This window comes from Bos taurus, chromosome 22, assembly GCF_002263795.3.
Source record: "Bos taurus isolate L1 Dominette 01449 registration number 42190680 breed Hereford chromosome 22, ARS-UCD2.0, whole genome shotgun sequence".
Lineage (NCBI taxonomy): Eukaryota > Metazoa > Chordata > Mammalia > Artiodactyla > Bovidae > Bos > Bos taurus.
This window is the reverse complement of record NC_037349.1, coordinates 81,981-154,069: the sequence shown is the minus strand read 5'-3', so window position 1 is coordinate 154,069 and position 72,089 is coordinate 81,981. Positions and strand designations below refer to the sequence as shown.

The window sequence follows — 72,089 nt, the reverse complement described above, 5'->3', positions numbered from 1 at the left end:
GATCCCGTGGTGATGGGACATGAGCAAGAGAAGAAAGGGAAAAGTCTCAGAGGACATGGGGGAGGACTCGACGGAAGAATCCAAGAATGCTCCCCGCCCAGCCTAGTTGCCCCTGTGCCTAAGCAAAGCTGGGAACCCGGGGACGGGTGTGCATTTGAAAGTCACTTGGCTACACCCTGACAGCCAGGCTGAGAGGAAAGGGCGGTGGGGATATCCCCCACCCCCACCCATGCCAGAATCCAAGAAACACAAGCAAGCAGAAAGGAAACCAAACCCAGCCCCAAAACAAAGGCGGCAAGAACTCCCACCCACCAAAGACCACAACACTATCCTGCCTCATTTTTCCTCCTGTCTAGGGAGATGCCTGGGAAACGTCTTGATGGGGCTTCTCCCAGATTTCCCTCCATCATGATGCCAATGGGAAGGCACCTAGCTTCTCGGGGCTAACACGACCACGGGCCATAGGAAAGGAAAGGGAAGGAAGCCAAAGTGAAGCCCAACACACAACACCTGAGAGAAGACAGAAGGCACTAGGCCATTGTGGAGAGAAAGCCACTGAAGGTGGCAAAGCCACAGAGCTCCCCGACTCCCATTTCCACAGGAAGATGAGGAAAGAGGGCCCCATCCCAATCCCCCCTCCCCCCGACACCTCAACCAACACCATCATCACAGAAAAGAGAAAGGAGATGCAATGTGTGTGCCAAAGGAGAAAAATGAACAAACGATGCCTCTTTGGGCACACCTGATGCCTGGGAACCATGGGCCCAGGCTCGTGCATTGGCAGAGGGCCCCAGGGAAGGCCCTGGCATGTCCAGGATGCCCATGGTAGCCAAGATTTCCTCTAAGAGGCTGGGTGTGCTGGTGAGAGCTGGCTGTTGTGCTGTGACTACAGAGGCCCGTGTGTAAGGCCCCAGCTTGTCCGGGGTGCCCGTGGCCACCAAAAGCTCGTCTAGGAAGCTGGGTGTGCCTGGGAGGGCAGTGTGCACTCCTGCATCAGCAGCGACCCCTGGAGAAGGTGCATGCATGTCCGGGACTCCCGTGGCTGCCAAGAGCTCATATAGGAGGCTTGTCGATCTTTTAAGGCTGGCGTGCTGGAGCTAACACTGACCCTAACCCTAACCCCAGGGACTGAGGGTAAATGTACCGCTTGAGGTGCTGGAGTAGCTGGATGAAGGCATGGTGGGAGAGCCACAAGGATTCTTCAGACTGCTGGCCTAGCGGGCCAGGACCCAGTAGCTCAGGACTTTGGAAAGTGTGAGGCGGCTCCACCTCCATTTATGTAAATAGAAGTGGGTGCTTAGACGGAGGGGATGCCCCTGGCCTCTTTACAAGCAGAGACCCTGGAAAGATTCCTGTGGAGTAAGTGGGCTTTCACGGGCATGCCTGTTCCACAGGCCCTCAAGGTCCATGTTGGGCTGGGTGGGCCATTCAGGTCTTTGATCTGTGGCCCTGCCAATGCAGCACGTGGGATCAACCTCGGCCTCAGTGCTGTTAGCAGTGCACAGAGTCCTAACTTCCCAGGAATTCCCCTAGGTCCCTTTGAAGTTGTTGCCCATGCCCCTTTCCCAGCCTGCCTTGCCTTCCAAAACGCTCTGGGTTTTCCCACCTTTTCACATTCCACACGTACCTTGGTTCCAGTTGCCTCCGCTGGCTCCTTCCAGGCATTCTCAGACACTGGACACTCTCTCCAGTTCCTCCACCTAGATCCCTCGCTTTCCTTGCCTCCGTTTCCCACGTCCTTCCCCAACTCCTCTGTGGCCTCCTGGCATCCTTTCCCTACAGCAGTCCCAGTCCACTGCCCCCAGGGCTTTGAGTTGCCTGGAGCTCAAGGCTACTGCCAGAGACATGGTGGGCCAGCATCTCGAATGGCAGCTCACGCCCTTTGGGGCTTTTTCAGGTGGAGCCTTATACCCGCATCTCCCCAGCCCACCCCCCAGCCCAAGTGCCCTGGAGAGACCCACCTAAGGGGACAGTGTACCCCCTACTCTTACGAAGGAGGTTCCATTAAGCCAAGTAAGGAAGCATGGACATTCTGGACAGAACGATGCCCTGACCTGTGCCAACAATGGGACATGGAAAGAGTGTATGCTTTCTTAAAGAAATGGAGGGCAGAGAGGAGAAGGAGGAGGCAATCAGGAGGAAGGATCAGACAAAGAAGGATGAAGGCCTCAGACAAAGAAGGAAGCAGTCCTGTCCATTCCCCTGCCCTCCCCCAGCACAACCCACACCCCCACTCCTGAAGCTTTGATTTGTTAAGAGCTAACTCTACTGCCAGAGTCGTGATGGGCCAGTGTCTTGGAGGGCAGCTCATGCCATTCTGGTCTTTTTCAGCTGCAGCCTGATGGCCATACCAAACACCTCCACCCACCCTTCATCCACCCCAAGTGCCCTGGAAAGACCTTAGAAAGGGGACAGTGTACCCCCTACTGTTATGAAGGAGGTTCCTCTAAGCCAAGGAAGGAAGCAAGAGTTTACTGGGCTTCTTGACTACAGGACTGAAAATAAGGATAACAGACCGTTCTCAATTATACAAGGTTAGATTATACAGTGGAAGTGAGAAATAGACTTAAGGGACTAGATCTGATAGATAGAGTGCCTGATGAACTATGGACTGAAGTTCGTGACATTGTACAGGAGACAGGGATCAAGACCATCTCCATGGAAAAGAAATGCAAAAAAGCAAAATGGCTGTCTGGGGAGGCCTTACAAATAGCTGTGAAAAGAAGAGAAGCGAAAAGCAAAGGAGAAAAGGAAAAATATAAGCATCTGAATGCAGAGTTCCAAAAAATAGCAAGAAGAGATAAGAAAGCCTTCCTCAGTGATCAATGCAAAGAAATAGAGGAAAACAACAGAATGGGAAAGACTAGAGATCTCTTCAAGAAAATTAGAGATACCAAGGGAACATTTCATGCAAAGACAGGCTCGATAGAGGACAGAAATGATAGGGACCTAACAGAAGCAGAAGATATTAAGAGATGGTAAGAATACACAGAAGAACTATACAAAAAAGATCTTCATGACCCAGATAATCACGATGGTGTGATCACTAATCTAGAGCCAGACATCCTGGAATGTGAAGTCAAGTGGGCCTTAGAAAGCATCACTATGAACAAAGCTAGTGGAGGTGATGGAATTCCAGTTGAGCTATTTCAAATCCTCAAAGATGATGCTGTGAAAGTGCTGCACTCAATTGGCCAGCAAATTTGGAAACCATAAACTGCCATCTAAAGGAGGGAGAATGGAATTAGGCAGGAAAGCTAAAGAGGACCATGCCTGCCTTCCACCCCTACTGCACGTGGGCATCGTGTAGTGTGGCTGAGCTGGTTAACCCTGACTTGGTGTTTTTATAGTTAGAGACTGGAAATTCTTTGTAAGTACTTTGTGAGTGAAAGCAATTCTGGACTTTTTATTATTTGAGAGTAAGGTTTTTCAACCTGGGTTGGGAGAAGAACCTCTGTGAAAATTTCAAAGGGTAGTGGGAGATGGTGTTGCCTTCTAATTATATTCCATGAGTCAAAAATAGTGATTACATATACTAACAGATTTTTGTTTGAACACTTTTGGGTGATACAATTCATAAGATTTTTCAGGATTGAACTATTTGTAGTTTCCATCATAATCATGTATGGGATACATGTGTGAAAAACTAACAAAGCTTCTGCTGTCTTTGTACTTTCTAATTTTTTGTTGAACTATAGTTAATTTACAATGTAAAATAATTTACAAAGTATAGTTAATTTATAATGTATTAGTTTCAAGTGTACAGCAAAGTGATTCAGTTATATATATATCTATATTCTTTTTCAGCTTCCTTTCCATTATAAGCTACTACAAGATAGAGTATAATTCTCTGTGCTATACAGTAAGACCTTATTTATTTTATATATAGTAGTAGAAGATAAAATATGTAAGGTAGGATCGAGTGCCAGGCTAACAGTATCTTGTAGATAGAAGGATCTGTTAAGTGGATAAAACGATAACTTCAAGACCTGTAGCATGTGAAATTCCTTAAGGTATTATGGGTTGATTTCACACAAGAGGTATTTCATCTTTTATCAACCAGTTTCCTCCTTTCACATGTTAAAGACCAGTTGTTAGTAAAGTTGAGATGTTAGTAATGTCTGTATAGCTCTCCTAGAAATTCTGAACTAGGTGATGAAAGACACAGAGGTTGGAGAAGATGGAGGAAGAAGACAAAATAGGATTGAGGAAGATGATTGCTAAAGGATTTCAGGAAGAACAAAAGAGACTCTTTCTATATTATTAGGAAATAAGCATCATTATTCAAAAAGAAACCTAAATCCACTATAATAAAAAAATACGAAATAACTGAATGATTAAGAAATTTGTGAATCAAACTTTGCAAAGCCTGGTGCAGTGTTCCCTGGTGGGGAGAAAGCATAGCACCTGCCAGGTAGAAGCATGTTGTCAGTATTGACAATGCGAGGCCAAAAGGTTCACAATTTTTAACTTCGGTGAAAGATAGTGTTATAGCACAAAGAAAACTAACTTTAAAATTCAGCAAAATTTTGGCCTTCCCTGGTGGCTCAGGTGGTAAAGAATTTGCCTGCAATGCAGGAGACCTGGGTTTGATCCCTGGGTTGGGAAGATCCCCTGGAGAAGGGAAAGGTTACTCCCTCCAGTATTTTTGCCTGGAGAATTCCGTGGACAGAGCAGCCTGGTAAGCTACAGTCTATGGGGTTGCAAGAATTGGACACAACTGAGCGACTAACATTCACTTTCAATGTGATTTTTTTTTTTTTTCCTGTTTGAGAAGTTGACAGATGGGCAAGTGCTTACTTACCTGTGCTGTGGTTTGGTTCCACTTTCTGTATGCTTTTTCATCTTTGTTAGATTTTAAGATTCTTAAGTTCATGCTGCTTCTTGGTGTCATAAAATCTCAAATCCTCATACATAATTTGAAGAAACAGTTGTTGGAGGAATACATAGAAAATAAAATATCTCCTTTGGTTAGTTTTTATTAAAAAAAAATAGACCTTTTAAAAATAAACCTTTTTTTAAGAAAAGTGAGCTGTTACTATGCTTCTCACTATCCTAAATCACAAAGTTCATTTATCCACCAAAGCTGTTGGCCACTGTTAGAACTGATTATACTGTTAACATTGTATTTTGTAAATATATGTTTTATAAAAATTTGTGATGCCAAGATAATAGTTTAGATTTGTGCTTAATTTGCAGGGTATTTCTTTAAATGGATAATGCTGATCTGTTTTTTTTTAAATTGGGTTAACATAAATTCTCACATAAATTTTTACCAGGACTTTCAAACTATATCCCATTTCTTATGCACCTAGTACCATCAGTATGATGTCATCCACTTAATGGGTAAATTTGATGAGCTGTAAGGCAGTGAAGTTCCCAGTGGATTAAATTATCACAGAACTGAAGAGCAAATGTCTTGAGGCAAGATGATGAAACTGATGAAATTGAAATGTCAAATAAGAGTAGAAAATGTCTGGTACCCATGGTTAACTTGTGAACTGATGGTATCCTTTGATCATTTTAAAAAAAAATGTAGTTCCTTAATTGTAAGCTAAGACTGTTTCATTAATTATGTCTTTTTGTTCCTTTTCTATATTTGGATTTATACTAAATTTTTTGGTCTCAAGTTTTATGTGGCCAAATGTACTGATATTTTCTAATTTCCATTTTTTTGGAAAGATCTTCTAAACATAAATAATACCACTCATCCATATTTTCTTCTAAAATATTTAATGGTTTTTATAAAAAGACTAAACATGTACTAACCTGGAGTTTATTTTGCTGATACCTTGAGATGTGTAGTTACTTCTTATCAGTAATTGATTTTTCCCAAACCATTTATTATTAATACATATCATTTCTCATTGATTTGTCTAGTTTTTGTTATAGTAATAAGTTCTTACCTCTATATTGTTTTCCAGTAATATGCTTATTCACCAGCAGGGCATTATTTGAATCTTAGATAGGCTTAGTAGGAGTCTTAGTTGTGGGTATTCTAAGCAACAACTTTCTAGAGGGCATCTGTTTCCACAGAAATTGGGATTGGGAAATCTTAGGTTTCCATTGCTTGGGAATCCAGACAGCATTTGATGAAGGAAATACAGAAGTTTAGAGATGACCTAATGAAGACTCCTTGAGTATCTTGGTCCATACAAAAACACTAGAGTAAACCAAATCTTGACAACCTACATGAAGTCCTGGTGTGTAGTTCTAATCTCCCTGCAACTTGGTAGTGGCTTTGACCCTCATTCCAGGCTGCTTCAGGAAGTGTCAAGAGTCTTTTTCAGATATCACTATAGTTTTTACTGGTCTCATAGGTCGCTCTGGAGAATACTGTGGAGGCAGAAGACAAAAGATAATTTTTTTGGTTGGGCTATTGTAGGAAGCAAATGCTTGGTGATCAGGAATTGATACCAGTCACACACACCAAAACCATTTGATGTAGCTAAGCTGGATAGCCCTGAGAAATATTTTTTTTGTTTGTTTTCATTTTTGTTTATTGCTCTTTGATCAGTGAAAACGCTGTCCTGGAACCAGACATCACTTCAACAGGGACCCAGCCTCTCTTCAGAGTTCTTTGGTGCATCCCAGCAACAATTTCTGCTGAAGGTCTGGACACTTGGCTTCTGAGTCACTAATCCCAAAAATTTGCTGTCAATTCATTCAGTCTACAAAGAATGAAATGGCATTAAATGGCCTCTGAAGAATAAGTATGTAAATTAATTTGTCTTGCTATAAAATAAGTCTGCCATACATTCAGACTTTGCTGGTGCATCTTGTGCAATGGAGGTATCTGTTCCCTTTGAATCTGGTTAATCAAAATTCTTAAAGTCATTAACTTCAAATCATTAACAAATGGAACAGGAACTTGGGGAGTTTTGGGTTAGCCTGTCTTGTATTAACTTGTGAGCCTGCTTCTGCTTCACCCACAATACTAGGTTTAGTCCAATTGTAACTACTGGATCAATAACTACATTAAAAGAAGTTTCAGTATATACTTACCTGTTTATGGCAGTATGGATTCAACCTGTTTTGCTTTATTTCTAAGAAATGGAATAAAGATGGAAACACACAAGTTGCAGGCAAATGGAAACAAGGGAAAAGGTTATTTAAAGTTTGGGAAATGTTAAAGAGGATAGAACAAGTATAGAGCATAAGATGCCTCATAAAAATGGAGTTGATAATATTCTGCAAGGCCATATGATGATTACACACACTTTGGAGTGGAAAATAGATTTCAGTGAATAAAGCAAATGAACAAAGAGACTATTAAGAGGAAACAAAAAAGATGTCCCTGGATATACATGTGTTCCCTGTGGTGGATTCATTTTGATATTTGGCAAAACTAATACAATTATGTAAAGTTTAAAAATTAAAAAAAAAAAAAAAAAAAGATGTCCCTAGAGTCAGACACAGCTGAGCGTGCACACACACACACATTAGTTAGCAAATTACTGAAAAATCTGGCTAATAGGATTTTAGTGAAATTTAGCTATATTAAAAGTGTTTTTTAATTTGTAGCAATGGTCTTACACTTCAGTTTTTAAAAAAGCCGATCTTGTTTGCATTTGCTTGATTTTTTACAATCTTGCATATTATCAGTATAACATCTTTCTGGTGAAATCTATACGAACAGTTTGTGCCTTCCTTAAGTACCACCAGAAACTCAACTCTTTCTTCCTATGACAAGATTATAATTTTAAAAGTTCTTCATTCTGGTCATCAAAGGAATACCCAGATATCAAAACAGTAATCATTCATAAATTATTATGAAAAATCATGTACCATCACAGTAAAATTTTTAAAAGCCCAGATATAAATACATCAATAAGGGTATAGGATTTACATTTAAAAAAAAAAGCTTCCAAAGTTTAATGAAGGACATAAAATAGGACAGAGACATAACAACTACCTGGATACACTGATACAAGTGATTGTCAAGTTAAAATTACTTCTCTTAACCTAATTAATACAAATTTCACTGAGAATTCTCTTTAACTGGCATGGTGATTAAAAAGTCATCTCAAATAAAGTAGAAATAAACATTGCCAAGAGAATGCTGGAAAGGACAAATAAGGGGAGGAACTTTGGACCCATAAAGGATATTAAAATATATTTTATATACTGCCTATGCTAGAAGCAGCAGACCGTTCAATGGAACAGAATGGAAAACCCAGAGACAGAACATCAGAGTTAAAAAGTGGTATTTTAAACTAGATGAGAAAAGATGGATTATTTCAGACACGTGAATGATAATTTTTTTTAAAGTTCTCAAATGTTACACTATGCTCCAAAATAAATCTTGGGTTTGTTAGCTAGTTAGAATAGGGAAAAGGAGTCCAAAATGGCGGTGGCTAAAAGACAATGGAAAAGCCTGCGAAAATAGAACAGAGGAAGGTCAAAGGAAGGTCTGAAGACCGGGGTGAGGACTTCAGGTAGAACAGCACTCCTGACTAAGCCCAATTTGCATAGGGCAGGCCCAGGGGGAAGAAAAAAACATAAAAAGAGGAGCCAAAGGGTTGAGAGCTCTGACACTCCGAGGGGCCTTTAATGTCCGTCACTCCAAATCTTTGTTGTGACGAGACAAAGAACCGAGGAGCATATACTCGCTCACAGGTTGATTAAAGATTTGGGGAAAATAAAAGCAAAAAATTCAAATGAAGAAAATGTGTAGATGGAGGCTGGCCCACGGGAGGATCAGAGGGATGTGGAAACACGGTTTCGTTTCATCTGGAGAACCTGAGTTGATTTCCACTAAATTTGCACTTGATAATACCTGTTACCACAATTCTGGAACCATGAAAACAGTTTTCTGTAGTTACACTTGCTAAATTTCGCTGGTCCAAGAGGGATGTGGAAATGAATAAGCTGAGGGATAAGTAGATTTAGAGTTGTTGTTGAGTTGATTGAAATGTGCCTAGCACCGCCCACAGTCAATCTCAGACTTGAGCCGCAGGACCTAGCATATACGCACTGGACAGTATGGCCCGACGTCTCCGTGCTTACACGTGGGAATGCCCGCTTCCGAGGCGCGCAGGGCACTGTGTTTCCCGGCGTCGCTTAGCTACGACTCTTCCGGGCTGAAAAATTGGAAAACCGCGGAGCTTCCCAACCGGGATATTGTGGGGGAACTGCTTAGGCTATCTGTAGCATTAATATTGGGTTTCGGGGACAGGGAAGAGCCGAGGGAGAGGTGAGGTGTGTTTGAAGCCCGTGGGCTCTGTGATGAAGATTTTTGGCTTCGGGAGTAAGAAGGGCGAGTCGCCCTTAGGCTCCTCCATCAGTCCCGGGAGAGACAGCGGTCGTAGAATCCACTTCCAGCCTGGGTATCGCATCCGAGACAAGGACCTTGGAAAGATCCACAAAGCTGCTATTGTAGGGAAGATAGCCAAAGTGCAGCAGATTCTGTTGCTGGGGAAGAATGGCCTGAACGACAGGGACAAGATGAACAGGTAAGCGGGGTGGAAGGGCCTGGCAGAGGTCCCTCCTGTGTGTTTCCTCTCCAAGGCTCGCGGACACCTTCCTGGGATCCAGCGCCCTGCAGACTTTATAGGCAGCAAAAAGCCTTAGCTCATTTCGGACCCACTTATAATTTCCCTTATAGAGCACTTTACTGATAAGTTTTGAAGTCATTTAACTGAATGTCGGTAATCAGAGTAATGAGATGAAACATAAATATCTTTTTTTCCCTTCTTCATCTTCCTTTTTATTTGTTATTATGCATGGGTTAGCATGATGTACTCATGAGTAAGAGCTCTTAAGTTATATAGCTTTCAATAAATCTGGAATCTCCTGACTCTCACATTTTTTCTCATGTAATTTATGAAAATACTTCTTTATGGATTGCCTATTGTGGATCATGGCAGTGGACAGATTTCTGATGTTGTTAGCATCTTATTTTTAATGTACACATTTTTATACCTTAAGGTTATATATTATAGAAAACTGCATAGTGAACAAAATAACTCCCATGCCAGATCGACTTCTGGATTGAAAATTCTTAAGATACAATTCAATATCTGTTTTATATCAGTGTATGCCTAGGTATATATTTTCTTTGCTGAAGGACCTTAGAAGCTTTGAAGTAGGAAGCTGGCTGTGTCCTTGAATAGGAAAACATTTTCTTAGGATGTATGGTCTTTCAATATTTAAACCAAATCAACATACTGTGGTTTTAAAGATTTTGGGTTACATATGCTGTTTTTAATTGTTGTGATGAAATTAAAAGTTTTGTATAGTAGACAAAGATTTGCCCTTCTAGATGTCAAAATGTGCTGTGCTGCTGCTAAGTTGCTTCAGATGTGTCCGACTCTGTGCAACCCCATAGACAGCAGCCCACCAGGCTCCTCCGTCCCTGGGATTCTCCAGGCAAGAACAATGGAGTGGGTTGCCAGTTCCTTCTCCAATGCATGAAAGTGAAAAGTGAAAGTGAAGTCGCTCAATCGTGTCCGACTCTTAGCAGCCCCATGGACTGCAGTCCAACAGGCTCCTCTGTCCATGGGATTTTCCAGGCAAGAGTACTGGAGTGGGGTGCCATTGCCTTCTCCACAAAATGTGTTGTAAATGCCCACAAAGTATTCATTTATTGACAACTGAAAAGATAGATAAATGAATGGAACAGAATATAAACTACCCAAACACCCAAATATATCTAAGAATTTAGAACTTGATACTGGTGACATTTTCTATTAGAAAAGATAAATTATGTGTAGATGGTGGAGAAATAACCTGGTAACTATTTAGAGAAAAGTAACTAGATTTTTATCTCACAAAAAAGCTTCAGATGGAGTACGGATCAAAAATTTTAAATACTCACAGTAAGAAAAGTACCAGAAGAAAACACAAATTCCTGTTTATACATGTTTTGTGTGTGTGCTGACAGAGACCTTCTTTTTCTTTCTATTTCTACTGGTTCTTAACCTTAATTTTCTTTTTAATTGGAGAATAATTGCTTTACAATGTTGTGTTGCTTTCTGCTAAACAACATCGTAAATCAGTTGTTAAGTATACATATATCCTCTTAGTCCTGAGTCTCCCTCCCACCCCAAAGACCTTTCTAAGAATGATTTCAAAAGCAAGAATTCTGGAGTTTCCTGAGTTTCAGCACCAAAAATAAATAAATAAATAAATAAAGGAAAAAGAAATCTGGAGGTTGATTTAACAAACAAAAAACTTAAAACTCTCTGTAGATCAAGCTGTCTGTAGGAAAGTTGGAATAGCAGACAGGGCTTGTCTTTCTGGCACTAATAGGAATGTGGCACAGATAAAAATAATTTCTCACTTATAACTTTTTTTAGAATTCTTTTGACACTGGTATCCTCTGACAACTTTCAGCCTTTTCAGAAGTCAAGGGAATCTTGGGAATTCCCTGGCAGTCCAGTGGTTAAGACTCACTACTGTGGGCCTGGGGTTGGATCCCTGGTGGGGGAATTAAAATCCTGCAAGCTATAAGGATATATTGTACAACATAGGGAATATAGCTATATCTTATAATAACTTTAAATGGAGTATAACCTTTAAAAATTGTGAATCACTATGTTGTGCACCTATAAAATATAATAATATACAATATACATCATCTATACTTCAATCTTAGAAAAAAAGACCTTACAGTAATTAGATGAACAGGAAAAATGAGAAACAAACAAACAAAAATGCTACCAATTATAGCTGTAAAGACGTGAATTATAAATTTCATCCCAATGTTAGAGACGTTAAAAAGTAAGAAAATGAGGATATTAAAATCAGCGAAGTACAATGTTGTCTCTAATATTCAAAACATATTTGCAAAGGATGTGTAATAACCTTTGACTTTATTGAAATGTTGTCCTTGTAAGATAATAGTAATAAGTATGATAATATTACTTAGCAATTACTGAGCTGTTATCTGTTTGAGGAGTGGTTCTAAATCCTTTCCTTGGATCTCATTTAAGCATCATGGTGGTGTTCTGTGAGATAACTACTACTCTCTCTCCATTATGTTAATGAGGAAATTGAGGTACAGAGAGGGTGAGCGACAGCTAATAAGTGACAGAGTGAAAGTCAAATTCCAACCCAACTTGAGCTGAATCTCGAGGTCATGCTTATTCTATTCAAGTAGATTGTTCTTTCATTAATGTGGTAAGAAGAACTAAAACTAATATATAATGTTCTTTCTCCAGAAGGAAACAAAATATTTGTTTTAGAGGGATAGAAATAGCATGCTATTGAATGTTTTCAATCACAGGAACAATTGTTTGTTTTGAAACAGTAAAACTACAGTTTCCTGAAAACTCCTCTTGCTTTTATAGGACTGCCCTCCACTTGGCCTGTGCCAATGGCCATTCAGCTGTGGTTACTCTGCTCCTGGAGAGAAAATGCCTGCTTAACCTCTGTGACAATGAAAACAGGACCGCGCTGATGAAGGTATGGGCAGCGAACCATGTCCACACGAGGTGGATGTGATTTAACTACTGAGACTAAAGTGAATTCATCTCGTTTAGATATAGCAAACGGGTGAAGCTTGTGGACTGTTTACTTTGAATTCCTAGAATTTACAATCTGTTTCTTGGCACAACACTGACAGGCCATAGAATGCCAAGAAGAGGAGTGTGCAACTCTTCTGCTCGAGCATGGTGCCGACCCAAATGTCATGGATGTCAGTGGAAACACCGCTCTCCACTACGCTATCTTTTGCCAGAATATACCACTCACAGCAAAGCTGCTTTCCTGCAAGGCCAATATAGAAGCCAGGAACAAGGTATATCTCAATTAACTTTATTTACAAAATATTTGTGAAGCATTTTTTTAGTCTACAACTGTTTTATTTATAACAGTATGTAAATAGGTAAACTGAATAGTGTCCATCAAGCCCTGTTACTATGGAAACAACTCCAAGACCAAGGCAGGGGTGGGGGATGTGTGTCTGTGTCCACAGAAAGGACAAAGCTCTGTCTCCCAGCCACCCGTCTACCCCTGAAGGAAGATTTCCTGTCAGAATGTGCCCGGGAGTGGGTGGTAGGCTCAGAGCCCACAAATGATGAAGGCCTCGGGGGAGTGAAGCGATGTGAGGAGTGGCTGCTTCCAGGGGCTTAGGGAATGGGTGTCCCTGAGGGTGGGTGGGAGGAGGAAGGAGACCCAGTGCCCCTGAGGGGGAGCCAGGTGAGTGCAAGTGGGTCTGGGAGGCAGCAAGCCTGGAGCCCTGAGCCCTCCAGGACCCCAGTTCTGAGACCTGGCCAAGAGGCTCAGGTCATGTTTGACTCCCAGCAAGGGTGTTCACTTGTGCAGGTGACCGCTTGGTTCACGATGTACACCTCAGGGTCTTCTGCTCTCAGCCCCGGGGAGCTGCTCAGTGGGGTTGCAGCTGTGCATGTGGAGCTGGTGATGGTGAAGCCGCCCCTCCTGCTCTTTCTCCAGGACACACGTGACGTCCTGCAGCTGCAGCCCCTCCAGGAACTCCCTCCAGTCTCACAGGTGAGCTCAGTTTTCCGTGTTTGGAAGCTGCAGCCTTCCCTGAGTGAAAGTATTTTGAAAGAACCAAATTGTCTAAGATTTCACTTTATACATATTTCTAAAGATGTATTAGAGAGTAAAGCATTCATTCATGTGTTTATGACAGATATTTGTGGTAACACTGCACTTGTTAAGGGTAAAACTTTCTGAATACTTTGCCCCCCACTGAAATTTTTTTTGATTGGCATAAAAACACAGTAAAGCAAAATTTGCCTTAGAAATAGACTTAGTCTTAAAACTCAAACATAGCATAAACATTTTACAACATAATAGACATCTTGCTGTTGTTAACAAATTCCTATTTTATAAAAAAAATGATATATATAAAAACGATTCCTCTCTTATTTCCCAAGGCTTAAGAAAGTAAAGGAAAAGGGAAAAGGAGAGAGCAGGTGAAAAATGTAGGTCAAGTTGGAATTTCGGCCATTGGGAAATGCCAAAAAGAGGTTTTTTTTTTTTTTTTTTTTAATATTTATTTATTTGGCTGTGCTGAGTCTTAGTTTCACCATGATGCAGGATCTGGTTTCCTGACCAGGGACTGAACCCAGGCCCCTAGACTGGCAGCCTGGAGACCCAACCACCGGACCACCACAGAAATCCTGAGATTTTTGTTTTTGTCTTTTTTTTTTTTCCCCTTCAGTTTATATAATTTGGTAAGGTGCTTTTCAGTTTTCAGGGATAATACTTGTTATTTTGAGAAACAGGGTGAGTGGATGGTATAGTAACCTATGTATCAATTTTAGGAAGAATTTGAGGAAATCAGACTGGCAGTGAACAGGTGGTGATTAAGTGGGAAATAAGAGAGAAGAACAAATAATTAACTGCAATCTTATCCTATTCTGGCAGAAACACCCACTTAGATAAGAGTCTAGACTCTGCTCTCCAGTCTAGAATGTCTTGATGAAAAGTAAATGGTTTATAAATAATGAGATCAGGTTGCCTTTTGAGTTTACTAGTCCCTGTTCTGGAGAAGGCAATGGCACCCTACTCCAGTACTCTTGCCTGGAGAATCCCAGGGATGGAGGAGCCTGGTGGGCTGCCATCTATGGGGTCACACAGAGTCGGACACGACTGAAGCGACTTAGCAGCAGCAGCAGCAGCAGCAGTCCCTGTTCTACCAGTGTTTACCCAGGAAATTTTCATGCTGTTTTGATGACTTCTACCTCTTACACTTTTCTTTTTTATTCAAATCTTCAAGTAAGAGAAGGAATTGGCCATGTGGGTAAGAGATGAGTCTGGAGTGGTTGCTGTGCTAATTCTTGGTTAGATTGTGCTGGTGAAAACCACAATCACCTGGGAAAACTTAAAAATATACATAAAAAAAAACATAAAAAAAATTTACAAGCCTAGGTTGTTCCCTGAAGATTTTGGTGGAATAAATCAAGGAAGGCCTGGATGTGTATATTTAGAACTGTTTCCTTGAAATTCTGATATGCTCTGTGGTGAAGAACTATGGACTGAATAAGTGTGATTTCTAAATGCACCTATTTCAAAAATAAGTAATCTCTAGAAGAGTTGGAGTTTGATCAATGCTAGCTACTTCCATCAGCTCCTTCCTTTGCAACAGTATTAACCTGACTTTTTCTCTGCCTGTGTGATTAAGAAGTTAAAAGGAATATTATTGGCAATATCTACTGGCTTGAATGATAACTCCTTTTCCTTTCAACCACTAATTATTCAGTTGTACTCGGTCTTCAGAGATTTGCTTATGGTGAAGTCAGTTCATCTGTAGAGTCTGACCTTTTTAGGATTTTGCACCTTCTGTTTTCATCCAGGTCATTAGGTCAACAGATGTTTGTTACCAACAGGGTTTTCCTGACTGCAGTAATAGTAATTCATGAGCCTTCTTTTGGTGTCAGCTGCAGGACAGACTCTTGCAGTGTGTCTGTTAGATTTGCTGAGCCCTGGCATAAGCAAAATGAAAGCTTTAAACATCAAAACCCATAAAGTTAGTAATAGTATAGATGGGAATTTTTTTGATGATTTAATTTCAGCAGTCTTAGGTACTGAATATCCATTTGATTAACAATCTAGAGGAATTCTAGAGATAGATTGTAGTTTCAACAGGTAGTGGAAACATTCTTGAAGTGGAATTATGATTTTTTAAAAAATTATGTTTAATTAAATTATGAGCCTTAATAGCAATTTTTATTATGTGTTGGGCCTACTTTTTGTGAAACACACGATATGAAGAAGGGACGGTTTCACATACAAATACTTGCTTTATTCCCACCTGTTTGGGAACAGCAAATGTCAAACCACAAGTGGGCCATTGACCAAGCATGGCCCTTAGATATGTTTATTTACCTCTGCAAATTGAGTCAACATTTAAAATTTAGGAGACTCATGCAGAGGTCTGCATTTCAGGCTTCTCAAAGAACCAAATCTGGTCCCTCTTGAGCCCATTCTACTGTTTGGTCAGCATTCAGAGGCCGCCCCTTCTGTATGGAGCATGTGTTCTCGGGTTTGCTGGCCTTACCTGGCCTTTTCACTTATTCAGGTCACCAACTTTCCTTCCATATGCATTTGAGTTTCCAATTCTTGTTTTATAGTTTATTTTGATAATTATTTCAATATTTTAGAGACTCTAATTAATCTGTAATTGATTTCATATTTTAAAAGGATTTCTTAAGAATGAGATTGAATTTTTCAAAGTAGAAATTATTAGTTGGTGTTTTCGGGAAAAAAAACAAACAAACTATTTTCCTTTGCATGTTCATATAGAGAATAATATTCCCATTGGAATGTCTGTAAACCTTGTGAGGTTACTCATTATCATCCTTGGATCGGTTATACATGCTACAGATAATAATATATATTTCTGCCTCAGCATTGTTCCTAAAATATGCTGTTGATTGAGTAGTTAATTGATTCTCTCTGGAGGAGTGTTGAGTGTAGTAATAGAGCAAGTGAATACTACGATATCCCTGATAAATAGTATGATAGGAGCAAATATCCTTGGAGCCAGTAAATGTTGGAAGTGAGTTTTAGAGAATGACTCTGTGATTTGTCTTTTAAAGAAGTAGAGGAGGAGCATTTTATTTATCATTTTTAAAAAAGACATATTTGACTGCACCGAGTCTTAATTGTGGCACATGGGACCTTTAGTTGCGGCATGTGGGATCTAGTTCCCTGACCAAGGATGGAACCTGGACGCTCTGCATTAGGAGTCTTAGCCACTGGACCACCAGGGAAGGCCCAGAGAAGGAGCATCTTCAAGAGAAAGAAGGCATGCAGGGGCATAAGGAAGAGGGGGCTCCCTTTTATTTGCTTTCTGAATTCTGTGTTTAAGTTCAGAGAATCTATTGCATGACTTCAAAGTTCAGCTTTGAAATAGGTTAACTGTGTACGTTAGAAATGGTTTTCCCTGTTTTACAGGATGACCTCACACCGTTGTCGCTTGCTGTAAGTGAAAGGCAACAGCAAATGGTGGAGTTTTTCGCAAAGAAAGAAGCAAATATACATGCAGTTGATAAGATGAAAAGGTACAGTTCTTTTTCTTTTTAAAAACCTTTGTGCTGTTCTAAGGTGGTAACATCAAGATTAAATTAATAAAAGGATTAATTTGTAATCAACACATCATCAGGCAGGTGGAAAATCAATTATTCTGACTGGGAATCATGAACAATATATAGCAGGAATAGATAGCAGGATTCATATTCCTTTATAATATTGACTGATGTCACATGCATCCGGTTCCCTTTTTTTTCATTGATCTTGTAGTCGCTGAGGGATTTCATATTAGTTTTATTAGCTTTATAAAATATGGATTCTGCTTTTTTAGTTTATCTTATGACACAATATTGAATTTCTTAATTCTTTTATAATAATTCTTTAATCTCTACTTTGTATATATTTTTCCTTAAAATTGCATACTGAACATAAAAGACTTGATTTTGTCTTTTGGATGACTCTTTGCTTTAAATTACTTTCTTAGAAGAATGCTGATGTTATTAGTGACAACTTCTTAGTTCTCATACGTATGTTTGTAGCTCAGCCACTGTTGCAAAGCACCAGCATCCAGTTCTGGCAGCTGGGCCTCCTGGCCTCCCCCCACACTCAGAAACCTTATGTGGAGCCCACATGTAAGCCTAGATCTAAACCTTGATCTTCACAATGAGGTGTCCATTGAGGCTGTTATTTATCTTTTCTGCTAGTAGATACCAGCGCGGACCATTTTAGTCTGTCAGGGAGGTTCAAGTGCTCCTGCAGGGATTGAGCGGACTTCCCTTTCTCCTTTGTTTCTAGACCTGAACCTCAAGGGGGCTTTCTGTCCTGGGGTAGGAGGGGACATTTTCTTAGCTCATAGGTTCCCTGTCATCCTTCCCAGAGTAGTGGGTGCCAGCTTGCCTGAGAGTCCATATTGACAATTGGCCCCTCATGAGATCTGTTTCCTATAATAATGAAAGTCTTTCAGAGGATTTATATGTGCTTCAGCCTTAAATGTTTTCAGTGCAGTGAAAGTGAATGTTGCTTAGTCGTGTCTGACCCTTTGTGACACCATGGACTATACAGTCCATGGAATTCTCCAGGCCAGAATACTGGAGTGGGCAGCCTTTCCCTTCTCCAGGGAATCTTCCCAACCCAGGGATCGAACCCAGGTCTCCTGCATTGCATTGGGAGCCACAAGGGAAGCCCTTGTTTTCAGAGTCTGCCTCATAAGGAACTCATTCACCAGAAATCCCTAAGTCTCAAGTAAGTTAGTTGGAATTAAGTGAGGTAAGCCCTGTGCAGGACTTGCCAGTGTCCATTCTAAGAGTAGGGACTAAGAAGTATGTCTTCCAGGTGAAATGAAGATGAGCGTGGAGATTAGACACTGATCTCAGAAAGATCTGCTGGTTCAGAGTTTGAGTAGGTAGAGAAGGAGAGTAGTGGTCCAGGCCAGGTTTTGATTGTGATTAGTTTTCTGCTCTTGGTGTAATTAACTGCAATAATTGGGGACAATTATGTTATCTAATGTAGTGAGTTTTTGTATTTTATAAATAAATTTAGGTTCAGATTATATAATAGCTGAGATTCCCTAACTTACAAACCACAAATAACAGCTAATCACCATAATTAACAGTTTCCTGCAACACTTGAATGTTAAAGGTATGAAAAAACACACATTAGATTTTATTTGGAATTCCAAAGTAGTTCCAGTAATAAAGTTCTAGACCAAATTATTCCATTCTTTGTTTCTCCAAGCATTTGGGGGGTATATTATCTCATTAAATCCTCTTAATCCCCTTGTGAAATAAGGCAGTAAGATCCCAGTTGTGTAGAGGAAGACTTTGAATTGAGAAGTAACTTCTCCAGAACGACGAGCAGTTGGTTTTCTGAGTTCAAGAGAGTTTTTATATGCCAAGTTAACTCTAGTTATTTTACTGAGCTATACTGCCTTTAGTTCACGAGTTCTTCATTTTCCTTTTTGTTCTCCTTTAATTACATGCTAAATAAAAGTTTGTAGAACTTAGAAAGTTATAATGGATGGAACAATTGAAGTTTTGATATTATCTGTGATATTTTCTGAAATAGTCTAAGACTTTGGTAGTTGTTTTTCATATTGGTGTTAAAATATTATCACAGTTTTAATACATAGCATTCACCAACTGATTTCTGAATATAAAGAAGAGAGACCTAAAACTCCTCCTGCAGACAGCAACCCAGGTAAGTCATCTGACAATGAATTACTATTGGTGATTCTACCATAGATAAAATAGGAATGAGCAACTTTTAGTGATGAAAGAACAATGAAAAAGCATATGTAATTTGAATGTATATTTTATTTTTTAAATTAATTTCTTAATAGTCTAGTATTCTGAATTGTTTAAGAAGTTAATTGTAGGGTAACTTAAAATCAGAGACTGTATTACCTTAAAACAAATCCATGTATTTAATCATGGCCCCTAAAATCCTGTATTAGATCTTCTTGTAGACAGAAAAAACTTTTTAAGTTAGTATGATGTATATTTTCTGTATAATAATATTATGACAAATTAGACATCTTATAAAAGGGGAACTTTAATTTTTACAAATGGTTTTCAGTTAGCAAGTAGTTCCTGTGTAGTGAGTAATCTCACTAAAAAAGTTACTGTCGTTACAACTGGGAACCTCCCAATACCTTCCTGGTAGGATACCAAATGATAAACAATAGGAACTGCAAAGGTGAGCCAGTGTGCAGCATACCAGGAAGAGATTATTTTTGAAAAGTACCTACCAATAGTACAGGAGACAGAAAAGCAATGCCTGGTTGAGAACCAGTTATTTTGCATATTGTTGTACCAACAAGGTGTCTATTCCCAACTTCATTCCTTACAGATCCAACAAGAGTGAGATAGATTGACTTCATTAGAACCAGGTGTTTTCTTCTGTGTGTTGGATAATTGTCATGACAGTATAGTTTTTTTTTATAACAAGATGTTCTCTTGCCATTAGTTAAAAGATTATTGTATAAAATGTTCACATAGATCAAATTGGGACTCTGCAGACTCTTAATAAAAGCACAAAAACACGTCACATTAACAAAAACACCACCATGGCCCCTCGATGTGGCATCTAGCACATTGCACAAGCTGTCTGAGGACACCTTTAACTTAGTAGACCTCTATCTAATCAAAGAGGGCTTCCCAGATGTCTCAGTAATAAAGAATCTGCCTGCCAATGCTGGAGATGCAGGGTTGACCCTGGGTCGGGAAGATTCCCTGGAGAAGGAAAGGGCAACCCACTCCAGTATTCTTGCATGGAAAATCCTATGGACAAAAGAGCCTTGTGGGCTATAGTCTATGGGGTCACAAAGAGTAGGACATGACTCAGTGATTTAACAACAACAACACACATCAAAGAACTCCTGTAGGTTGGTTTTACACGTTAGAGGAGACACAAAGAAGACATAGAGTCCTGGTCTTCAATATGCTCAGAATAGAATAGAGTTGTCCCTGGTTAATTTCTGTATTTTTATAAACAAAATTTGCAAAGAAAACATTCTTATTTGTTCATTTGTTCACTGAAGAAATCATTGTATGTCTTTTATGTGTACTAAGCATTGTTCTGATGTCACAGAGTACAAGCATTTAAATTCACTGCCCCTGCCCTCCAGGCTCAAGCTTGCAGGACTCCTTGCCCCATGGAGTCACTGCATGTGAGTCATCCCTCCAGCATCAGATCATGACGACACATGTGAAATGTTGTCCAACAGCACCAGAGTCCATCACTCCCTCCCTCCTTCCATGCCTCCCTTTGTTGATTAGCTTTGGATCTGATGATGTATGCCTTCCAACCTGAAAAAGCATGATTTCTATCAACATTTGTCATATAATGGAGAGGATTGATATAATGACATCCCTCACTAGTACACAGCACTGTTTGGATCATCGTGCTCTTTGTGGTCCAGATACTCTTGAACAATGGAAGGACATTGTCTCAGGAGATTATACTTTTAAAATATATTAGTGTGTATATATATATATATATTTAAAACTTTTTAAAAATTTTAAAAATATGTCAGATCAGATCAGATCAGATCAGTTGCTCAGTTGTGTCCGATGCTTTGCGACCCCATGAATCACAGCACGCCAGGCCTCCCTGTCCATCACCAACTCCCGGATTTCACTCAGACTCACGTCCATCAAGTCAGTGATGCCATCCAGCCATCTCATCCGCTGTCGTCCCCTTCCCCTCCTGCCCCCAATCCCTCCCATCATCAGAGTCTTTTCCAATGAGTCAACTCTTCGCATGAGGTGGCCAAAGTACTGGAGTTTCAGCTTTAGCATCATTCCTTCCAAAGAAATCCCAGGGCTGATCTCCTTCAGAATGGACTGGTTGGATCTTCTTGTAGTCCAAGGGACTCTCAAGAGTCTTCTCTAACACCACAGTTCAAAAGCATCAATTCTTCGGTGCTCAGCCTTCTTCACAGTCCAACTCTCACATCCATACATGACCACAGGAAAAACCATAGCCTTGACTAGCCCGACCTTTGTTGGCAAAGTAATGTCTCTGCTTTTCAATATGCTATCTAGGTTGGTCATAACTTTCCTTCCAAGGAGTAAGCATCTTTTAATTTCATGGCTGCAGTCACCATCTGTAGTGATTTTGGAGGCCAGAAAAATAAAGTCTGGCACTGTTTCCACTGTTTCCCCATCTATTTCCCATGAAGTGGTGGGACCAGATGCCATGATCTTTGTTTTCTGAATGTTGAGCTTTAAGCCAACTTTTTCACTCTCCACTTTCACTTTCATCAAGAGGCTTTTGAGTTCCTCTTCACTTTCTGCCATAAGGGTGGTGTCATCTGCATATCTGAGGTTATGATATTTCTCCTGGCAATCTTGATTCCAGCTTGTGTTTCTTCCAGTCCAGCGTTTCTCATGATGTACTCTGCATAGAAGTTAAATAAGCAGGGTGATAATATACAGCCTTGACGAACTCTTTTTCCTATTTGGAACCAGTCTGTTGTTCCATGTCCAGTTCTAACTGTTGCTTCCTGACCTGCATACAAATTTCTCAAGAGGCAGATCAGGTGGTCTGGTATTCCCGTCTCTATTAGAATTTTCCACAGTTTATTGTGATCCACACAGTCAAAGTCTTTGGCATAGTCAATAAAGCAGAAATAGACATTTTTCTGGAACTCTCTTGCTTTTTCTATGGTCCAGCGGATGTTGGCAATTTGATCTCTGGTTCCTCTGCCTTTTCTAAAACCAGCTTGAACATAAAAGTTTATATATATATAAAAGTATATATAAGTATATATATAAATATATATATATGTTTATATATAAAAGTTAAAAATATATATATATATTTAAAAGTTTTAAAAAAGTTTTAAAAAAGTTAGTGTGTGTGTGTGTGTGTGTATATTTAAAACTTTTTTAAAAAGCTGAGCTTGTGTGTACCCTGCTGCCTGCTCACCACCACAAGTCTAGTCCCCGTCCTCACCACTGACCCCCCTTACCCATTTACCCTCCCCCACCTCCCTTTCAAGAGATTATTCTTTCTAAATCTGGAATCACTACATCTTTCACACTTCTCTTGCATCTGGAAACAGGGCCAGGAAGACTTTGTTTCCTATGTTTTACCACGCTCTGAAGTTCAGCACCTCTAGACCAAGCTTCCCTGTGAGAGGGTGTTTGCATCCTGAACTGAAGAGCCAGAGAAGTTGTGTTGTGTCCCAGCAAGACACTTGTGTTCTCTGTTCACTGCTCCAGGCAGTGGAAGTCCAGAAATCCTGTGGTGTTTAAGTGTCCTATTGTCAGCTTATCATACTGATTCTATTAATGGTGTAATACCGTTTTCTATCAGTCTCTTAGAGTTTGGTTAGGATTATAGACATTTTAAACAGCAGTTCTTTCTTCTTTTTTTTTGTTCTGCGTTAGATAACTATAAAGGAGAGGAGCGATTCTTAGGCATTAATGGCCTGCGAGTATAGTACCACCACTATCCCTCTAGTGTGGTTGCCAGGTGTGGGCCCAAAGGATACTTTTAAACAGAGCATCAGTCTTGAGGTTTTAATAGTCTGTATTTTTCTTTTGTTGATTTAAAATGTGTCTTACTTTTTTCTTTAGTGGAGAATGAGAGTTCTGAAGAAGACTCTTTAAGCAGTAGGATTTTATGGATGTTTTAAAATTGTATGTTTAAGTAGGGGAACATGGAGAAGAAACTGATGTTTGTTGAGCGTTCTACTCTGGGTTAGACACTGCAATACTTACTTAACATTGGTGACCTCATAGAGTCATCACAGCAGCTTTGTAAAGTAGCTGCGTCCTACTTTTACTTAATTAGCCAACTGTGGTTCAGGAGGTTGATGAATTGACCCATGATTCCATGGTTAAAATGAGTTGACCTGTGATTTGACAGCTGGCCTGCTTGGCTCCCATGTCCACTCTCATGTCCCTCAGCAGAGACTGAGAAGTACTGTGTAGCATATAAGTTAAACATATAAATTAGTTCTTTGATTTCTGTACATTTTAAGTTCCAGACATTGCCAAGAACTCCTGTACTGTTCCAGAGTAAAGGGGAGGGGTCGGGGGGCATCTCAGTAAGTGGTTTTGCTGCTTAAGGACCAAGACTGCCATTTTTGATGGATGACATTTATTTAGTCTCTGAACTAGGGACAGAGAATGGAGAAGGAACAGCATAGCTTTCCACTTTTTTTTTTTTCCAGTTTCAACCATAACATTTTATTTATTTTTTTATTTTTTAACTGTACAATATTGTATTGGTTTTGCCATATATCAATGTGAATCTGCCACAGGTATACACGTGTTCCCCATCCTGAACCCTCCTCCCTCCTCCCTCCCCGTACCATCCCTCTGTGTCGTCCCAGTGCACCAGCCCCAAGCATCCAAAAGTCATCAGGTTTATTCGAGTTTGGGCAAACGAGTTATTTCAGTCCACCAATTTGATTTTCAGTTCAGTTATTAGGACTTTTGGTGAAAACAAATTATTCTCAGGCTCTGCCAGTGTATTATTGGCTGTCACTGTATGTCGTGGAAACTAAGAATGAGTCTTAACTAGATATTTCAATAGTTGGGAAAGATGGAAACAGAAATAGGTAATTAAAAATCTTTTAGAGACTTCCCTGGGATTGCAGTGGTTAAGATGGTTAATAAGACTTCTCCTTCCAGTGTAGGCAGTGTGGGTTCGATCCCCGTTCCGGAAGCTAAGGTCCCACATGCCTCAGGGTCAGAAAGCCAAAACATAAAATAGAAGCAACATTGGAACAAATTCAAGAAAGACTTTCAAAGTGGTCCACATCAAAAAATCTTTTTTTTTTTAAAAGCTTTTTTAAAACAGAGACCAAGTTTTAATTATGTTAAGAAACTTCATTTAATACGCAGATAGCCAAACTTTGACTCGTTTTTTTGTTTAAAGAAATGAACAAGAAAAAGAAAATGAAAAGAAAAATGAAAAAGAAATTTTTGTTGTATATGTTTTTGCTCTAAAGGTTTTCCAACAAACCTGGTGTTGATTCATGGCCTACATCAGATGATGAAGACTTAGATTTGAAACCAAGGTAAAGTGCTCTCTTCGGTAAATAGTTTTCCTGCTCTGAATTTAGTTTCATATAGCATTTACTCTTAATATTCAGCAGTGGTGTCCCTCTCACTGTTTTATGTTTGTAATGGAAAGTTGGTGAGAACGAACTGTTTTATAAAAATATGAGTAGTTGACTTTTTTTCTTTTTACTTTAGTAGTAAATAGTGAAAAGTGAAAGTGAAGTCTCTCAGTCGTGTCCGACTCTTTGCGACCCCATGGACAGTAGCGTACTAGGCTCCTCCGTCCATGGGGTTTTCCAGGCAAGAGTACTGGAGTGGGTTGCCATTGCCTTCTTCAGGAGATCTTCCCGACCCAGGGATTGAACCCGGGTCTCCCACACTGTAGGCAGATGCTTTGTTGTCTGAGCCACCAGGGAAGTCTCAAATACTGAAGGTGGAGTGAAGAAAAAAAATGAGTTGGAAAATACAGAGTGAGAGGAAAATCGTATTGGGAAAAGCTTTCTTACAATGGAGGAAATACAAAATTTGGTCAAGGATAAAGAGTCTTATTGTGAATTTTAAAGCATACTGACTTGACTTTTATAATACTCATAGTGGATACAACTACTTACTGTAATAATCATGAAATCTTCCTGGAGCTTTTCAGTTCCAAAACTATATAGTTTATATCATCTAGATTTTTTTCTACCCTTCGACATTATTTTGGTTTCTTAGAAGTGTTAGGAGGGTGCTTTTTTTTTTTTCTTTCTTTCTTTCTCTATTTCTGTCTTTGGCTCCACATTAAAACTAAAGTAATAGTTGTAATTATGGAAATTTAAAAATTAAAAATCTGTTTCTCAAAATCCATATTATAAAGGGATTCCACTGTGTTTTCTAAAGCATTCCATTAAGAAGATATTCCCAATTGTTCATCTCATTGAAGAACACATGTTTGCCTAAAATAATAACCAGTTTGTAGAAGCACAGGCTTTTAATAACCATAAAATAATACTTACAACTTCAGATGTTTTTTGTATTGTAGTAAAAAAAAAAAAAAAGGTCTACTGAAAGTCCTTGTGTCATATTCTAAAATTTCAGATTTCAGACATTTTGTATTTTGCTATTTAAATATTCATCTTATAGCCCCTGTATCAGTATAAACTAGTGGAGTTCAGGAAACAATTGTGCATCTCCTAGAGCATGTAACATATATCTGAAATGTAAGAACCATTTTAATAGTTTTTGAATGTGAATAAATGAAGAGACAAATGGAATCCTACATAATGTTACAGCTAATATATATAATATAGCAGTTAAATCTGTTTGAATTCTAAAAATATGACTTAAATTTAGATTCTCTTTTTAATATTTAGGATGTAGAAGTTCAGTTGAGTTATGTTGAGGAAGGAGGCCCTGCACAACAAGAAAATAAATAAGAAATACGTGATAAAAATGTTATTGTATATTTTTCACTGTTGTCCAACTGGGAGCTGAGAATTTTAGATTAATATTTCTTGACCTTCTTTTTAGCTCCATCTTGTATTCCATTAATTTTTTTTTTCCAAACCGTATATTCTCCTTAGAATTCTGATTACCAGTCCTTGTTCCCAGTGAAATGTTAGGAATATTTCTTTATCAATTCCTCTCTCTCTAGTAATACTTGACAGCATTCAGGTAGTGATAGATGACCATGTGTGGCTAATTGAATGACTTTTTTATAGTGACAAAATTAAACTCTTTATTACAGTATTATTTATACAGTTTTAAAGTAATATGTATCACTATTATTAGGGATACACAATGAACAAAAGCCTCTGTTTTAAATATATGTTTTATATACAATTTATGTTGATATTTTCATAAAACTTGAACAGTGTAGATATATAATTTATGTATTAATAAAAATATAGAAAGCACAGGCTTTCTTCATAGTGTATCCTTAACAATACTGATATATTACTGATTTATTTTATATAAAGTCTAAATATATATGTTGCCGGGGACCAGCCCCGGCTGATCCAGGGTATTCGAAGGAGAGACTGCGTAGGCGAGGATCAGGAAACAATTGCTTAATTAAACGTCAATTAAGGATATAAAGAGTAATAGAATGAGGATAGCTCAGTGAGGAAATTTAGTGGAGAAAAGAGGCTGAAATAAGGATAGCTCAGTGAGGAAATTCAGTGTAGAAAAGAGGCTGAATAATTCAGCCAGAAGGTAAGAGAAAGAACGACATGGTGAGACCAAGTTTCGGTGAACAAGGCCCGCACTTGATTTTCCAAAGTAGTTTTTATACCTTAAGTTATGCATAGAGGATAATGGGGGAAGGGGTAGAGTCAGGCAGCAAGCCAGGCTTTCTTCCTGCAAACTTATCATATGCAAAAGCTTAGGTGATTTACATCATCTTCTGGCCCGGAGGCCTGTTAACATTTTAAGACCCTTTCTTCAGAAAACTTATTTTTCTCTAAAGGTGATTGGTCAGGAGCCACCCTCCAAAAGCATTAGATAAAGTTGCATTCCTACAGAGCAAAGGTGTGGTAGGCTATAACAAGAAAAAGAATTAACTCAAGGGTCCCAAGTTACAAACATTAAAGCTACTACTTACACCAATTATATTAATCAATACACTGCCAGGGACACAGCAGGTAAGGGATATGGAAACTTAGCAGCAAACATTGGCCCAACAAGTGAAAATCCCTTCACCAATACAATTTCTTTTTGTTTTTCAGTTTCTTCTTCTTTTTTTTTTTTATGTTATAAATGGTTTATTTATTCCTCACAACAACTGTCTCAGTTAGGGATTAAATCCATTTGATACATGAAAAGGTGAGGCTCACAGAAGTTATATAATATGTCCAAAGTTAAAGTCAGGATTCCATGCCAGATTTGACTCCATACCCTGTTTTCAATTTCTAATCAATCTTTTAACTACTCAAAAGAATCTGTGTTTAGACAGTTTAGAACATCTCCTGCCTCTCACAGTTGGGAGGCTCTGAACAATCACATGTGGCCGGAAAAACCTATTCAGGCAGGCTAGAGGATTTCCAAAGGAGTTTGTAGGTTAAACACTGTCACACCCAGGAATTATTAACTGGAACTGTAAGCTAACTCTTTTTTCAGAGAGAGGTAGGTGTAGGTGAAAGCACAAAGCAGAAAGTAGGCAGACTCTGGTTTTGGGGGTATATGCTTGAGAATTTCCAGGGGGACTCCTGAAGCTCGATCCCGCATTTGCGTATGCCGAGCCTCCTTCCTCATGACCTTTGTCATGGGCGGAGTTCCTCACACTGGCTACCGGCAGTGATAGAATTCCAGTTGAGCTATTCCAGATCCTGAAAGATGATGCTGTGGAAAGTGCTGCACTCAATATGCAATATGCACTCAATATGCAATATGCACTCAATATGCAATATGCCGGCTGCCGGCAATATGTTTTTCCACATACCTCATTATACTTACGCTTTTCTTTTTTTTCCCTTAAGTTTGTACTTCACTAGACATATCTCACTTTTTCCTTTCTTTTTATTTCCCTACCTTTTGTCATTTTTAATATTTCCTGTTAACCTAATTTTTCCTTGCAGAATACATTTCTTCAGTGTCTGTTCTTTGAGTCCATCTGTCTCTGCCTCTGTTGTTAACATGTTTGCTTACGGCTTTCTGTTTAGAGTGTTTGTGGCTTTCATTCATGATCACTGCCCTACAGGTTTACTCATTTTTTTCCCTCTTCCTTAGAATGAGCTGAATTAAAAAAAATCATTTGTCTTTAGCTCTTTGACAAACAGAATAGAAATAACTTTTCCTGTTTGCAGTTCTAACCCATCTAAATAAGGTTCTGCTAAAAATTAAACTTTCATATTTCCCTTCCCAAGTGATAATTCATGCATATAGAAATCATGCAAGTAAATTTCAAAATATAGTAACTAATTTAAATAGCTTAGTTTTTCAGATATAGTACTCTAAAGTATTGGGGATAAATTTTTATTCTAGAACATTTTGGTAGAGAAAGTAATCTAGTGGGTGTCATAGTATTTGTATAGCAGTATATTAGGGGTAAGGAGAGGAACATCCGGGGCTTCCTATGTCATCTGTCATAATCCTTACCCCATGAGAAGGTTAATCAGTGGCAGAACTGGGATTTGAATCCACATCTGAATAACTCCAGAGCCTGTGCTTTTTGTGTTACATCATAGAGGAATGGGGATGTTTTACTTATTTTATTAAATTTGACCCTTATTATTCTTAAAATTCTTATTTTCTTCTCCAGAATGTCCTGAAACCAAACTTAACAAAGCTAATGAATGCTTCTCAGCAATCCAAAATAAACAGTAAGTTATCTAAGACTGTCCTCCTGGTGACAATTATTCACTGATTTGAAATTCAGTTATTATTCACTGATTTGAAATTATAGATGTTCTCAGGTACTCTCCCTTGTTTTCACTGTAGTAAAAGCAAAATGTGGCATTGTGAGACCAGAGAGTACAACCTTCTCTGAGGACAATAATTCTGATAGGGAAATTGAAGATGTGGTTGAAACCATTCACGAACCATCACCTGGAGTCCAGGGCTTCTCTCATCCTGCCTTCCCGTTGCCTGAGCCTCTTCCACAACCTCTCAAGTCTCTCGCAGGCCTTGTCTCACAAAGGCAAGTTGTTTTGTTTGTAACTTTTTTCCCTGTACTTTTTCACATGCCATTCACATGTCATGTTCCCTTACATGACAAAAAGGATCCTACCACAGAAATGGAAGCCTTCAAAGTCACGATACAAAATGGTGTGATAATAAGAGCAATATATGTGCATGACTCAGATTTATAAATGTTGGCATACTAAGTATGCCATTATGAAAGAAAAAAATTACAAAGCAATTAGGAAGAACAGCTAGATGAATATGAACATGGGGAGGGGGATAAAAGGGAAGAATTCATTTAAGAAGGACAAGATGAATATGAAATGGAATGAGGGTCAGGATGAGACAGATTATTATACAAACAGAACAGAAATAGTGGGGCTATGTCAGACGAGGAACTCTATATTATAAATATGAGAAGAATTATTTCAAATTCAACTTAAGAGGAGACAGTGAGGTTGTGAAAAAACAATGCTCATACTCCTTTGAATGACATATAGCTGATTTTTATGAAGAACTGAAAGAAAATTTGTTCCTTACCTTTTTTGGTGGTTGTTTTTGAGGTTGGTGGTGGTTCTTGTTTTTCTTTTTTTTTTTTAATTGCAGTATAATCAATTTACAATATTGTATTAGTTTCACATGTACAGCAAAGTGACTTGGTTATACTTATATATGTATATATGGCTTCCCTGGTGGCTCAGTTGGTAAAGAGTCTGCCTGCAATGCGGGAGACCTGGGTTCAATCCCTGGGTCGGGAAGATCCCCTGGAGAAGGAAATGGCAACCCACTCCAGTATTCTTGCCTGCAGAATTCCATGGACAGAGGAGTCTGGTGGATTACAGTCCATAGGGTCACAAAGAGTTGGACACAACTGAGGGACTAGCACACACACATGTATGTATGTATCTATATTGAATATAGTTCCCTCTGGAAGTTCATTTCAGTTTGAAGTGATTTGTCTTTTAAAAAAAATTCTCACTTTGCAAGTAATGAAGTGATGTCTTCTATTTAATATAGCAGAACTTTAGTTCATAGACAATTCAAGGTGACTTCTGTTTTAGGCCTTAGCAGATTTATTACGATTTAAGAATTTTTGGCCTTTCTGTTTCTTGTGGTTTCTAGCTTACTGTTTGATAAATACTTAATGTACTTAACTAATTTATCTTACTGTTTGGTATAATCTTGGTGGGTGTTTTAGATCTTTTTGAAAATAAAGAGGAAATAAATAAGCATTTTATCTAGTCTTTTTACCAAAGTTATAATCATGTAAATGAGATTCTGACTCTCTCTTAATTAAATGAGAAAATTTTCAGCTGCAATAGTCTTAAAGAAAAAATGTAGAACTTTTCTTTGCTTAAGAGATTCTGATTTGTCTTTTCCTAATATCTACATGTAATGGCACTTACAGTAAATGAATGAAATCACAATTTATGATTTTTTTTTATTATACAGACTACTTGTTATAAAGTCATAAGGAAAGAAAAACTACCAACAGAGTTTAAAAATTATCTCTGGAAAATAGTTTTTTTACTTTTTAAAATATCTCTAGCTATATGTATACTCCATGTTATTCTTAAGAAACTTTATATTAACTTCAGTATTTATAGGTGTTAAACTAGCCTGTCAATTCTTTGTTATACATATGAAACCAACATATATATTCTTTTGTATCCAAAACCCAGAAATTGTGGTTACTTGATTTTTTTAGTTTGTTTGTTCTTTCCTGATATAAAGTTTGAGCCCTGCTTGATAATCATAGATGTATTTGAAACCTTTATATCTCCAGCTTGGATAATCATAATTTTACTACTATTTTTAATATCTAGATCATTCCTTAAATCTTTACCTACTATTCCAGAAGGCACAGATAGGAAATTAGAGTTGTTAGTGTGCTATTTACAGGGAAATAAGAAGAAAACCTTGTGAATTTTCAAATAAGGTTTTATATTTCTTTCTTACCTCATAGTAGTACTTTAAAATGACTCATAATTCCATACTCACATAAGCATTTCTCATCTACAACTTAAAACTTGTCTCTTAAGATCAATTTTAAAAAGGAGTATTCTTGTAGTATCTTAAATTGGTGTTTTACTATTAAACCTTTTCATTACACTAAAAAATGCTTATTACTGTAATATCCTAGAAATGAATATTTGCACATATTTATAAAAGTATATTTTTATGTCCTTGAAACAGATGTTAAAATATATAACTGAAAATTTTAATGTCATAGTTTTCTTCCCCTGGTATTTTATTTTCAGAATTCTGCATCAGATCAGATCAGATTAGTCGCTCAGTCATGTCCGACTCTTTGTGACCCCATGAATCACAGCATGCCAGGCCTCCCTGTCCATCACCAACTCCCGGAGTTCACTCAGACTCACGTCCAATGAGTCAGTGATGCCATCCAGCCATCTCATCCTCTGTCATCCCCTTCTCCTCCTGCCCCCAATCCCTCCCACCATCAGAGTCTTTTCCAATGAGTCAACTCTTCACATGAGGTGGCCAAAGTACTGGAGTTTCAGCTTTAGCATCATTCCTTCCAAAGAAATCCCAGGGCTGATCTCCTTCAGAATGGACTGGTTGGATCTCCTTGCAGTCCAAGGGACTCTCAACAGTCTTCTCCAACACCACAGTTCAAAAGCATCAATTCTTCGGTGCTCAGCCTTTTTCACAGTCCAACTCTCACGTCCATACATGACCACAGGAAAAACCATAGCCTTGACTAGATGGACCTTTGTTGGCAAAGTAATGTCTTTGCTTTTCAATATGCTATCTAGGTTGGTCATAACTTTCCTTCCAGGGAGTAAGCGTCTTTTAATTTCATGGCTGCAGTCACCATCTGTAGTGATTTTGGAGCCCCCCAAAAATAAAGTCTGACACTGTTTCCACTGTTTCCCCATCTATTTCCCATGAAGTGGTGGGACCCGAAGCCATGATCTTTGTTTTCTGAATGTTGAGCTTTAAGCCAACTTTTTCACTCTCCTCTTTCACTTTCATCAAGAGGCTTTTGAGTTCGTCTTCACTTTCTGCCATAAGGGTGGTGTCATCTGCATATCTGAGGTGATTGATATTTCTCCTGGCAATCTTGATTCCAGCTTGTGCTTCTTCCAGTCCAGCGTTTCTCATGATGTACTCTGCATAGAATTTAAATAAACAGGGTGACAATATACAGCCTTGACGTACTCCTTTTCCTATTTGGAACCAGTCTGCTGTTCCATGTCCAGTTCTAACTGTTGCTTCCTGACCCGCGTACAAATTTCTCAAGAGGCAGGTCAGGTGGTCTGGTATTCCCATCTCTTTCAGAATTTTCCACAGTTTATTGTGATCCACACAGTCAAAGGCTTTGGCATAGTCAATAAAGCAGAAATAGATGTTTTTCTGGAACCCTCTTGCTTTTCCCATGATCCAGCGGATGTTGGCAATTTGATCTCTGGTTCCTCTGCCTTTTCTAAAACCAGCTTGAACATCAGGAAGTTCACGGTTCACATATTGTTGAAGCCTGGCTTGGAGAATTTTGAGCATTACTTTACTAGCGTGTGAGATGAGTGCAATTGTGTGGTAGTTTGAGCATTCTTTGGCATTGCCTTTCTTTGAGATTGGAATGAAAACTGACCTTTTCCAGTCGTGTGGCCACTGCTGAGTTTTCCAACTTTACTGGCATATTGAGTGTAGCACTTTCACAGCATCATCTTTCAGGATTTGAAATAGCTCAACTGGAATTCCATCACCTCCACTAGCTTTGTTCGTAGTGATGCTTTCTAAGGCCCTCTTGTCTTCACATTCCAGGCATAGGTTTGCATTAATTAGGAGCCTGATGGGCTGCAGTCCATGGGGTCGCTAACAGTTGGACACAACTGAGCGACTTCACTTTCACTTTTCACTTTCATGCATTGGAGAAGGAAATGGCAACCCACTCCAGTGTTCTTGCCTGGAGAATCCCAGGGACGGGGGAGCCTGCTGGGCTGCCGTATATGTGGTTGCACAGAGTCGGACATTACTGAAGTGACTTAGCAGCAGCATATTTTACAAATACTTATCTTAACAGCTATGCTTTTCCTGAATAAGGCTATCTATTTTGAACCCAAAGGTATTTATCCAAATCCTTTCTTCTGAGTCCCTTGCGTGCCTCAGATTAATTCATTATTCCCCAAACTGAAGGCCTTGTTCCTGATGCTTCCCTCATCCCTGACTTTGTAAGCTACACTGTCATCTGTTTTCCCCATCCTAGTAGACAGCATCACTGAAATGCCACAGCAGGAAAGATCCCAGATGCCAAACTTCCTTGAAATTACTGCATCCAGTCACTCAGCAAATTCAGTATTTTCTACCTGCTTATCATTTTTCATGTCTTATCATAATCCACTTTCTCACCTATAATCTTGAAATACTCTTTTCAAGTTTTGCTTCCCTGATGTTTATCTTTATGTTGCTGCCATAGTAATCTTCCTAAAATATGTTTGTCAATCTTTTCATTCTTCTTGGCTTTGCAGTTTGTTTTAGAATATTTTTACTATTTTTATTTGGCTGTTTTTAAAGCCAAATTCAACTTTTTAATCACAGTTTCATGGAAACTTTGGGTGATATGCAGTGCTTAGTTTGCTTCCTGTCCACTCTGGAGCATTGCTTGTAGTGTTTTTGTTTTTGTTTTGCAATGCTGTCCTGTAAAATAATGTCATGTTTGCTACTCCCTGGTGCAGTGTAGTCTTTCCCCTTTCATTTGAAAAAAAGCATGGCACCAAATAAAATAAAATATATTTGTGATGATGAAGGAGAAAAGGAAAGATATAAGCATCTGAATGCAGAGTCCCAAAGAATAGCAAGAAGAGATAAGAAAGCCTTCCTCAGTGATCAATGCAAAGAAATAGAGGAAAACAACAGAATGGGAAAGACTAGAGATCTCTTCAAGAAAATTAGAGATACTAAGGGAACATTTCATGCAAAGATGGGCTTGATAAAGGACAGAAATGGTATGGACCTAACAGAAGCAGAAGATATTAAGAAGAGATGACAAGAATACACAGAAGAACTGTACAAAAAAGATCGTCATGACCCAGATAATCACGGTGGTGTGGTCACTGACCTAGAGCCAGACATCCTGGAGTGTGAAGTCAAGTTGGCCTCAGAAAGCATCACTACGAACAAAGATCATGGAGGTGATGGAATTCCAGTTGAGCTATTTCAAATCCTGAAAGATGATGCTGTGAAAGTGCTACACTCAATATGCCAGCAAAGTTGGAAAACTCAGCAGTGGCCACAGGACTGGAAAAGGTCAGTTTTCATTCCAATCTCAAAGAAAGGCAATGCCAAAGAATGCTCAAACTACCACACAGTTGCACTCATCTCACACGCTGGTAAAGTAATGCTCAAAATTCTCCAAGCCAGGCTTCAGCAATATGTGAACCGTGAACTTCCTGATGTTCAAGCTGGTTTTAGAAAAGGCAGAGGAACCAGAGATCAAATTGCCAACATCCGCTGGATCATGGAAAAAGCAAGAGAGTTCCAGAAAAACATCTATTTCTGCTTTATTGACTATGCCAAAGCCTTTGACTGTGTGGATCACAATAAACTGTGGAAAATTCTGAAAGAGATGGGAATACCAGACCACCTGACCTGCCTCTTGAGAAATTTGTATGCAGGTCAGGAAGCAACAGTTAGAACTGGACATGGAACAGCAGACTGGTTCCAAATAGGAAAAGGAGTATGTCAAGGCTGTATATTGTCACCCTGTTTATTTAACTTCTATGCAGAGTACATCATGAGAAACGCTGGACTGGAAGAAACACAAGCTGGAATCAAGATTGCCGGGAGAAATATCATAACCTCAGATATGCAGATGACACCATCCTTATGGCAGAAAGTGAAGAGGAATTCAAAAGCCTCTTGATGAAAGTGAAAGAGGAGAGTGAAAAAGTTGGCTTAAAGCTCAACATTCAGAAAACAAAGATCATGGCATCTGGTCCCATTACTTCATGGGAAATAGATGGGGAAACAGTGGAAACAGTGTCAGACTTTATTTTTCTGGCCTCCAAAATCACTACAGATGTGACTGCAGCCATGAAATTAAAAGATGCTTACTCCTTGGAAGGAAAGTCATGACCAACCTAGATAGCATATTCAAAAGCAGAGATATTACTTTGCCAACAGAGGTCCGTCTAGTCAAGGCTATGGTTTTTCCTGTGGTCATGTATGGATGTGAGAGTTGGACTGTGAAGAAGGCTGAGCACCGAAGAATTGATGCTTTTGAACTGCGGTGTTGGAGGAGACTCTTGAGAGTCCCTTGGACTGCAAAGAGATCCAACCAGTCCATTCTGAAGGAGATCAGCCCTGGGATTTTTTTGGAAGGAATGATGCTAAAGCTGAAACTCCAGTACTTTGGCCACCTCACGTGAAGAGTTGACTCATTGGAAAAGACTCTGATGGTGGGAGGGATTGGGGGCAGGAGGAGAAGGGGATGACAGAGGATGAGATGGCTGGATGGCATCACTGACTCGATGGATGTGAGTCTGGGTGAACTCCGGGAGTTTGTGATGGACAGGGAGGCCTGGCGTGCTGTGATTTATAGGGTCACAAAGAGTTGGACATGAATAAACAACTGAACTGAACTGAACCCATTACTTGTGTAGTAGATCCTGTCACGTGAAGAAAGAAGATGACACTTACTTTCTGCCATTTGATCCTGGTCCTTCCATTTTGTCTCTCTGTAGGGTTCCCAGTAACTGTGCTCTATTTTTCCACATGACTTATTCACACCGTTTCACACCTCGTCCTTTTCTTGGGCTGCCCTTTCCAGAATCCCCCACACCCTGGCTCTATACTCTCTCTTCTGAGACACAGCCCTTTGTCACAGCGTGCCTTGAGCTTCACAGGTTCACCTGCCTCCTCTCTCCTTTGTGCCCTTTCTGTGCTCTGTCCGCTTCAGTTGCAGAGCTATTGAAAAGCTGATACTTTTCTGCCCTCTTGTTTGTTTTAATGGGTCTCTGCCTTGCGTAGAACACAACAGAATTGCTCTTTTCTTTACATTTCTAACTTCTCCGAGGACAGTGTCTATGATTTCTTAGACAACAGTGAATGTTTATCATCTTACTGATTGACTGAATGACCAAATAAATGAATATGTTTTCTGAAGTTGGGTTTTTGTTTTATTTTGTCTTGTTTTTATAGGAAGGAGCCACAAAGCCAGAGATTGTAGACAAAGAAAGTGATACGGATATTATTGAAAGGGCTCCACAAGAGCAAATAAATCATGACCATTTGAATTCTATTGATGGAACACACAAAAATAATAGAAGTGGTAAGTTAGTGAATGTCTGTGGATTTTTTTCTATGCTTAAAAGCTCAAATAAAAACCTTTAAAGTGCATAGATGCAAATATGGCATCCATTTCTTTGTAAGTATGTTTCTTTTGCTCTCTTTCTTCAGAAGTGTCCCAAGTACTACCAGCTTTTTCTTCCTGAAAATGCTTCAACCCTCTGAAATTCTTTTCCACTAGTTCATTTTATTGAACTATTTGTGGATGCTGCTAAGTCACTTCAGTCATGTCCGACTCTATGCGACCCCATAGATGGCAGCCCACCAGGCTCCCCCGTCCCTGGGATTCTCCAGGCAAGAACACTGGAGTGGGTTGCCATTTCCTTCTCCAATTTGTGGATAGAGATAGACATATATGTATTAAAATTCATAGTAGTAAATGTGTTCATTAATGTATCTGTGACTCCATTTTACAGATATGATGTCAGCCTTAGGATTGGGAGAAGAGGAAGATATAGAATCACCTTGGGATTCTGAGGTACTGTCTTCTGTTATTATTTTGAAATGTAAACAACCGAGTGATATAAAAACATAAAATCAGAAGATGCTGTGACTTTCCCACCTTTGCATTTGCCCATCAAAATTTTTTTATTTTTAATCTGATTTTAATCTTTATTTTTAATTATTGATTTTTAGTCAATAAGATAATTCTGTGCTAAATACTACCACATAGTACACTTTAGCTAATTTTCAAGGTTTACCTAATGAAATCAGTGTAATACTGAAATCAAGGCTTAGAAGTCATAAGGAATCTCTTTGTGTTCTGAAGTTGCATTTATCTAAAAATGGAAACATTGTTCCAGGTGAGTCTATGATCAAATGTTCCTTTCTTTCTTTCTTCCTCTCTTCCTTTCTTCCTTCGATTTTTATTGGAGTACAGTTGATTTACAGTACTGTCTTAGGTTCAGGTGTGCGGCAAAGTGAATCAGTTATATATCTCTGTCTATATATCACCTCTTTTTAAGATTCTTTTCCTATATGGGCCATTACAGAATATTGAGTGGAGTCCCTGTGCTGTACAGTAGGTCCTTACTAGTTATCTGTTTTATACACTGTAGTGTGTAGTGTGTTTGTGTCATCCCTAATCTCCCAAGCAAATGTATGTTTCTTTGGTACATGTGCCTGTGTAAAACTCCTAGAGAGGACCAGAGAGAAACGGGTTGAATTGTGGTTTTTTACCACGTCAACATTGAAAAGATAGTGCTTGAGACTTGAAAGTATTATTACGTTTGGATTGTCAAGTTAATCTGCGAGGAACATTTCAAGAGGAGCAAAAGCATAGGGAATAGTAAGAAATATGTGGTATAATAACAGCAGTTAGCTTTGCTTTGTGATGTTTTAGTAAGTACAAACCATTTTGGATAGTTTAACCAGCAAGCGCAGAGAACCTTTATGGCAGCCGTACTCAAAGTAACATGAAGTAGCAGTGCTCTGTTTGAAGGCGGCAGCTATGGAAGGAGATGAGAAGGGCCTGATCTCTAAGGTGCGGGTAGCCACTGCCTGGTGAAACAGCACCGTATTTGAAGTCAGCATCCTGAATCTGTCACTTAGCAGCTGTGGATCTTGGCAAACCTGTCTTAACTGGGTTAAATGTAGGCAGTTTTTAAAAGTAGGATATTTTCTTCAAAAGGAATTAGGAAATCTTCATGCAACTCAATATTAATTTTAACAGAGTATCTCTGAGAGCCTTCCACGAAAGTATGTAGATCTTTTATCTGGAGCTGCTGGTCAAAGAAGAAAAAATATGTTAAATGGAAAAGTGGAAGGTAAGAACTATATTTTATAGAAAAGTCATTTGACAGAATGTTGATTTAAAATGGAAATGCTGATATATTCTAATAGGCAAAGAAAATCACCTGTCAGATGCGTAGTGAGATAAAAGACGAGAAAAGGAGGGAAATAGTGTATCTTATCAGGTGTCAGCCACAGATTATATTGATAATCCAGTTTAAGGAGCTAAATTATTTAGCCCCTGGACTTCCTTGGTTGTCCAGTGGTAAGGACTCTGTGTAGTTAAGAGTCTCCAATGCAAGGGGTGCTGGTTTGATCCCTACTCAGGGAACTAAGATTCCATTTGACATATGGGACAAAAAAAAAGATTCTGTTTCAAGATACTCTATGACCTAAGGAAAGTTGAGAAACAAGAGGAAAGAGGGAATGAAGGATTAGAGAGGTAGAGGGTATAGGGAGGAAATGAAGGAAAAGGAAGTACAGGTCTCTGGGGAAGGTAGCAATAAGTAAGATAACGCTTTAGAAAAAGGGAGAGTACTTGATATGGACGATGCATTTGAAGTGAGCTTCCAGCACCAAAATGTGTCAGAGAAGAACAGCAAAGCTTTCCCCTCTTCCTGTCTTCCTCACTCTTAGGAAGGCATTCAGGATTGTGGTCCCTGGGTGTGCAGAGCGGTGTGTCATCCTCTGTGGGGGAGCGTGGGCATAGGTGCTCCGCTGTAATGTGTGCAAATTGGTGTCATACGAAATGTTGCTGCTTTATAGGATGGTGTCACATAGGCCAACAAAAGAGAACTAGAAAGAAGGAGCAAGCAGGGAGCGTGATAGGGAGATCAAGTAACCTACAGCTTGATAGAGAGTCCACTGGAAAGTTTCCAACTTGTAATGCAGTTTCACTTTGGGGGGAGTGTTAGAGTGAGGAAGTTGAGGTTAAGATTTCAGGAGAATAAATTAAGTTGAAGTAATGTAGAAGCAGACTCAGTATAGACCAGAGTTTCTCAGATTTTAACTAGTAGCCTGGGGACCTTGTGTGAAGTGCACATACTGAGCAGAAAGTCTGAGAATCTGTGTTTCTAACAAGCTCTCTGAGTAGCAAGGGTGTAGCCTTACATTTAGAGAAATTTGGAAGTAGAGTTTTGGAGAGTTCAGGACATAACAGGATCAAGGAAAAGCATTATTTTGTTTTTCTTTCTAAACGTGTCTATATCCAGAGGGAAGAAAGAGTTGAAGTAGCAATTACAGGTGTAAGATACCATTGCTAAGCAAAGAGGGAAAAAGAAGTGGTGAAGATGATCCATAGAAAGAATGTAAAGGGGGAAGAATTAAGACCACAGATCCAGAGATTACCCTTTATAGAGGAAACAATTTAGTGAAAGGATGGAGGGAAGAAAGCAAGGCCTTAGGGAGGTGAGTTGGGAGTTGAGGAAACTTGAAGAAACTCCTAGATGGCTTCAGTGTATTTGCAATGAGAAGAGAGAAGATCACTGTTGCTCCAGAGAATACTGCAGGTGGGAGGGGGTGCTAGAAGTGGAGGAAACTCCAGCCACTCCAAATACCTATCAGGCATCAAAGATATATGTTGTATCGGTATTTGTTATTCAAATTAGATTAATGTGAATATGGGGGTGTTGACTTTTTTTGAAAGTTGTTTCACAGAAATCCTTTGAAGCAGTAACATGGTGTACCAAACCAAACTAAGTTTTGAAACAAAACAGATTAATAGGGTTCCTTCCCTAAATGCTAGAATTGTTATTTTTGGTAAGTACTATACTGAAGTTGGCTTAAAGCTCAACATTCAGAAAACAAAGATCATGGCATCTGGTCCCACCACTTCATGGGAAATAGATGGGGAAACAGTGGAAACAGTGTCAGACTATTTTTCTGGGCTCCAAAATCACTACAGATGGTGACTGCAGCCATGAAATTAAAAGATGCTTACTCCTTGGAAGGAAAGTTATGACCAACCTAGATCGCATATTCAAAAGCAGAGACATTACTTTGCCAACAAAGGTCCGTCTAGTCAGGGTTATGGTTTTTCCTGTGGTCATGTATGGATGTGAGAGTTGGACTGTGAAGAAGGCTGAGCGCCAAAGAATTGATGCTTTTGAACTGTGGTGTTGGAGAAGACTCTTGAGAGTCCCTTGGACTGCAAGGAGATCCAACCAGTCCATTCTGAAGGAGATCAGCCCTGGGATTTCTTTGGAAGGAATGATGCTAAAGCTGAAACTCCAGTACTTTGGGCCACCTCATGCGAGGAGTTGACTCATTGGAAAAGACTGATGCTGGGAGGGATTGGGGGCAGGAGGAGAAGGGGATGACAGAGGATGAGATGGCTGGATGGCATCACTGACTCGATGGACGTGAGTCTGAGTGAACTCCGGGAGTTGGTGATGGACAGGGAGGCCTGGCGTGCTGTGATTCATGGGGTCGCAAAGAGTCGGACATGGCTGAGTGACTGATCTGATCTGATCTGACACTGATTTTGAAGCATGCAAGGTTTTTAATATCTAATAATTGTGTGACAGTTAAATTTATTATTTCCTTTTTGATAATTGTATTTCAATATTGAGAACTTATTATACATTATTTTCTAAATGTGTCTTATATACCTTCTTGCATGATTGGATCGAGAAACTTTAAGATGGCTAAACTAGAGGAGCCAAGACATGTAGGCATACCAGTAGCCCACATGGGTATGAAAAAAAGTGAATATTTTTATGAACCATTATTCTACAAGTGTGTATCCCAGCTAATCAGTTCATTACTCTTTCTCTGATGAGAAATGAATTATGCATTCAGTTGAACTGTCATCCCAGCTGTGCACTTCTTAAATGACTGGACAGATTGAAGAACATGATAAATACTTGTAGTATAATGGTGTAAATGATACTGCTGTATTGCATTCAAGATAATGCTGTTGCAGTTTACCATCTACTTTCACATTTATCTCTTTGGGGTCATGATTTGTTCCTCTGATTAAGATCACTTTTCTCCTCATCAGTCAGCATGTTCACATTGGTCTGTGTGTACTTTAATATTTTATTAAGTCATTGAAAATGTAATGTTACTTTTGAAATCTGAACTGCATGTTTTGTTAAACCTTTATTTCTATTTTTTCTTCACTATCTGTAGTGGATTCATAGTCTGTCTTGCTGGTGTCCTAACATCCCCCTGAAAACAAGACACTGAAACCAAATGTATTCACTGCCAAGGCTGAGCACAAGGATTTCTGCTCAGTACTAATTCTGCATGAATGTAGAACTGGCTTTCATATTTACATGTAATTAACTCTATGTCCCTTTTGCCTTTTAGATTCTCCTGAGAAATATCCTAACGTGAAGGTAAAATCATTTATGTTTTTATCTTGAATTATGAACTGTGGATAGTATCAAAGGTACATTGTTTATTAACCAACTTGTTTCCAAACCCATTCAGCCTGCAGTCTTAGTGAAAGATTCTGTTCCTACTAAAACAGTCGGAATGAAGGATTTACAAACATCCACTTCAGGTAAATTTTGCAATACACACGTAACTCTGAAAAGAGGGACACTGAAGTATTTGAAATGCTCAGTCCTCATACTGCTAACTTTGTTTTTGCAAATTTAATTGAAGCATTTGACATACATAAGGCAAATGTTATTATTGGTATCCATGTTTTGAAAAAAAGATAGGTACAAGCATAAGAACAAGAAATTTTTAAAATGTAAACTTGAACTCAGTATGTTTCTGTATATGTTTTGATACCCTAAAGTTCTCAGTTTGCAGTCTGTACACTTCTTAGGGATTCTCAGAAATTAATTATTAGATCCTAAGATTTTTCCAGGGTCCAAAAATGCTTATTTGAACTTTGACCTTTACCTAGAGTAAAGCTTCTCTTGCTAATATATCAGTTGTATTTCAGCTTATCATTATTTCCTTTTAGTGTTGTTACACAGATGAATGTAGGCCAAACAGATGTTTTGTTCAGCAGACTTTGTGTGTGTGTTGTTTTTGTGGTATCTTTGATTATTAGAAGTAGGGGAAGTACTCATAGTTTAATGACTTTTTGATAGACATAATCTTTTAAAACAGTGATTCTCAAAGTTTGGCTTTAGGATCCTTTTGTACTTCTAAAAATCACTGAGAATGCCATGGAACTTTTGTTTAAGTAGGTTGTATTTATTGATGTTCACTGTATTGGAAAACAAAGCTGAAAAACTTAAAATACAAGAACACAGAATCATAATGGCTAATTCCATTTGTCATTAGAGTTATAATAGCACATGTCGTGTCTCTGAAGAACTCCACTGTGCACTCAGAAGAGAATGAGAATGAAGTAACATTTAGTGTTGTTGTGAAAATAGTTCTGACCTCTTGGACCCCCTGACCTGATGGTCTCTGAACTTCAGGGATTCTCAGGACACACTTGAGAACCACAGTTTTAAACTGTTGAAGTGGTTAGATGTGAAATGATAAAGGGGACCTTGAGTTGAAACAGGGTTTCTTGCTTGTTTCTTTGACTTCTCTTAAGAAATTTAGACCTGACAGCTTTTTGGTTTTTTTTTTTTTTTTTGAAGCAAATATTTTTGTGTTGTATTCATTCTTGTCTCATGGTGCTCTGTGCTCTTTGGATCCAGTGCTGTCCTCGACTTATCCTATTTCACGTGGAAACAATTAGCCACATACAAGCCTATCATTTCTTATATGTTTATGATATTTATCCAAGGCTTAAAAGATGGGTTCTGAAGACACTGATACATTGAAAAAAGGCTGTCTCTTTGTAATTAAAGTAGTTGCTGTTGGTGATGTTCAGTCGCTAAATCGTGTCCATCTCTTTGTGACCCCATGGGCTTTAGCACGCCAGGCCTCCCTGTCCCTCACCATCTCCCTGAGTTTGCCTAGTCATGTCAACTGAATGAGTGATGCTATCCAACCATCTCACCCTCTGCTGTCTCCTTCTCCTCCCCTCAATATTTTCCAGCATCAGGGTCTTTTCCAGTGGTTGGTTCTTCACATCAATCACGTGCCCAAAGTATTGGAGCTCCAGTTTCAGCATCAGTCCTTCCAGTGTGTATTCAGGATTTATTTCCCTTAGGATTGACTGGTTTGGTCTCTTTGCTCTCCAGGGACTCTCAAGAGTCTTCTGTAGCACCACAATTTGAAAGCATCATTTCTTTGGCGCTCAGCCTTCTTTACGGTCCAACTCTCACATCCCTCTGTAACTACTGCTAAAACCATAGCTTTGACTGTACAGACCTTTGTCGGCAAAGTGATGTCTTTGCTTTTTAATACATGGTCTTGGTTTGTACCATTAATTAAGGTAGTACCATTCATTAAAAGTGTTTTTAAAACCATGGTCTCTAGAACACACAATATTGTCATGCATAATTAAATGTAAAATAAATGCCATACATTTTGTTAATAAAATATTTGTATGTTGAAGAAAAATAATTATTAATAAAGTTCTTATCGAATACAGAATATGTAACAGAGATTGAGTGAATTAAAGTAAGTAATACTAGAAAATTAGCAAGTAGAAAAAATGAGACACTAGTTAACGTCTCTTCATGAATGGCAGTGAAGTGTAAGATATAATAAGCTCTGAAGGACTAGTGAGTGAGGGGAGAGGAGGACATGGAACTGATTCTCTGAAGAAAGACTGTACAAGTTAGTTAGAGCAGTACTCTTACTTACATTCTAATAAATGGAAACTGTTTTCAGATTTTCCAGATTCCGATTCTCCTAGTTTGAGCCTCAGTAATGAGACTCACCAAAGAACGGGGCGTTTGGAAGCTGATCAGTGTCCACTGGCATCACAGTCATGACCAAAAGTCAGTCAGCATCCACAGAATTTGGACAGGTGACTGTAATAGATAAAAGATGGCTATTGGAGCGGTGTTTCTGGGGAATTACACGCTCCATAGCTGTGCCAGTTTCAGCTGCCAGAAAACAGAAAAAGCAAACAAGGTAATGCAGAAGCCCAGGGCACTCAACTGTGGGCCACCTGGGCACGGCCTAACCATTATTCTGACGGTTCCAAATTAGATTTTGTGGCAAAACCTACCTTGTGCTGACTCCTTTTATGCAAGCTACAGCCAAGCAATACCTCTTAGCAAGGTGTTTGCATTCTCCCTCTGACCACAGTAATACAATAAATACAGTGAGAGTTAGGAGAAAGTAAGTTTGGTTAGCCTAGTATTTAGCATATACCTGAGAGTGGGTAGCAGGATTATATTTAGAACTCTGGGACTAGTTGGGAGACCTCAGTAGACATCTAGAGATTGCCTTCTCAAAATGTAACTTCATAGCAATATTGAAAGAGTGCTGTATCATTAAAAGCAGTATATAGAAAGTCAATTCTGATTCTACTAGGATGCCCAGTCTATTGAGTAACCATGTCTAATATGTGTTGTCCATAAATACCAATTAATTTAACACCTTTAATCAGTCATATTGTCAGAGCTATAGTAAGAAATCATATACTGTTTCTTTTTTTCACTCCTAGTTTTTTCTTTTCTATCCTCACCTATAGGGTTAACTTTGCATTTACAAAAGATTCTCAGTTATTTCCTAGAATAGTGACTACAAGCTATAAACTCAGTGTTTTGTGTTTTTTTTTTTTAATCTATAGAAGTGACTTGTTTGCCCTTGTTTGTCCATTAGCTTGGTATGTCCACGAAACACAAATTCAGATAAAACCTATCCAGTCCCTTCAACAGAGGAAGATGGGAAATAGGGAAACTACAAAATAAATAGAAGCCACTTCAGACTGTTCATGTAGATCGTTTCTCATCTCAGTCGATACCTTTTAGAAAGGAACCAGCAGAGGCTACTCCTTCAGGGCCCCCGGATTTGTACATTTATTCATTTCATAATGATTTATTCTATACTGGACTCAGAACATTTTATATCCTAAGTATTTCTGGAAACGCTCCCCGAGTCCAGGCCTGCATCACCTTTGTTTCCTTCCATAAATAATGCCTTCAGATTCATCTCTCTCCATGTATTTGTATGCCCTTCAAATCCATTCCTCTTGTAGCATTTAGAGTCACCTCTCTCAAAAGCAAGTGTGACTGTGAACCACTCTTCAAATCACATTAATGTCCAGGCATCATAAAGTGACATGTGAGGCTTTCATAATCTGACTTCTGCCTGACACTTCATCTCTCGCCCTTTCTGTCGTTTGCTGTGGAATTCTGAATTGCTGGTGATGCCCTCCTGACCTGTCTCTGTACTTTCGACAGATATTTACCCTGTTGTGTGTGTGCTTCTCTCCCCGTCTTGTTACAGCCTTGCATGCATTCCCTCTCCTTCCCTTGGACTGTGTAAGTCTCCGCTCAGGCAATATCTCTAGAAAAGCATTCCCTGACATCTTTTATCTACATTTTCTTTAAACTCCAGTGTCTAGTACAGAGCAGAAAGCTGATAAATAATTATTGAATAAAATAAATAAGGACTGTTTATACAAAAGTGATTTTTAAGAGCTTGTCCTGTGCAGTTTAGGAGCCAAGAAGATAGGCATGTGAAAAAATAATTTACAATTCAGGTGATGAAGATACACTAGAAAAATCTATAAAGTTCTAAGGTAGCTACAAGGAAAGGGATACCCGTTTATCTGAGAAAAGATAGCTGTAATCAAGGACAACTTCACAAAACAGGTTGAGTCTTAAAAGATGAAAAGTTATTTGTCAGGAAGAGTACAGGGTAGCATTTCAGATTAAGGAATTGATAAAAGCATAAAAAAGTAAGGAATTTTGTAAACCATGAATAATGTTGCAGTTGAAGCTTGGCATGTTGTTAAAAAGGTACTGTTATGAAGTAGAGAAGAGAATGTATTGTGACTTTATATGTCTGTCCTGTATTTTGAAATTTCGTTTGGTTTCTGATTGTTTTATTCATTGATGTTTGGATGATTTTGTGAATGAATCTTTGAGCTGTTTGTGTACCTGTATCCTGGTGACATCTGGTATTTTCCAAATTGTTTGTTGAAATTTTAGATCATTGGAAGTATTTCTTAAAGAAGTAAATATTCAGCTGAAGATAAAGATTGATTTAAGATGTCATTTGATACAGTGTTTTAAATCTATGTTTTAAATAAAGATTATGTCTTTTATCTAAATATTCTAAGTAATTTTAACTAAACATACAGATTTGTCAGCAGAACTAGACTTAGAAATGACATCAGAGGAAGAAGAGGAAAAACCTGTTGGAGATGAAAACAACCATTCCCAGGTATGTAAAAATGTAAATTTAAATTTCTGGTTTAATACTGTTTTCTATGCTTCAACAGCATAATACAGTGTGTAACAAAGGTCATGACAAATAAAATTACCTTTCAAAATTTAATCAATAGATAATAATTTAATAGTTTTTATAGCACCTTAATTATAAAATTTCAAATATTGTTAGAATCTGTTATATTTATAGTTTGTTTTTGGAATTGAGGGAAAAAAATTTCCTGACTATTGTTTACTTCTTCCATTTTTATAACTTCATTACATGATTATGAAGGTGATATCAAATACTGAATTGTAAGAGTAAACAGTTGAAATTATGAACAATATGACAGTGATGATCCCGGACCTAGATACATGGAGAGAGAAATCATTCCCAGTGGTTCAAGGTTTTCCATTGAAATTACCAGTCAGTGACGCCAAGATGAAAGATTCATTCTGTCTGTGATCTCGGTGTAATTGATTAGGGATGTACATTCAGGGAGAGAGTGGGGTCATAGAATCAACCCAGTTACCTATTAAGAGAATCGAAGCTTCCAGATTGGACCTTTGTTGTTAGGGCACAAATAATAACTTTCTAATTTATCTCATTTTGGGGTGATAAATCAGTAAATATTACTAAAAATGCTTTATCCACTTTCATTGGTAGATATTAGAATATAATATAACTGAATGTAGGGGCTTCCTTGGTAGCTCAGCTGGTAAAGAATCCACCTGCAATGCAGGAGACCCCAGTTCATTTCCTGGGTCAGGAAATTCCTCTGGAGAAGGGTTCGGCTACCCACTTCAGTATTGTTGGGCTTCCCTGGTGGCTCAGATGGTAAGGAATCCACCTGTAATGTGCGAGACCTGGGTTTAATCCCTGGGTTGGGAAGATCCCCTGGAGGAGGGCATGGCAACCTACTCCAGGATTCTTGCCTGGAGAATCCCCATGGACAGAGGAGCCTGGTGGGCTAAAGTCCTTAGGGATGGAAAGAATCAGACATGACTGAGCATACACATAAGTGAATGTAAGCAGGTAATATGTGTTGATGAATAACACTATCATAATATATAATTTGCAGTAAAATTTAGGGATTTGTTCCTCTTTCTGATTGTTGTTAATTTGATTTTGGCTCCTAGTAATATAAAGTTTGTCTGTTTTGCATGTATTAGTCCTTAAAAAAAATCTTACAAATGTGCTATAGGGATTCCCTATTTAAGATTTAGTGAGGTGAAATATTTTTAAGTGAGGAAGCCTTTATAACATTAAAACTTATCTAATTAATTTTTGGTAGATTTAACATATATGAATTAATTCAAACAGTGATAAAATTGGGTTTATGAGTTCATGTTTTTCCCCTATTTTAGGCTAAGGCAAGCTATTTTTCACTTCTTCCTTGTGATCCAGTGATTTGTGAGTAGCTAAGCATAGATTAAGAAGTTTAAGAGTAAAATTTTAATAAATTTTAGATTTCCAACATGGACACCAGGATATTTTTAATGACAAATACATGTACTCCCTTCCCTTTATGTATTTAATAACAAATTTAATAACAATAAACATAAAATAAAAAATAGAATAAACAATACAAAACAAATTAAAAAAATTAATAACAAATACATGTACTCCCTTCCTTGTACATGTATAAGGCTTCCCTTGTGGCTCAGCTGGTAAAGAATTTGTCTGCAATGCAGGAGGCCTAGGCTCGATTCCTGGGTTGGGAAGATCCCCTAGAGAAAGAAAGACTATCCACTCCAATATTCTGGCCTGGGGAACTCCATGGTCTGCATAGTCCATAGGGTTGCAAAGAGTCGGACACAACTGAATGGCTTTCACTTTAACTTTCACGTATACTCCCACATATTCTTTAATCATCACTTGAAGATGTTTCTTTTGAGACAGACTTTTCCATTATGTTGTTTACTAAAATGTAGTAAGTTTTGACACATGTGATTTTGTCACATAAGTAGTGTAAACTCCCATCCCCCGAAAATTAAGTGTTTATCTCAAAAGGAGAAAACTGAGTTTTGAGATGCTGTGAGATGTTTATTCCTTCTAGTAATAGACTTTTAAATTTCTTTGTTTGCTTGTTTGCTCTTTTGTGTAAGAGGTGCCTTGACTGAGTTTTAACAACAGACAAAAATCTGTAGGTATTCTCCTTTAAAAGAAAAATGAGATCAGCCCTATCCCCAGCTAAGGCATTAAATTACTTGGGTAAAGTCACGCTTTTAACTTATCTGCTGCTGCTACTGCTGCTAAGTCGCTTCAGTCATGTCCGACTTTGTGCAACCCCATAGCAGCCCACCAGGCTCCCCCGTCCCTGGGATTCTCCAGGCAAGAACACTGGAGTGGGTTGCCATTTCCTTCTCCCATGCATGAAAGTGAAAAGTGAAAGTGAAGTCGCTCAGTCATGTCCGACTCTTAGTGACCCCATGGACTGCAGCCTACCAGACTCCTCCATCCATGGGATTTTCCAGGCAAGAGCACTGGAGTGGGGTGCCATCGCCTTCTCCGTTTAACTTAACTATTCATTTGATAAATTCATTTCGTAATTTATCAGATTCAAGTTACAGAATTTTATCATCTCTTTTGGTGCCATAAAATGCTAGGGAATGCCACTTTCGGGGCTTTGAAGAAATCATTTAGTTTATCTTTGTGTATAATGTTAAGAAGGGTTCTCATCTCATTCTTTTACATGTAGCTATCCAGTTTTCCCAGCACCATTTATTGAAGAGGCTGTCTTTGCCCCATTGTATATTTTTGCCTCCTTTGTCAAAAATAAGGTACCCATAGGTGCATGGGTTTATTTCTGGGCTTTCAGTCTTGTTCCATTGGTCTATATTTCTGTTTTTTGTGCCAGTACCATACTTTCTTTATGACTGTAGCTTTGTTGTATAATATGGTCAAGAAGGTTGATTTCTCCAGCTCGATTGGATTAAAATGGATTAAAGACCTAAATGTAAGACTAGAAACTATAAAACTCTTAGAGGAAAACATAGGCAGAATACTCGATGACATAAATCAAGGCAAGATCATCTGTGACCCACCTCCTAGAATAATGGAAATAAAAACAAAAGTAAACAAGTGGGACCTGGTTAAACTTAAAAGCTTTTGCACAGCAAAGGAAACTATAAGCAAGGTGAAAAGACAGCACTCAGAATGGGAGAAAAAAATAGCAAATGAAACAACTGACAAAGGATTAATTTCCAAAATATACAAGCAGCTCATACAACTCAATACCAGAAAAACAATCCAATCAAAAAGTGGGAAAAAGACCTAAATAGACATTTCTCCAAAGACGACATACAGATGGCTAACAAACACATGAAAAGATGCTCAACATCGCTCATTATTAGAGAAATACAATTAAAAACTACCATGAGATATAACCTCACACCAGTCAGAATGGCCATCATTAAAAAGTCTACAAGCAATGAATGCTGGAGAGGGTGTGGAGAAAAGGGAATGCTCTTGTACTGTTGGTGGGAATGTAAATTGATCCAGTCACTATGGAAGACTATATGGAGATTCCTTAAAAAACTAGGAATAAAACTACCATAAGACCCAGCAATTCCACTCCTAGGCATATACCCTGAGGAAACCAAAATTGAAAAAGACACATGTATCCCATCATTCATTGCAGCACTGTTGCGATAGTTAGAACATGGAAGCAACCTAGATGTCCATCAACAGATGAATGGATAAAGAAGATGTGGTTCATATACACAATGGAATATTACTCAGCCATAAAAAGGTATGCACTTGAGTCAGTTCTAATGAGCTAGGTGAACCTAGAACCTATTATACAGAGTGAAGTAAGTCAGAAAGAGAAAGATAAATATCATATTATAACACATATATGGAATCTAGGAAAATGGTACTGAAGAATTTATTTACAGGGCAGCAGTGGAGAATCAGACATAGAGAATAGACTTATGGACTTGGAGTGAGGGGAAGAGAGGGTGAGATGTAACATGGAAAGAGTAACATGGAAACTTACATTACCGTATGTAAAAATATAGCCAACCGGAATTTGCTGTATGGCTCAGAAAACTCAAACAGGGGCTCTGTATCAACCTAGAGGGGTGGGATGGGGGGAGATGGGAGGGAGGTTCAAAAGACAGGGGATATATGTATAACTTTGGCTGGTTTATGTTGAGGTTTGACAGAAAAGAACAAAATTCGGTAAAGCAATTTCGTTCAATTAAAAATAAATTAATTTAAAAAAAGAAAAAGAAAAGAGAAAAAAAATCATTTAACTTTTTTTGGTTTTACTCCTATTTCTGGTAAATAGTGGGGCCACAATAGCTATAAAGTTTGATGGTTATTGAATGTGAAATTGGGAAACATTATTTATATTCCAGAATTCCACACTAACAACTCATCAGTTTCACTCTGCTCCTTGTGTTTTGGTAAACTTTGGTTCATATATTTTAGTGAACACCATCACTTTTTTGTTATATATATCCTAGATCCAAATGAACAAAGAAATGTAAAAGGCCATGGGGAAAGAATAGCTTTAGTGTTTTTGAGGCACTAAGGTGTCACATCCTCTAAATCTGGCTGTTTAGTGGAAAATCCAGGTGGTAAAGACTGAAGAGGAGAGATTTTGTGTGTTTTGTCTTTTAATTTCTCTATCTCTGCCAGTTAGATGGGGAAGACTGGGGATGAATAATCCCTTAAGATTATTAAGCATCATCTTAAGAAAGAATGAAGAGATGGAGCAAAAGCAAAAAGAATACCCAGCTGTGGATGTGACTGGTGATAGAAGCAAGGTCCGATGCTGTAAAGAGCACTATTGCATAGGAACCTGGAATGTCAGGTCCATGAATCAAGGCAAATTGGAAGTGGTCAAACAAGAGATGGCAAGAGTGAATGTCGACATTCTAGGAATCAGAGAACTAAAATGGACTGGAATGGGTGACTTTAACTCAGATGACCATCATATCTACTACTGTGGGCAGGAATCCTTCAGAAGAAATGGAGTAGCCATTATGGTCAACAAAACAGTCCAAAATGCAATACTTGGATGCAATCTCAAAAACAACAGAATGATCTCTGTTTGTTTCCAAGGCAAACCATTCAATATCATGGTAATCCAAGTCTATGCCCCAACCAGTAATGCTGAAGAAGCTGAAGTTGAACGGTTCTATGAAGACCTACAAGACCTTTGAGAACTAACACCCCCAAAAAGATGTCCTTTTCATTATAGGAGACTGGAATGCAAAAGTAGGAAGTCAAGAAACACCTGGAGTAACAGACAAATTTGGCCTTGGAATACGGAATGCAGCAGGGCAAAGACTAATAGAGTTTTGCCAAGAAAATGCACTGGTCATAACGAACACCCTCTTCCAACAACACAAGAGAAGACTCTGCACATGGACATCACCAGATGATCAACACCAAAATCAGATTGATTATATTCTTTGCAGCCAAAGATGGAGAAGCTCTATACAGTCAGCAAAAACAAGACCAGGAGCTGACTGTGGCTCAGATCATGAACTCCTTATTGCCAAATTCAGACTTAAATTGAAGAAAGCAGGGAAAACCACTAGACCATTCAGGTATGACCTAAATCAAATCCCCTATGATTATACACTGGAAGTGAGAAATAGATTTAAGGGCTTAGATATGATAGATAGAGTACCTGATGAACTATGGAATGAGGTTCATGACATTGGACAGGAGACAGGGATAAAGACTACCCTCATGGGAAAGAAATGCAAAAAAGCAAAATGGCTGTCTGGGGAGGCCTTACAAATAGCTGTGAAAAGAAGAGAAGCAAAAAGCAAAGGACAAAAGGAAAGATATAAACATCTGAATGCAGAGTTCCAAAGAATAGCAAGAAGAGATAAGAAAGCCTTCCTCAGCAATCAATGCAAAGAAATAGAGGAAAACAACAGAATGGGAAAGACTAGAGATCTCTTCAAGAAAATCAGAGATACCAAGGGAACATTTCATGCAAAGATGGGCTCGATAAAGGACAGAAATGGTATGGACTTAACAGAAGCAGAAGATATTAAGAGATGGCAAGAATACACAGAAGAACTGTACAAAAAAGATCTTCACGACCCAGATAATCACGATGGTGTGATCACTCACCTAGAGCCAGACATCCTGGAATGTGAAGTCAAGTGGGCCTTAGAAAGCATCACTACGAACAAAGCTAGTGAAGGTGATGGAATTCTAGTTAAGCTATTTCAAATCCTGAAAGATGATGCTGTGAAAGTGCTACACTCAATATGCCAGCAAACTTGGAAAACTCAGCAGTGGCCACAGGACTGGAAAAAGTCAGTTTTCATTCCAATCCCAAAGAAAGGCAATGCCAAAGAATGCTCAAACTACCACACAGTTGCACTGATCTCACATGCTAGTAAAGTAATGCTCAAAATTCTCCAAGCCAGGCTTCAGCAATATGTGAACCGCGAACTTCCTGATGTTCAAGCTGGTTTTAGAAAAGGCAGAGGAACCAGAGATCAAATTGCCAACATCCGCTGGATCATGGAAAAAGCAAGAGAGTTCCAGAAAAACATCTATTTCTGCTTTATTGACTATGCCATAGCCTTTGACTGTGTGGATCACAATAAACTGTGGAAAACTCTGAAAGATATGGGAATACCAGATCACCTGACCTGCCTCTTGAGAAATTTGTATGCAGGTCAGGAAGCAACAGTTAGAACTGGACATGGAACAGCAGACTGGTTCCAAATAGGAAAAGGAGTACGTCAAGGCTGTATATTGTCATCCTGCTTATTTAACTTCTATGCAGAGTACATCATGAGAAACGCTGGGCTGGAAGCAGCACAAGCTGGAATCAAGATTGCCAGGAGAAATATCAATCACCTCAGATATGCAGATGACACCACCCTTATGGCAGAAAGTGAAGAGGAACTCAAAAGCCTCTTGATGAAAGTGAAAGTGGAGAGTGAAAAAGTTGGCTTAAAGCTCGACATTCAGAAAACGAAGATCATGGCATCCAATCCCATCACTTCATGGGAAATAGATGGGGAAACAGTGGAAACAGTGTCAGACTATTTTTTTGGGCTCCAAAATCACTGCAGATGGTGACTGCAGCTATGAAATTAAAAGACGCTTACTCCTTGCAAGGAAAGTTATGACCAACCTAGATAGCATATTCAAAAGCAGAGACATTACTTTGCCAACAAAGTTTCGTCTAGTCAAGGCTATGGTTTTTGCTCTGGTCATGTATGGATATGAGAGTTAGACTGTGAAGAAGGCTGAGTGCCGAAGAATTGATGCTTTTGAACTGTGGTGTTGGAGAAGACTCTTGAGAGTCCCTTGGACTGCAAGGAGATCCAACCCATCCATTCTGAAGGAGATCAGCCCTGGGATTTCTTTGGAGGGAATGATGCTAAAGCTGAAATTCCAGTACTTTGGCCACCTCATGCGAAGAGCTGACTCATTGGAAAAGACTCTGATGCTGGGAGGGATTGGGGGCAAGAGGAGAAGGGGACGACAGAGGATGAGATGGCTGGACGGCATCACTGACTCGATGGACGTGAGTCTGAGTGAAGTCCAGGAGTTGGTGATGGACAGGGAGGCCTGGCGTGCTGCGATTCATGGGGTTGCAAAGAGTTGGACACGACTGAGTGACTGAATTGAACTGAACTGAAGAAAGCCTTTTTTGAAATTTTTGGAATTTTGTTTCTTTTCGTCAAACAAGAAGAAGTAGGATTCACAAATATTTCAGTGATTTGTTAGTGATAAAATTAAAGTAAGCACAAAAAGATTTTTTTATCATTTAAAATCAGGCCAAACCCTGAGTCAAATAATAAAATTAATGAAAACAACAAAAAAAGATGTTTATAATTAAGTAACAGAATTTCTTAGTATCAAACTTTCATTAAAGGTTGAAGAAGAAACTGGGATGACCCGGAGGGATGATATGGGGAGCGAGGAGGGAGGAGGGTTCAGGATGGGGAGCACATGTATACCTGTGATGGATTCATTTTGATATTTGGCAAAACTAATACAATTATGTAAAGTTTAAAAATAAAACAAAATTTAAAAAGAAAAAAGAAAAAAAGCAAGTCATAGGAGAATAAATGAAAATAGCCAGTAAACTGACCTAAAATATTTAACTCACTTGGAATTAGAAAAATATAAATAAATGCATTTGTGACATGTTTCATAAAAAAAAAAAAGAAGAAGAAGCACAAAAGTATTGAAGTGGAAGTATCAGACAATGTATGTGATACTGTTGATGAGAGTGGATTGATTCAGCAGATAAAGAGTGGAGGAAACAGCAATCAGGAGTTTGTTGCTATGGAGGATGAAGGTTCTGATAGATAAGCCTATTTAATAGCAGGTGATTTGTTATTTTTCTTTGAAATAAGTTTGGGTGTGAGAGTTGGACTATAAAGAAAGCTGAGCGCTTAAGAATTGATGCTTTTGAACTGTGGTGTTGGAGAAGACTCTTGAGAGTCCCTAGGGCTGCAAGGAGATCCAACAAGTCCATCCTAAAGGAGATCTGTCCTGGGTGTTCATTGGAAGGACTGATGTTGAAGCTGAAACTCCAATACTTTGGCCACCTGATGCGAAGAGCTGACTCATTGGAAAAGACCCTGATGCTGGGAAAGATTGAGGGCAGGAGGAGAAGGGGATGACAGAGGAGGAAATGGTTGTATAGCATCACTGACTCAATGGACATGAGTTTGGGTAAACTCTGGGAGTTGGTGATGGACAGGGAGGCCTGGCGAGCTGCAGTACATGGGGTCGCAAAGAGTCGGATATGACTGCGTGACTAAACTGAGCTGAACTGAACTGAATTGAGCTATTGGTTGTGATGATCACATTTTACATTTTCCTGCTGCTGCTGCTGTTAAGTCGCTTCCGTCGTGTCTGACTCTGTGGGACCCCAGAGATGGCAGCCCACCAGGCTCCCCCGTCCCTGGGATTCTCCAGGCAAGAACACTGGAGTGGATTGCCATTTCCTTCTCCAATGCATGAAAGTGAAAAGTGAAAGTGAAGTCGCTCAGTCGTGTCTGACTCATAGTGACCCCATGGGCTGCAGCCTACCAGGCTCCTCTGTCCATGGGATTTGGCAGGCAAGAGTACATTTTGCCAGGGATATAGTTATTTTTATTTTTTTGTCCTTTAGACATAATACTAAAGTTAATTTCTTAACATCCCACCGTATTACAGTATTAGAGTATTCTGAATTTGACTGCCTACTTGCCTTTACCAGTGTGTGGTATATTTAAATATATTTTATGTCACTATTTAACATCTTTTAATTTCAGTTTGAGGACTTCTTTCAGCATTTCTTATGAGACAGGTGTAGTGGTGAGGAACTCCCTCAGCTCTAGTTTTTCTGGGAAAGATTTTATTTCTCCTTCATTTCTGAAGCATAACTTTTCTGGATAGAGTATTCTTGGTTGGCAGGGTTTTTTTCTCATATCATTTTTAGTATGTCCATGGATGGGAGCCAAATTGTTGTTGGTGGCGGGGGAACTGATGAGGTACTGGTCTTTCATCCATAATGCTGAAATCACCCCATCATGTGGGTGGTTTAAAAGTAAACTGCCTTACCGTAACCGTGCCCCAACCCCCTGCCCACCCCGCCACCAAATATTTCCTTGATTTTTTCTTTCATGGTGTATGTGCCACATGTCATTTAAAAAGTCACCCAAATTAAGCATTACTTTTTTTTTTTTTTTTCCTTTTTGGCTGTGCTGGTTCTTTGCAGCTGCAATGCTTGGGCTTCTCACTGTGGTGGCTTCTCTTGATGCTGAGCATGGGCTCCAGGGTGCTGGCTTCAGTAGTTGTGCAGCACAGGTTTAGTTGCCCTGTGGCATGTGGGGTCTTCCTGGACCAGGGATCGAACCACTGCCCCCTCACTGGCAGGCAGACTCCTAAGTACTGGACCATCAGGGAAATCCCTAAATTAAGCATTATTGTATTTAAAAGCGAAACAGAAAATATAGTGTAAATCTAATTAGGACTCCCATTGGTAAGAGTCACTGTGTTTAGGCAGTGAACTCTAGGTTTCCAGTGTAGCCCTTGAGGTTCTTCCCAGTGTCTTTCCAAAGATGCACCTCTCTGCTTTCTTTCATGTGTTTCATACTTTTCCTTCCAGGTTCCTAGGAAACAGCCTAGATGCCACGTGCCTGATCTTTGTGCTCTGTATTCTAATCTCCAAGTAGAATGATTTTCTCCCCTTTTTTTTTTCCTTTGTAGCCTTCTCTCTTCACTTCTTCTGTAAAACCTTCCTTATTTCACTGATAACTTTCATATATCAACTCTTACATATCACATCATATCATAATTGTATATCTGTCTTTGAGGCAATAATTTGTGTTTTCTTGCCTATGGTTGGTACTTAATAACTATTTTGTGAATTAATCAATGATTTAAGATGGGTAAGAGTAGGAATTTTACAAGAATTGCTTTTTTATTCAGTTAAATTATTAGAAAACATTGGCTTTTTTGTGGATTTTTTTAAAGTAGTGATCCTGGCGTGCATAGAAAGGAAATAAAGAAAAAGGACAATAGCAAATGGACACCAGAAGAATGTGTAATTGCACCAATATTTGAAAAGACCGATTCACTGACTGGTGGTCTGCTGCATGTTAATGATGACAGCATTTTAAGTGAAGTGGATCAGGATGATGACAGGTAATATCTACAAATTTTTTATTTCTAGAGGAAGAAATAAGCACTGGATACTTCTGGAAATGGAGCAGCATAATATAGTGTACAGGCCAAGACAAGAGATTCCTCAACTATAGTGGAAAACACTGCTGAAAGATTAAAGTGAGGACCAGTGCCTTTGGCCAGAAATCATTTCAGTAAATAGTCTCCTTGAAAGCTGGACTGTAGTGAATACATGTAAACAGCCCTGTATGGAATATTTGCTGGGACAGGCAATAGAGAACTAGATGGTAACTGAAGAGGAATGTGGAGTTCAAAGGAGTTTCTTGTTTTATGTTAAGATGGGAGCTTTTAGAGTATGTATGCTGTTAGAAATGAGCCAGCAGAGGACGTGTTAATTGAGTTAATCTTGTTTGCATTTCCAGTATTAGAAAGCTTATTGATTGTATGACATTATCTTTAAACTATTACAGTAAACTAATTGTACATAATACTTCTGTTATATATAGTTTTATGGTAAGGGCTTGTTTGTTGGTTCTGAAGTGTAATATTCCTATGTAATTGTATGTGTAGATGATTAGTTCAGTTAATTCTATCCTACATAGATTTTAAAAAATTATATAATCATGAACTTACAAACATGTAGGCTATGCTGAATAGGATTTGATCATTCCTTGATGATTCTAGTTGATAGTAACATCGTGAGTAGCTATGATTTTGTAAGGTACTCAGAAACATTACATCATATCAACGTCATAGTTGTTTATAGATTCTAAGGAAAAGGGAAAATTTTTGTTTATATTCAACAGAAAAAAACTACTAACAATCTTTCACAAATTATTAATTTTGGTTTATAGAGTTCTAAATTATAAAAACTATGCTTCCCACAGTAAGAGTGTTATTAACACATATTGTGTATTCAGTAAATGTATATCAGATTCATGAATACACAGCAGAATGGTTGAATAAATGCCTACTGATACATTTCTTTACAAAAGCAAGTGTTTAGTGAAAGTAGATTTCCAATATTGCCTACCTCTAAAGTCTTTTTATTTTTTGAGAAATGTGTTAAGATTCAGAAAGTATTATTTATAGTTATAACTGGACATGGAATAATAATATAGATTCATTTGCTATCATATTCCTTAAGAAGACTTATTTAAATATTACTTTCTCAGCATATTTTCAAACTGCAGTGTTGAAGCCAGATTTCCTGAGTTTGAACTCTGGATCTGTTGGTGACCTGCTGTGTGGGCTTGGGCAACTTACTCAGCCTTTCTGTGCTCCGTTTCTTCCTATGTAGAGGACCTAATGTATTACCTACCTTCCAGAATGTTTGTGAGGATTAAAATGCCATTAAGACATATAAAGTGCTTATAATAATGCATAGCAGTTGCATAGGAAGTCCTCAGAAGGCTATTATCATGGTTATTAAAAATGGGTTTCTTTCTTATAAGGACTTAAGGAATATGTGCCAGATAGGTTTTATTGCTGCAAAACATAGTTCTTATTGAAAATAACAACTGCAAGAAATCCTGGTATACTGGTTCCCTTCATATAATGCAAGTAATGCTGTGTTTTTCCTTTTCTTTGATCTAAATTAAATGTTTTATTAGTATTATAAATGTATTTTGTTTGTCCTTTAATGTTACTCTTCTTTATTGTTTTAATCCTTTTATAAAAAATTACCAATGCACATGCAATGATTTTATATAAAAAACAAAGTTTAAGTATTTGTATTTTTAAGTATTTAATATTAGCCTGAAAAGAATCATTTGTTTTTTCAGGCCTGCAAAAAAAAAAAACATCTAATGAAAATAACAAAGTATAGTAAAAAAGTTAACTATAAAAAATATTTTCCTAGTAAAAAATACTTTGTAAAAGGAATAGTAGCAAAATATAAAATCTTCCTTTGTTGTAGAGACATATACTTTGACAACTTAATTTAGAAACACTATTGATAAAGTTATCCTTTTGATAAAAAAATCTGTCCTTTTAAAAAGTGTCTGTTTTTGCTTTAATGAAGAGATGTTTATCACCTTTGTACAATTAGTATGTTCTATAATATTTTAAGGACATTATGAAATAGTATTATTTATGTGTAGGTCAAAGAACAAATTAATTCTGTGGATGACTGAGATGACTTAACTCAGTCATCTGAAACAGCTTCCGAGGATGGCGAGTTGCTTTATTATAAGAATTCCATGTTGCTAATTGAACAACTTGACACAGGGTGTAAAGGTAGGACTGCAGTGTAAATATAAATACAAAGCCTGTTTGTGTATGGTGTAGTAGTAATATATGTCTAGTACTGCTCTAGAGCCAGGGATATGTTACAGTGCTGGGCATTTCAGAAATAGGTTCTGTATTAAAAGAACATGAACATGAGTGTATACTCTGCACCACAGGCCTATGATCATTCTCACTGTACCTTCTGTTGACTCTTCTTTCCTGTGCCTTCACCCAAGGTCAGGTTAGCATCACTTTCCTCCTGGAATAACTGAAATAATCTCAGAACTTCTTTCCCTGCCATTCTACCTCTTGGAACCTCAGTCCACACAGCAACTATAATGATTGTCTATTTTTAAAAAATCAGATCTCATCATGTCACCCTTTTGCTTAAAGCCCAACTGTTACTTCTCTTTGCTTCATGGTTAAAGGTCACAATTGTCTAGCTTCATCTTGTTTTATTTTTTACCCTTCTTTCTACATGAATTTTAGCATCAGGGTGTCAATTTCCTAAAATGTCTGCTGGTCTTACATTTTCATTTTCATTCAGTTCAAAATACTTTGTAATTCTTCTTTTCATTACCTCTTTGATCCAAGGGTTATTTAGATCCGTGTGATTTAGTTTCCAAATATTGAGAGTTTTCCAGAGATCCTTCTGTGCTCTTGCTTCTTGTGATTTGATAGGTGCATCCAGAGGGACGCTGGGGCTAAGGCTGATTATTTCCTGCCTCGGAGGCAAGACCTTACTGACTACCCTGTCCATTCTACTGTAAGGAGAAGTTTTTCCAGCCTGGCTCATGAGAATAGATAGAGTTCCTGGGACTGAGTGAGCACCAGTCACAGGTTCCTATAGTCTTTTCAGATGGTTTCTCCCTGGTCTCAGGTGGTTTCTCCCAGATGGGCATTGTTTGTTCCTCTGCTGAATACCCGAGGGGCTCCTCCTCAGATCTCCAGGGTCCTTTTTCTCTCTGTTCCACTCTCTCCTCTTCGCGGTTCTGATCTGTGATCTCTGCCCACTTTGGTTTCACCAGACTGTCAGCTTCATCACCTGCTGTCAGGGAGTCTGGCTGACTCAGCTTCCATTCTTCTCCTCATGTTGGGGCCTGGAAATTCTCTCAAGGCAGTGAGCTGGGGGTTCCTTAGGCTGACCTCCTGTGTTTCCAGGATCATTGTCTCTCATTCCCTGAAGTCCTTTGTCATGAAAATCATTGTTTAATGTCGGCGCCGTTTTTGCTCGCTCCACTCAGGAAGGTAAATCAGTAGCTGTTCACTCTGTCTTGGTTAAAAACATATGGCAGCTGGAGACTGTCCACAGGGTTGTTCTTCCTACTGTACTTACTACTTCCTGCTCATCCTTCATTTCTCAGTGTGACATCTCTTCCCCAGGGAAATCTTTCCTGGACCCAATCTATGTCAAGTTCTATTATGTGATCATAGAACTCTCTTTTCTTATAATATCCTTCTGAGTTCATAATTATTTATCTTTCTCTTCTACTAGACTTGAAGCTAAACAAGAGCCAGGGGAGTCTGTTTCATCTGCAGAGCTTAGAATAATGTCTTCCACATTATAGAGACTTAATATTTGTTCAATGTGTGGATGCGTGAACGTGAAAGGCACAGTCCTTTATACTCAAAACTTACTCACATAAATCTTTGTTTGTTGTTGTTTTTATCTTTGTTTTCTTCATTATGCAGATTCTGTTAGCTTGTTGAAAATCCAGGATACGATTCTTTCGTATGAAAGATTAGTGGAACTTAAAAAAAAGCCACTGTGAACTGCTTAGAGGAAAGATTAAAAAAAACGGAAAGTAAGGTTTGTGGGCTACAGAAAGAGCTGTCAGAAACCAAAGAAGTGAAATCACAGTTAGAGCATCAGAAAGTGGAGTGGGAACGAGAGCTCGGCAGCTTGAAGTACTGTACATCTCGCTTTTAGAGAAATATTTGAACTATTGTTTCCTTTAATACTGCAGAGACATAGACGTGTTATAAGGACTAGCTTATCCTCTAGGATTTTACAGAGGAGAAAGTGTTACTAGTATTGTGGAGTGTGAAATTCTTGGAAATAATATAGCAGGTTGTTAACAGTGAGTGCTTCTAATAACTTAATGTAAGTTTTTCCAAATCATCATTTTCATGACCGTACAGAATGAAGGTTTCCACCATAATGGAAACCTTATTAATTATTTAGCAAATTGACTTTTGGTTGTTTTTCACTTTTCTGTATTATATTTAATATGACAAGAAATGTTTTTCTATAAATTCATTTTTACCTTTCTAATTATTTTGAATACATTTTCTTTAATAATATCGTATCATTTGGTCAAAGTATGAGAACTTAAAAAAGATCTTTGATCTATATTTGAAGTTTATATTACTTTACATTCCCATGCACAGATGTTTACAGTAGTCATTTTTCTCAAGACAGAAAAAAAAAAATGGATGCAGTTTTATTCTTAACCCTCGGCATGAAAACTGTGAAATTATTAAGTGTTTTTCATTATATTTTCCCCTATTTTACTATTTTAAACATTATGTAGAGGGAATGAAAGTTATTGTAGCAGTGGATAATCTCATGATTTTCTAAGAAGAGCTGTATAAGTTTTGCAGATTGACCTTAAAGCAAGAAGGAGAGCAGAGAAGAAATGCTGATATGTTGTATGAAAAAATTAGGGAGCAGTTAAGAAGAAAAGAAGACCAATATAGTAAAAAAGTTGAAATGAAACAGCAACTTGAACTCACTCTCAGAGAACTAGATATGGAACTGAAGACTGTGAGAAATGATCTGAATCAGGTAGAGCAATCTTTGGTGAAATTGTCAAATTTCTGACACTATTTCGTCAATATTATTTATGGTATCCCTTTAATGTAATATGTATTTTTAGGTTTAGAACAAAATTGTTATCTTAAGTATGAACGGTGACATTTAGAGCTTAAGTGATTAATTTCTTGCCATTCTTGGCTTCTCATAGATGCTCCGTGTATGTTTTCTGAGTGGAGGAATGGACATAAAGCAAGCTGAATCATTAACATAATGGTTGGCATTTTTGATACATTAGGCAAAGTAATATTAATTCCAATCCATGTATTAATTTTGGCTTTCTTATGTTAAAATACAGGCTAATTTGCTTTGACACTGTGAAGAAACTAGCTAAGTGCTTTGTAAAGAAATTTTCCTTCACAATACTATGTCTGCCTATGTTTTTGCTCTGTCTAAATAAATAAATAAATACATTTATAAATAAATAAATAAATAAATTTAGCAGGCATTTAAATTAAGATCTGAGTTATTCATGTGGGAATAAAGATCCTTGTGCTTAAAAGGGCTACTTCCTTTAAACAGTTTTTTTCATTTTAAATTCTTCTCCTAAGCTTTTAACTTTTTTTTTTTTAATGGTATAGGCCCCAAACTTCATATAATGTCTCTCCAGGTTATAGAAGCACGAAATGACACTCAGAAGCAGCTTTCTTGAGAACGGAATGGCAGAATGTTATGGGATGGAATTCTGGCCGATCACCTTGCCAAACAAAAGGAGATAGAAAGGGCTAATAAGGAAATGAACTCTGAGGTATTTTCTGTAGTCATTTTCAAATATGTGTATATGTCTCTGTGTATGTATATATTTTAAAAACCAACACTATACATCATAGAAAGTGTAGAGGATTTTGAAAGCTTATTTTGAGGAGGGAAACATTTTCCATCTGTTGGATAAAGTAATATTTATAATTCAAATCTGTTTGTCTCCTTCAGATAGGTAGTGACATATGATGGCCTCATCCAAGGAGAGGCCTTTAATATTTTCCATAGGAATTGATCTCAAAGTTTTTGCAACTATCTTGGAAGAGCTGGCACCCTGACTGTGGTTTAGGCAAGGAAGGACCGTGTGTGGTCCACCATCAACTGCACTACCCGACTGAGTCCCTCTGCTTTGGAGTGAACGTGTCGGTCACTCCATGCACATCATCATCTTCAGTGTCTAAATCGGAGTCTGTTCTTGGCTCTGCTGTCATTTCTTTAACCAATACCCTATCAATGACTTTTTCACATCATTTACAGGTTTTCAATTTGTAAACACTGTGCCATCAGTTGTTAAAACACTTTTGAACACCTTAAAAAGTTGTTTCTATAGAAAAAACTTATAAAAGTCCCCCCTCCCCCTCTAAAAAAAACAAACTTTTGCTACTGACAGTAGATATTCTGGTTGTTGGTAGTGATGTTGTTTCCTCGAAAGATCACTAGGTTACTTTATCACTTCCCTGATGGTAAGGAGGAAACTATAGGCAGTTCAGAGACCACATTTTGGATGTCATTCTTCTACTTGTGAGAAAATGAGCACTCTGCTCTATGAGTGCCCTGTTTCCATATAGGGAACTTTTGAAAACAGTGATAGATATGCCATAATATATATTAGTGATGATTATTGTGTTCTTCATTGTATTTCCCCCATCTTACTATTTTAAACGTTATGAAGACAGGATGAAAGTTTTTGCTGTAGCAAATAATCTCATGATTTTCTAAGAAGAGCTCTCTACATTTTACCTTATTTACCATTAGTGTGTGTACCATGAGTGAAATAAGAGGCTTACTTTGTATGTTTGTACTAGAGAAGTAACTGTGGTTTGATGTAAGAGGCCTACTAGAGTCAGAAGATCTGGTGAAAAGCCTGCAGCTTATTTATATTTTTAACTTCTTCCTTTCCAGAATTATAGCTAATGAGTTAATTGATATTTGTAGAAGTGCTTAGTACAGTTATCAAGAGGGATAATTCTTCTAATTGACTGTTAAAATGTTAGAAAGATAGCATAGTCTCAAAAAAGTTTTTTTTAATGAAATTTAGTCTGTTTAAATATATATAGGGCTAAGGCTCTTACTGTGAGGTAGCTGTATAGGTTAGGTATCAGATGCAGTGTTTTTAAAGCTAGCAAGTAGTGTTGTTTATTGAATTATAGTCAATTTACAGTATTGTGTTGTTTCAGGTATTCAGCACAGTGATTCAGTTATATATGTATATGTGTGTGTGTGTATATATATACACACACATATATATAGGGCTTCCCTGTTGGCTCATACTGTAAAGAATCCGCCTGCAATACAGGAGACCTAGGTTTGATCCCTGGGTTGGGAAGGTTCCCTGGAGAAGGAAATGACTACTCACTCCAGTATTCTTGTCTGGAGAATTCCATGGGCAGAGGAGTCTGATCGGCTACAGTCCATGGGGGTTAAAAAGAGTCAGACATGGCTGAGTGACTAACACACATGCACACTAACACACACACACACACATATTCCTTTTCAGATTTTTCTTGTAGAATATTAAGTGTAGTTCCTTATGTTGATCCTTGTTGGTTATTTTATCAGTTCAGTTTCAGTTCAGTCGTGTCTGACTCTTTGTGACCCCATGGACTGCAGCACGCCAGACTTCCCTGTCCATCACCAACTCCCGGAGTTGACTCAAACTCATGTCCATTGAGTCTGTGATGCCATCCAACCATCTCATCCTCTGTCATCCCCTTCTCCTCCTGCCTTCAGTTTTTCCCAGCATCAGGGTCTTTTCAAATGAGTCAGTTCTTCCCATCAGGTGGCCAAAGTATTGGAGTTTCAGCTTTACCATCAGTCCTTCCAGTGAACACCCAGGACTGATTTCCTTTAAGATGGACTTGTTGGATCTCCTTGCAGTCCAAGGGACACTCAAGAGTCTTCTCCAACACTAGAGTTCAAAAGTATCAATTCATATATTTCATATATACTAGTGTGTATATGTTAGGAAAAGGCAATGGCAACCCACTCCAGTACTCTTGCCTGGACAATCCCGTGGACGGAGGAGCCCGGTAGGCTACAGTCCATGAGGTCGCACAGAGTCGGACACGACTGAAGCGACTTAGCAGCAGCAGCAGCAGTGTGTATATTAATCCCAACATCCTAATTTCTCCCTTCCCATACCTCCCTTTTGCCTATGGTGACCGTAAGTTTGTTTTCTATGTCTGTGAAGCTCTTTCTGTTTTGTAAATAAGTTCATTTTTAGATTCCACATGTAAGCAGTATGATATAATACTTGTCTTTGTCTGACTTACTTCACTTAGTGTGATAATGTCTAGGTCCAACATCCCTGTTGCTACAAATAGCATTTCATTCTTTTTTATGGCGTAGTAGTATTACTCTTGTCTGGAAAATCCCATGGACGGAGGAGCCTGGTAGGCTGCAGTCCATGGGGTTACTAAGAGTCGGATATGACTGAGCGACTTCACTTTCATTTTTCTCTTTCATGCATTGGAGAAGGAAGTGGCAACCTACTCCAGTATTCTTGCCTGGAGAATCCCAGGGACGGCAGAGCCTGGTGAGCTGCCGTCTTTGGGGTCACACAGAGTCGGACACGACTGAAGCGACTTAGCATAGCATAGCATAGCATAGTATTCCATTGTACAAATATACCACATCAGATGCAATTTTTAAGTGTAGTCAGATCTATACATCTTTGGTTTAAGCCTTCCCAAGTTTGTTGTAATTCAAAAAAAAAAGCCTTTCCAGTTCTGAGCTTCTTGAAAAGTCTTTTGGGGTTTCTTTTTTACTTTCATGGATTCGTTGTCTTCAATTAAATTTTTGAACTTTTGGCTATTTCTGCTTGTATAATGTCTGAGATTTGTATTGAACCTTATTTTTTCCATTTGGAGACACACTTGGTGCAGTCTTTTCATTGTATAAACATAGAGGTTGCTGCTGCTGCTGCTGCTAACTTGCTTCAGTCGTGCCCAACTCTGTGTGACCCCATAGACAGCAGTCTTTCATTTTAGAGGAAATCATGAAATGTCACTTTACTGAGTACTAGCTAAAAGTGTCCTTTGTTTCACTTAGGTTTCTGATAGTTGTGAAGAAGCAAAAGACCTGTTGCGCAAAAACCACATGCTGCAGGATGAAATTGCCATGCTAAGACTGGAGATAGATGCAGTGAAAAATCAGTACCAGGAAAAGGAAAAGAAATATTTTGAGGACATTGAAATTGTAAAAGGAAAGAATGATGATCTTCAAAAGGCAATAAAACGGAATGAGGAAACGTTAACAAAGACTATATCCCGGTATATTAAGTATATTCAGCAAGCTTAATGCTCTGACAGCTAAGAATACAATGCTAAACTCTAAGCTGGAGAATGAAAAAGAAAGCCAGTGAAGACTGGAAACGAAAGTGGAATCCTACCGTTCTAGACTGGCTGCTGCCTCACACGATCATGATCAATGTCAGACATCAAAAAGAGACATGGAACTTGCCTTCCAGAGAGCAAGAGACGAGCGGTTACACTTGCATGACAAAATGAAGTCCGATGTGGCTAACCTGAAAGATAACAATGAGATGCTTTCCCAGCAGCTTTCTAGAGTGAAAAGTAAGTTCAATAACCTAGAAATTAAGCTGCATCACACGAGAGATTCTCTCAGAGAAAAGATTTTGATGTTAGAATGTGTCCAGAGAGACCTAAGCCAAACAGAGCGTCAAAAGCAGGAAATTGAACACATGTATCAGAACGAACAAGGCAAAGTGAATAAATATATTGGAAAGTAGGAATCCTTAGAGGAGAGATTATCTCAACTCCAGAGTGAAAACATGTTGCTCCAAGAGCAACTGGATGATACACAAAACAGAGCCGACAGTAAAGAGAAGACAGTCATTAGCATCCAAGACCAGTTTCAGCCCATGGTGAGAGAACTTCAGGCCGAACGTGAGAAACAAGGTCTGGTGCTGGAGGAAAGAAACAAGGAGTTAATCAAGGAGTGTAGTCATTTAAAAAAGAGAATGTGTCAGTACGAAAATGAGAAAGCAGAAAGAGAAGTGAATATCCAGAAGAAGAAATTCTCAGACTTCCTGAAATAAAGTTTAAAGCAATTCTTGATTCTGGCTAAATGTTGAATCTAGTTGAACATAAAAAATACATAGGCTGTGAATCTATGGTCTCTAAACCAGCCTAAAAGCACACCTTGTATCCAGCAAATAAAAATTAGACCCAAGAGATGCTTTACTTTGAGTAGATACATTGTATTGCTTATGAAATGTTAAGAGATTCATTCTAAATTATTAATATAGATAGTGTTAGTAATTTACTCTTTCACTATTAGGATAAGGATTTTAATCTTTGTGTTACCACATTTCAGTATCATGATGAAGTGGATAAATGAAATGCTCAAACCTAAAATGAATATTTCAAAAATAAGTTTCAGTTACATGGATTACCTTGACAGTCAATTCCAGGTTTGCCAGATGCTATATTTTATATATTGTACTTTGGTTTCAGTAACTTGTCATACCTTTTGGTCATATTTGTTTTGGTCAAATTTGGGAAAATTTCAGATTTGAGTAGTTTATAAATTTATATGTTTATTTGAGAAAATCTGATTTAAAGCATGGATGATGTTGTGTTTGAGTGCTGGAGGAGAGGTCAGTAACCTACAGAGGGCAGACAGGAAATATTTTCACTTTGTGGACTGTAAGGTGTCTGTTGTAACAACTCATCTCTGCTGTATGACAGGAAAGCAGCTGTTAACAATATGCAGACAAAAGAGACAAAAACCAATGATGGCGGATTTACTAGGTTATTAGTAGTTAAAACAGTTGTTTTTTCTTTTTCTTTTAGTTGCAAGAAGCACAGCATCAACTTACAGAGGCTGTGAGATATACTGAGAAAACACAGGATCACGTCCAAAAGTATGATTTAAAGCAGCATAGAAAATAAGTATAAAGCAGATAAACAGTATAATATGAGAATAGATCAATAGTGATAATAAGCACATGATCGTGAAGCTGTGTAACATTTCAGCTTTGAGCTGTTCTGAGATGCGTAATTTCCCCCCATTATTTCCATATTTTGCACATTATCCACAAGTGAAAAGTTAAAGTTTTAATCGCTCAGTCATGTCTGACTCTTCATAACCCCATGGACTCTAGCCTTCCAGGCTCCTTTGTCCACTGAATTCTTCAGGCAAGAATCCTGGAGTGGGTTGCCATTCCCTTCTCCAGGGGATCTTCCTGACTCAGGGATCGAACTTGGGTCTCCTGCATTGCCAGCAGATTCTTTACCATCTGAGCCACCAGGGAAGGCGATTAGTCACAAATAGAAAAATAGTACAGTTGCCAAATCATCTACTTTTCAAAATTCTAAGAACCTATGTAATTGAACCTGCAGATGTTTGTTCAAAAACAGTGTGATATTTTAAAAATCTATGTGAAGGAATGTCGTGACAGTCCAAGGGTTAAAACTATGCCTCCCAAGGCAGAGGGTGTGGGTTTGATCCCTGGTTAGGAAGCTAGGACCCCATGTGCCTCACAGCCAAAAAAACAAAACATTCATCACAGCAATATTTTTTTTGTATCCACCTCCTAAGGCAACAGAAATAAAAACAAAAATAAACCAATGGACCTATTTAAACTAAAACAACAACAAAAACTTCTGCACAGCAAAGGATACCATAAACACAATGAAAGGACAATCCATAGAATGGGAGACAATATTTGTAAACAATGTGAGCAACTAGGGATTAATTTCAAAATTTACAAACAGCTAATGCAGCTCAGTATACAAAACAAACAATCCAAACAAAAACATGCACAAAAGATCTGAATAGACATTTCTCCAAACAAAACATACAGGTGGTCAAGAGGCACATGAAAAGATTATCAACACGTGAATCATTAAAGAAACGCAAATTAAAACCACAAAGAGATACTATCTCACACTGGTTAAAATGGCCATAATCAAAAAGCCTACAAACAATAAATGCTGGGGAGGGTGTCACTTCATTTCAGTTCAGTCACTCAGTCATGTCCAACTCTTTGTGACCCCATGGACTGCAGCACGCCCGGCCTCCGTGTCCATCACCAACTCCTGGAGCTTACTCAAACTCATGTCCATTGAGTCAGTGATGCCATCCAACCATCTCATCCTCTGTCATCCCCTTCTCCTGCCTTCAATCTTTCCCAGCATGAGGGTCTTTTCAAATGAGTTAGCTCTTCGCATCAGGTGGCCAAAGTATTGGAGTTTCAGCCTCAACATCAGTCCTTCCAATGAATATTCAGGACTGATCTCCTTTAGGGTGGACTGGTTGGATCTCCTTGCAGTCCAAGGAACTCTCAAGAGTCTTCTCCAACACCACAGTTCAAAAGCCTCGATTCTTCGGTGCCCAGCTTTCTTTCTTTCTTTCTTTTCTTTTTTATTTTGCTTTTTCTTTTTTTGTCATTTAATTTCATTTTTTTTCTTTTTTTTTTTAATTTTATTTTATTTTTAAACTTTACAATATTGTATTAGTTTTGCCCAACATCAAAATGAATCCGCCACAGGTATACCCGTGCTCCCATCCTGAACCCTCCTCCCGCCTCCCTCCCCATACCCTCCCTCTGGGCCGTCCCAGTGCACCAGCCCCCAGCTTTCTTTCTAGTCCAACTCTCACATGCATACATGAACACTGGTAAAACCATAGCCTTGACTAGACGGACCTTTGTTGGCAGAGTAATGTCTCTGCTTTTTAATATGTTGTCTAGGTTGGTCATTGTGGAACAGGCAATGGCACCCCACTCCAGTACTCTTGCCTGGAAAATCCCATGGACGGAGGAGCCCGGTGGGCTGCAGTCCATGGGGTTGCGAAGAGTTGGACACGACTGAGCGACTTCACTTTCACTTTTCACTTTCCTGCATTGGAGAAGGAAATGGAAACCCACTCCAGTGTTCTTGCCTGGAGAGTCCCAGGGACGGGGGAGCCCGGTGGGCTGCCATCTAGGGGGTCACACAGAGTCAGACATGACTGAAGTGACTTAGCAGCAGCAGCAGCAGGTTGGTCATAAGTTTTCTTCCAAGGAGTAAGCGTCTTTTAATTTCATGGCTGCAGTCACCATCTGCAGTGATTTTGAAGCCTAAAAAAATAAAGTCAGCCACTGTTTCCACTGTTTTTCCATCTATTTGCCATGAAGTGATGGGATTGGATGCCATAATCTTTGTTTCCTGAATGTTGATCTTTAAGCCAACTTTTTCACTCTCTTCTTTCACTTTCACCAAGAGGTTTTTTAGTTCTTCTTTACTTTCTGTCATAAAGGTGGTGTCATCTGCATATCTGAGGTTATATTATTTTTCCTGGCAATCTTGATTCCAGCCTGTGCTTCATCCATCCCAGCATTTCGCATGATGTACTCTGCATATACATTAAATAAGCAGGGTGACAATAAACAGCCTTGATGTACTCCTTTTCCTATTTGGAACCAGTCTGTTGTTTCATGTCCAGTTGCTTCCTGACCTGCATACAGATTTGTCAAGAGGCAGGTCAGGAGAGGGTGTGGAGAATAGAAAAACCTCCTACACTGTTGTGGGAATGTAAATTGGTACAGCCACTATGGAGAACAGTATGAAGGTCCCTTAAAAACTTAAAAATGGAGTTAGCACATGATCCAGCCATCCCAATCCAGGGCATATATTCAGAGAAAACTGTAGTTTGAAAGGATATGTGTACCCCAATGTTCATTACAGTGCTGTTTACAATAGCCAAGACATAGAAGTAACCTAAATGTCTGTTAACAGATGAATGGATAAAGATGATTCAGAACATATTTATAATGGAGGATTTGTTGCTATTCAGTCACTTAGTCATGTCCAACCCTTTGCGGGCCCATGGACTGCAGCATGCCAGGCCTCCCTGTCCTTCATTATCTCCCAGAGCTTGCTCAAACTCATGTCCATTGGGTCGCCATCCAACCATCTCATCCTCTGTCATCCCCTTCTCATCCTGCATTCAACCTTTCCCAGCATCAGGGTCTTTTCTAGTCAGTTCTTTGCATCAGGTGGCCGAAGTATTGGAGTTTCAGCTCCAGCATCAGTCTTTCCAATGAATATTCAGGATTGATTTATTTTAGGATGGACTGCTTTGCTCTTATTGCAGTCCAAGGACTTCATACCCAAAGTTTGCTCTAAGATCTTTGTATCTGGTATGATTGGGCTACTTCCAAAGATACCAGAACTATGATTCATTGGAAAATGAGTGTCCAATGATTATGATTGTCATTGGAAAAGACCCTGATGCTGGGAATGATTGAAAGCCAGAGGAGGAGGGGATGACAGAGAATGAGATGGTTGGATGGCATCACCAAGTCAGTTCAGTTCAGTTCAGATGCTTAGTCATGTCTGACTCTTTGCAACCTCATGGACTGCAGGATGCCAGGCTTCCTTGCCCATCACGAACTCCCAGAGCTTACTCAAACTCATGTCCATTGAGTATATGACAACATCTGGTCCCATCACTTCATGGCAAATAGATGGGAAATCAATGGAAACAGTCACAGACTTTATTTTCTTGGGCACCAAATTGACTGACTCCATGGACATGAGTTTGAGCAAGCTCCTGGAGTTGGTGATGGACAGGGAAGCCTGGCATGCTGCAGTCCATGGGGTAGCATAGAGTCAGACACGATTGAGTGACTGAACTGACTCACTGAAAGAGTTCCGTTGCTGTCTAGAAGGGAGAATTTGGGAGGATGTAATATGAGTGAGTCTTCTGTCTGATAGAATGAATGTGGATAGTAGCAAACAAATAACTTTTTTAAGAAAAATTATGAACTCTGTTTATTTACAAAAATCACTTGTGTAAAAATTTTTAAATGAGCCATCTTTGCATATATGAACTTTATCAGTAGAGAATTCTGGACACAGTTACATTCTTATTTTTGTTCCTCAGCCTCCACTTTATTTTTATTTATTTTTTTTTAAATTTGAGCTTGCTGCCCACGCTGGGACTTAAGATCCTGTATGTCTGTGGGTCCCGTAGAGGTGTCTGAAAAGTCACCTTCACAGTTTTGGCTGTGCTCCTCGGCGGCACATTCTCTTTCTGTGACAGACGGAGAACGGACGGCCTTCCGGTAAGTTCCGGGGGTGAAAACAGGAAGTCGCAGTTTTCCCTACTTTTGTCACCAGTGACGTTTTCGTCACTGA

The 72,089-nt window shown here is 38.7% G+C and overlaps 2 long non-coding RNA genes and 1 pseudogene across 2 annotated transcripts in view; all 3 read left to right on the top strand.

Annotated features, from left to right (window-relative positions):
- The window catches only part of LOC132343461 (uncharacterized), a 16,829-nt gene extending 9,805 nt beyond the window's left edge, over nucleotides 1-7,024 (top strand). Inside the window, exon 3 of the long non-coding RNA XR_009492305.1 lies at nucleotides 6,518-7,024. This is a non-coding gene — a long non-coding RNA (uncharacterized lncRNA). The remainder of the gene's footprint in view (nucleotides 1-6,517) is intronic.
- A 10,953-nt stretch (nucleotides 7,025-17,977) lies between these two features.
- Nucleotides 17,978-29,074, top strand: LOC112443459 (uncharacterized). Its single transcript, XR_003031830.2, has 5 exons — nucleotides 17,978-18,189; nucleotides 19,063-19,143; nucleotides 24,413-24,481; nucleotides 28,702-28,762; nucleotides 28,881-29,074. It is a non-coding gene; the product is annotated as an uncharacterized lncRNA (long non-coding RNA).
- A 1,384-nt stretch (nucleotides 29,075-30,458) lies between these two features.
- LOC100336401 (ankyrin repeat domain-containing protein 26-like) lies at nucleotides 30,459-67,134 on the top strand (annotated as a pseudogene).
- The last annotated feature ends 4,955 nt before the right edge of the window (nucleotides 67,135-72,089 follow it).